Source organism: Amblyomma americanum, chromosome 1, assembly GCF_052857255.1.
Source record: "Amblyomma americanum isolate KBUSLIRL-KWMA chromosome 1, ASM5285725v1, whole genome shotgun sequence".
NCBI lineage: Eukaryota > Metazoa > Arthropoda > Arachnida > Ixodida > Ixodidae > Amblyomma > Amblyomma americanum.
Window position 1 is genome coordinate 312,467,686 of NC_135497.1, and position 72,089 is coordinate 312,539,774.

The 72,089-nt window shown below is 47.6% G+C and overlaps 1 protein-coding gene across 1 annotated transcript; it reads left to right on the top strand.

Annotated features, from left to right (window-relative positions):
- The first annotated feature begins 22,683 nt into the window (after positions 1-22,683).
- On the top strand, positions 22,684-51,960 carry LOC144120149 (high-affinity choline transporter 1-like). The gene is made up of 8 exons (XM_077652584.1): positions 22,684-22,909; positions 26,694-26,801; positions 31,898-32,053; positions 36,797-36,945; positions 39,267-39,416; positions 42,011-42,140; positions 48,469-48,686; positions 51,044-51,960. Exons 1-8 carry the CDS (start codon positions 22,684-22,686, stop codon positions 51,932-51,934), a joined length of 2,028 nt encoding a protein of 675 aa, XP_077508710.1. The 3' UTR covers positions 51,935-51,960.
- The last annotated feature ends 20,129 nt before the right edge of the window (positions 51,961-72,089 follow it).

A 72,089-nucleotide genomic window follows, 5' to 3' on the forward strand; every position in this document is an offset into this window, starting at 1 on the left:
GGACCTCGGGAAGCATTGAAATCGCCAATTATAGTACCCTAAAAAGATCAACGACGAGGACAAAGTGCCTCGTACTTTATTATACCTGTCAGTGGTTCAGGCGCAGTGATTACGCAAAAAGAAGTAAAGTTTCCGTTTTGTTTTTGTAATAAAATGCGTTTGTTGAGGCGTTTCTGGTCTTTTTATGCGTGCGAACAAGTCGACTATGCTCTCGTACGCCAGCAAACACTGCGGACACCAAATGTGCGACGCCCGTCGAATGAGTTTTCATCGCGTGCATCATAACGAGACGGCGGAACAGCGCAACATGATTCATTCTGCAGGCAACTGTGTGCTGTGTGTGGCCTTCCGGCGTGCTTACTGTCGTCAGCTTTATGAGGGAAACACGCGAGGGCGCGGCAGATAGCATGAAACCCTACTTGTGGCGATAACCGGTAGCCGCTTTCAGAAACTAAGAGGAAATGGAGGTGCGATCATTGCCAGAAGCAGGCAAGACAGCAGAACCCTTCCTTCCACGTTGTGAAATGGCCGGGGCCGCCGCGTGCCGCTTTAAGTAAGGTTCGAGACTATCGCCGCGCGCTCCCGCATTCCCTTTCATAAAGCTACCCACAGAACGTATGGCTGACTATAGGTATGTTCGTCTTATATCTCCAAAAATACCAAACTTAATCGGCTTTTCAAGGTAAGTGCGCACAAAGCTGCATTATTGTTTTGGTCACTTAAACCACTTGTCACGAAAATCGGTTCCATGAGCAGTGTGCTTTGGTGCGGGAAGTACATGCTGCACTGGAAGAGCCCACTGGAAGAGCCGCCTAGCCGGCTACCCTATATAGATGCATGTGTGTGCCCCCCAGATTTTTTACGTTTGGGAGGGTGGGGACGTGCAGGGCTGTGGTGGGCTTGTATGTGTTACACAGCCTGGTGTTTCGTGGCATGAGCACACTCCGATTTTTCTTTTCGGTGCCATTTCCATGCAATAACAAAAAAAGTAAAGAGCTGGTAGTGGCTTAGTAAGCGTGCTCAGCTGAGAATCTGAAGGCGCTGGGTTCGAAACGAGATTGTGCCACATATTTTTCTCGTTTTTTTTTGTTACGTTCTGCTTATTTTACACGTGTATTCACGTATTCCTCGTATTCCTAGTATGACCAATGTCGCCCATTTGACTGATATAGCCCATGTGGCCCATTTGACCTATATCGCACATATGGCCCATATACAATAACACGATATGCATATGGGTTTTTTTTTTCTCAATACAAGTGTTGCCCTTTAACCGAAGTAAATCTTAACGGGGAGATGACCCTTACGAGCTGTTCATTGGCTTCTTCCTCTTACAATGTGGAAGCCCGGCAAGAAAAATACTATCCCTAGGAATGTACCCTGACCTGGAACTGTGTACTACTTTGCTTCGCGCCTGCTTCATTTGCCTAGCGCCTCTGCAAATGCACACTCTTTTTGTGCGATGAATTCTGCTTGTTTTTTGTATATTACTAGCGTTAGCTCCTCTTCTAAGGATGGAGCACTGGAGCTGTTCTTATAAATATTGTGAGGTATGCGTAACTCGGTGTGTTGACGCTGGAACTGTGCGCGCGTCGTATACGCCGGGACATTTGACTTGTTTTGTGGCGATAGACGCCTGCTCGCATGGCGAGCGTGCTCATTTTAAGCACCGCGGAAAACATGCGGTCTTGAAACTGGCCTCCTATTTCCACCACACCTGTTACGACAGTAGCTCCGTCCATCCATGTCATCCGAACCGCGGCCCTTCAACGTCGGCCTGCACGCTTTTCGCTTTGAAGCTGGAGTTATCGGTTCCTCGACGAATAGTGGGTGTACCTTTGTTTTCGCGAAGCTCCTTTGCGGCAGAACCTCTGAATGAAGCTTGCTCACATGTACACAAACAACTTTCTCTCTGGGAGTTTTGCGGAAGTCCGATTTCTACGTCACTAAGGGTTGCCAGAACGTTCGACCCAGCGTTTTTTTTTTTCTTTTTATGGTGCAGACGAAAGCAATTCAACCTACTTCATGTTACTACGCTTGCACTGCATCTCAGACAATGCTTACTTAGCGACCACTAAATGAGCCTTAAAATCTTTACTAAGTTGTGCTCTCTTGATACATTAGTTTTAACCTCTTTAGCAGCCCAAGGTAATGTTCGCTGCATGCATGAAACCACCTAGCTTGCGAAGCTCGGGCTAATGTAGACGCAAAATTTACGTGTTCTGGAGATATCCAGCTGTGAAGGAATTGCGCGTATTGTCGTTAGCTCACAGTATCATGGTTTCAAATAGGGGCAGCTGCAGCATCAGCATTCATGCTTGCCTGTTTCGGGGCACCGCGCGGAACGTGCTTGCTGCCGCCATGCGTGTGTCTCTTTCGCTCTTAGATTGTGCAACAATGCGTATTTGTGCTACTATATGCTGAAAGGTTGTAATGGTTCACCGTCTGCGTGGAAGGTTTCACACTGTTTCTGCCCGTTCGAGAATTGGCGCACCCCGCTTGACGCTGCATAGCCTCGACGCTTCGTTTTTCGGGGCATAGAAATGATGGTTCACGGTTTATGATGGCTTAACGTCCCCATGAAACTCAGGCTATGAAGGACGCCGTAGTGAAGGGCTCCGGAAATTTTGACCATTTGGGGTTTTTTAACGTGCATTGACATCGCACACTACACTGGCCTCTAGAAATTCTCTCCAGAGAAATTCGACCGCCGCGACCGGGATCGCACCCGCGTCTTTCGGGTCAGCAGCAGAGCGCCATAGCCACTGAGCCACCGCGGCAGCCAGCATAAAAATGAATTTTACAGGGTTCCACATTTGACTTTTTTGTTTCGTAAAAATTGACTAGGTATTTTGTGAGTGCCGTTATCAACTACCTACAGGGTGAAGCAGCGGTGGCACGTGACACAGTTCTTCACAATATTTTCTATTAGCGAAGAACGCAAAGAACAATTTTCTTTTTTTTCGGTTTTCATTGTGCTATTTTTCTTTGCACGCGATGCATTTTACGTATCCCTGAAGATGATCTACAGCAAGGTAACAACTTTAGGTACAAGAATGCTTTTAAGGAAAGTAACTCAAATTACTGTCAATTTTTAATCGTAGAAAGTACGTGCATGAATGCAGAGAGAGTGCCTCTTGATTATATAGTATCTTATTATTATTACATTGTTATACCAATGTAAAAAGCTTTTCATAGACATAAATTCCAACTTAAGAAAATTGCCTTCCTAGAATCTTGTTTATGGCCAAGCAATGCTTTCAGTTTATAAAACAAAAGTGCACGCATCGGGGGCATGAGTAGATTGTTTTTTTCAATCCCTATAGTACCATTTTTCTTTGCGCATGATGCATTTTCGATATCCCTGAAAATGTTCAACAGGAGTGTAGCAGCTATTGGTGCAAGAACGCTTTCGAGGAAAGTAACGGAAACGTTATTTTGAATCTTTAATCTTATAAAGTACGTGCCTGTCAAACTTCCAGCGTTTGGCGCAGGGCACTGTAATATTCAGGAATTTTATTGGTTTGGAAAGGCAGCCCTCTGAAAATAGGATTATTCTGTGACAAAAGCATGGTTGCAAGCGAACAGGGTGAAGTAACGAAATGCCCAGGCGGTGGATAAGTTAACCCAAGCGTTTATTCAGCGAACTGCAAAGTGAAAGAAAACCAAGTGCGCAGATAAGGCACTCAAGTGTCAGCTGGCGTATGCGTCATCTTTTGCAGCCCTGTTTGGCTGCTATGAGAGGAGCACCGTGTAGTGTTTTGGGGGTGCTTTATTGAAGGTTTCGATGTATACAGGCTACACATGCAGCAAGTTCTAGGGCTCCAGTGTTGCTCATATGAAGAAGAGCCGGGCGACATTCCTTCCAAAGTCTCTAAAAAGCAGCTCAATATGAACATATTTCCTCTGTCGGGGGCAATGAATTCACGTACAGCGCTGGATCTGTAGGCACATTCATCTTGATTTGTGTTATTAAACTGCAGTGATATCCAGCGTATGAGTTTCATTTATAACAATCCAAGGACTTAAACGCCAAAACGCGAATGTAGCCGAATGTCCTCGTAAGAAATAACTTGATGCAAGCCACATTTACGCTCAAAAACATATTCATTGATTCTGCTTTCTAGGCACATTTAATTATTATTCTTCCTAATGCTGTTCTAGTGGAGGGATCTCCTTGCAGTGAAAACGTTAGCACTTCTCTTATGTTAAACTGGGAAAGACTAGGAAGAGATAAAGTGGCAGTCTTTTTTCTCTTCATAAAAATATATTTTAAGCGTAGATATGGTTTGCATCAAGCTATTTATTACAAGGTCATTAGGATGCGTTCGCGCTTTGGTGTTTAAGTCAGGAAATTATTAGAAACGAAACTCATACGCTGGATATCACTGCAGTTTAATAACACTGGACTGGGCACAATGGACATTTAACGATATTTCAATATTTCAGCACCACGAGTCTCTCATGCAGCATCTCTTCGATGCATCCTGGAGGCAATTTTTGCAAACCTTACAAGTCCTCAGAAAGAACCAAGGAAGTCATTATTGCATCCTTACAGCGTCTGAGGGCGTTTGCATTCTTGCCAGCGTTTCCAGCCGACCCAGAGTCCTCACCCACCCCACCACACTGCCTTGTCCGTCCCCTATTTCTCTTCTCCCTAGGCGATTTTTCCCAAATCCCGGCATGAAGATGTTCCGATGACTTCACAAGCGTGCGTTAGTCGCGCGCTTTGAAGCTAATCCGAACAATGATTAGCCCGACCGCCCCACCACTGCCGCGGAGTGCCCTCCCATCCGCCTGCATGTGACCAGAGTCTTTCAATGCATTGAAGGATACTAGTGTGACTACACGAGGCAGGAAGGGCAAACGAAGAGAGAAAGGAGGAGTTTACATCTATGCGGCCCGTGGTGGCAGTCTGCTGAACTAAAAGGTCATGTCCCGGAAAGCTGGGCGCTGGATTTTCTTCTGCGTGCGCCTTGCACCTCTTAAGTCGAGCAGCGAGTTTGTGCGCCTTTATCTTCTCTCTGCTCTTCGTCGAGGTGATCGGAGGTGCTGCAGCTCCACATCAAAGTCTGTGAACTTTGGCATTGGAGTGAAGAAGCATCTCCCATTTTCCATATACTCCTTGATGCGCTCTTCAATGCATGTTGTAATGTCGTCTGTGTGTGGATGATGCAAACGCTTCATAGCCAGAAATTCGGATGGGCGGTTGTAAATTCGGCTCACAAATCACAAGGATTAGAAATCTGTGTTTATAGACGTATTCGCGAATGTCCGAAACGGGGAAATTGAGTCAACGGGCATTCCACTGGAAAATGAATGCTTCTGTGACTTGGCTTTTCAAATTATAATGATAGGAGATCCATTGTGTCTGCTACTAGAAAGCTGTAAGAACTGTATTTAGCGCGTCCAGTACCTGCAATGCATTCCGTGCTGCTGGCGAGTGAAGGCTAGACAGCATCACACGCATGGCGTTCATAAGGGACCTCAAGATGGCGATCGCCTGCACTTCCTCACCTAGGGCTGGATCTCTGCCTTGGGCTCGCTCAGCTGTAGGTGCAGGACGCGGGGGGAGCGTGATGCCTGCTCACACACCGAGGTCGAGCGTGGCTGCGGCAGTGGTGGCCATGTAACCTCTGAAGCACTCGTTCCAGCTTCACCAGTCACCGGGATTACATTACTCGGTGGTGGGGGAGGACAAGTAGCAGGGGCGATGGGGGCTTCCCTGCCGCTGTCAGCCTTTTGTCTAGCAGATCGTCGGCGACGATAACGACGCCGACGCACCGTAGCTGCGGCCTCTCTGTGCGTTGAATAGTCCGGCACCATTTGCTTCAACACCGCCCGTTCTTTCTTCAGGCGGGTATAGACTTTCGAAGAAGCGTCATGAGTTACACGGCAGTTGGCGCACTTCAAAACAGTAGCGCAGCAACTGTCACCGCTATGTGGTTCAGAGCAGCGTGGGCACGCTACGGTGTTATTACAAACACCACTGGCATGCCAATTTACATACACTTCCGACACTGAAGCGGCCTTAACAGTGAGCTTGACGCACCTTGACTCGCCGAGGCGCTGAACCTTGGTTATTTTGATGCTGTTCGTCGCTGGTTTAATGAGTATCGGCAGGTTGGAGTCAGAGATGGTCGCGTTGATGTCGAAAATGACGCCAGCGGTTGTGCCATTGTTTTCAAGAACAAGAGAGCGGACGGAGATGTCTCAGATCTTCTTGATGGTGGCTAGACTTTCCAAGGCGCTCCGCTCCGTTACATCGCTGGCAAGGAGGTTCCTTCGGCTGTTGACCCTGACGTCCTTTATCACCCCCAGGACGCTAGCCTCGAGGAACACCGACGTAGCCTGTCGGTTCAGCAGGTTGAGGTTGTCGGTGGGCGATTCAGGCGTAAACAGGTCTGTATGCGCCGATGCACCACGCGTCGTGATGACGGTAGATGTGCCTGATGAGCACGAGTCCTCACTCTTACGAAGTCTTCTCTTGGCTTTCTTGCTCATCACTGGGACGAACCCTTCGTCCGCCGAGGAGTCCTCGCTTGTGGCTGAGTGCAGCACGTTGGCCTGGCTGCTTGCCTCAATCGATTGGTGGAAGCGCTTCCTCTGGGCGGCTGCCGCCGACCCACCGGGTTCCAGAGCAGGCCTGACGTCCTCCACTTCCATCGCCATCACAAAGAGAGAGCGGCGCCTCCCTGATTGTGAGAAAAAACGATAAAACTTCAGAGGCAAAGAGATAACGTTCTGGTCTAAAAGCGCCTAAGCTTCTCAACAAACAACCGACCTCTCAAGTTGCACTCTGGTATACAGTGCAAGCTTCTCACAACTCCAGGCGAGAACACCGAGAAAAAAAATTAGCTGCGGTTTAACTACTGCTGAACGTGGTTAGAGAGCGAAAGCTGCGATGTATCGGGTAAGTAGACGCGGCTTGGCGTCTGTCACGTTGAGTGCGTTCCGCACAGAGGAGAGGCAGCGCGCCCACCCTGGCAGGTGGCAGTAAATTAATGGCTCATCGCGAGACACTGCTTACTCAACGAACGCTGCGGCCTATTATACCGCCCTCTACTAGCGAATCGAGAGGTCAAAGTTCAAGGTCAAAGGTCAAGTTGTGCCACACCATGGTGGTCTACATATGGCAAGGCCTATAGCCACACTTGACCTCTGGCTCCCTTGAAGGACAACCGGCAACGAACGGCCAAATCGGCTTTATTTAGCGTAGTGAAGCTTTTGCTTCAAAAATTCAAGGGGCACTTTGTTGACATAAAGTGTGGTGAGGCGGAAGCTTTCAGCGCGGTGTTGCTGCTTGTGTTACTTATAAGTGGTTAAGATGTTGATTAATTGTGATTAACACAATTGTTTGTGAATCTTAAATGCTGGAAACACTGGAGAGCATTTGGAAGGCATCCGTCTGATTCGACGCCTTTCCGAAACACTCTCCAGCGTCCTAGACAAGGAGAGCTACATATGCGTTGGCAGGAAGTAGCGTAGTCAACACACTCGGCTGTGGAACGGAAGGGTGGTGGTTAGAATACCATCGTGCACAAGGATTTTTTTTCTTATCGAGTTGAAGAGTGTCACGGACGGACGGACACCGCGAGTATGAGCCATTAAAGGTTTGGTTTAGTTTATATGGGTTTAACGTCCCAAAGCGACTCAGGCTATGAGAGACGCCGTAGTGAAGGGCTCCGGGAATTTCGACCATCTGGGGTTCTTTAACGTGCACTGACATCGCACAGCACACGGGCCTCTAGAATTTTGCCCCCATTGAAATTCGACCGCCGCGGCCGGGATCAAACCCGCGTCTTTCGGGCCAGCAGCCGAGCGCCATAGCCACTCAGCCACCGCGGCAGCCTCCCTTTAAAGGCTATCGCCTTAAATGTCTCAGTAGACGCTGAGTTGGGAACCGTCCTTTCCCGCCAACGTCGCAAATGTCACAACTTAATGACAACTGACGACAGCATACGTATGATGCTCAACTGGGTCTCGCGAGTCTGCGTTCTTTGCGTTAATTTCATGCATTGAACTCGTTAAGATAGCAGTCTGAGCGCTGCGCGACGCATTAATGTGTGAGCAGCCTACGCAGGGCAGAATTTTTCCTCCCCCACTTGTCGTCGTCTCTGCGCCTTGAAGTTGGTTTGTATTTTTTCGGGTTTAACGTCCCAAAGCGACCCAGGCTATGAAGGGACGCCGTAGTGGAGAGCTCCGAAAATTTCGACCACCTGGGTTTCTTTAACGTGCACTGACATCGCATAGTACACGGACCTTTAGCATTTCGCTTTCACTAAAATGCTAACGCTGCAGCTGGGATCGAACCCGCGTCTTTCGGGTCAGCAGCCCAGCACCCTTAGCCACCGCGGCGGCAGCCTTGAGTTTGAATCCGCGCTAAATTCAACACGTGCGGAGGGCAAGTTGTGATAGGCGCAGTGCTTGAGAGCGCCCTCGACCCTCGACTGACCCTCGAGCGCCTGCATGGCTCTGGCAGAAAGCGCCTACTCTCCAACTCTTTCCCTGCGCCAACTTAATGCAAAAATTACGGAGTGCACTTAAGACGACTTACGCACTGTGAATGCGAAAGCATGCACGCGGGCTGTTCGGCTGCGGCGATGGCGTACTAGTCTAATGCAGTGGCCAGCGAAGCTGATCTGTTCGCGCCGCCCGAAAGGAAATTAATGAAGACGACGGCATCCGAAGCCAGCACGAGATACTGGCAGTTTAGCGCGTGTGGTGTTGTTCTGCGAGTGCCATTCTGCTAATATTTTCACGATTAGTCTCAATATCGGAGTTCCGCCGCAGACGCTTACATAAAGTCGCATTGTACTGACATCAAAGAGCACTGATAAAGAAAATTGCAGTGTGTAGAGGGCTATAGGCCCATTGCGCTATCTAATGTAGACTATAAGATTTTTGCAAATCTCTTGGTGAATCAGCTACAGCTTGCAAAGTCGACTGTCACTGGACCTGATCCGACATGTGGTTTGAGGGGCCGTTCCATTCAAACTAACCTGCATATTGCCCGAACAGTTCTGCATTTTTGAACCTTCTCTCAGGACTCGCAATGCTTCAAATTGACCTCACGAAGGTCTTTGATTGTGTCCGGCACAATTTTCTGTTATCGCTTTTACAACACGTTAATGTCGGTTCAATTGCCAATCAAAGATTACGTCTTTGCTACAATGCCCAGATGAACCGTTCCAAGAGTTGCCGCATGCGGTTTGGATTGTGGGGATCTACACCAGCTGAATATGCTGGCGTGGGATGGACGTGTGCAGCGCCCAATTACCTTGGCGTACCATTCAGTAAGTACAGGCACAGTGAAAACTATTGGAAAGGTCACGTATCGCCTGTACAGTGCTATGCTTTGACAATTGTCCTGCATGTTCTGTCAATATTGTCCCACATGTTCTGTCAATACCGCCTGTAACTTGTCTCAAGCAAAAAAAAAAGTATTACGTTTAACAGATTATTTACTGCGCCAGGATTTCTATTCATCGCTTCTTCAGAGTTTTCTTCAACTTTGTTTGGGGTTCTTCATTGGAACCCATGCTACGTGACCATCTTTTCCGACCTGTGAGAGCGGGCAGGCTAGGTTTAGTCCATCTTTATGTGGGGCAGATTGTTGCCCGCTTTGTTTTTCACGACACTTCTCACCCAGTACTTCGAACGCTTAAGCAGACAAATTTAGTTTTGCCAACCCTGACAGTGTCCTCAAACTTCTCTGACAGTTCTTATTTAGGGGGTTTATGCATGAGGTATATTTTGCTGTGAGTTTTCTGGAACTCCGTATTTCACCAGAGTTCTTATTTTCATTGTAGCGAAAACGTTAGCACAAACACTTCATTTTGATGTTTTTCCCTCCTCCTATTTATCGCTCCATGTATTTGCATTGCCAGGACATGATGTCCTTACGCGAGTGCGAAAAATGTTACTTTCACTGTGACTTTCTTCTACAATCTACATACGGAAACATTGTCCGTGAAGACTTTACTTCAGAAAAAGGGAATTTGGTTGTTATCTGTGAACTGTGATGTTCCCCAAAAAATCTAACATTGAGTCATCAATTGTAAGAACGCGATTATATTTTGGGATGTCTTGAAACAGACCTTGAAAAAGCGAATTTGTTTTACTTCTCATACTGTACGATACCTCGCCGGAGTGCAATACGTTGATGAACCTCTTGTTATGTTTTTTTTTATTGGACTACACAACTTATGGAAAAATAGATTGATGAACCGGCACTGTGAATCAGTTCCTTCGACGAAGTCTTATTTCTGCCAAAAGATTGTTCATCTGAGTGAAGTGCATGAATATACCGACTTTAAACTCGAGTAGCACTCCCTTTTGGTGATGTGCCCAGCCTTACCTTCCGTCTAGGGCTCTTTCGCTCTGTATTCTTGAGATGTCTTTCTTGGCATTTCCTAAAGGCTTTGTATAAAGTTCATGTAAATAGAACATAATTTCAGCGCAATAAATGCCATGTTATAAAAAATGCGGTAATGATGCTAAGTTCTAATGAAGTGACCAGCTAAGTTGATCGGTTCGTGCAGGCCTGGATTCGAAACTCTTTTTTGGAGAAATTTTATTTAAGAAATTTTCCTTCTTTCTTGATGATCTAGGCACTGTCGATGACGTCATGAGGTCACGTGGGTTTTAGGACTGTCTGGCGTGGACAACTATGACAACGCTGGATTATCCGTCCGCCTCATGCGCCATATAGTTGTATAATGCTTTCGCATTAATAACTTGGCGCCGTCCCTGCTTCGCAGCCGGCCACAACTCCCTTGTGGGTATAAAAACCGAGTCTTCCGTTTCCTTTTAAAGCGTAATGTGTTAGAATTAAAACCGCTATTTTGGGTAAAACTCTCCGTCGGTGTAGTTCTCTGAAACCTCCGGGAAAGCGTGAGCGGAAAAAAAATTGCCGGTGCTTTAGCTTTGTTTAAACGTGGAATGACGCGATAGCTACAGCTGGGCAAGTGTAACTTGGTCACGTGACCAACCACGTGACAGCGTGGCGGCGCCGCCACCGCCACGGCGCCGCCACGCTGAAGGCTCGAATTGCTACCGTAAGGTAGCTATCGCTACAAAACGAACATATAGCCTCGAGCGCAATTCAAAACCCACGGCGGCGCGAACAGATCACCTTCCCTTTCCGCTGCTTGAGACAACTCATCCAACGCCGCAGCCTTTCGACCAGCGGGCTGAACTTAGCAACCTCTCGCTCTGTGCTTTGGATATCGCCGCCTTCACCAACTTTCATCCGCAATTCCAAATTCCAGAGGCACTTCCAAGAAAAGAAAAACTCAAGGAAGCGCATCTGACGAGCATGAAGCAAGTCACACGGAACGGCGGGAGATTTAAACCACCGCAGCAGGGTAACAAATAACTCAAGATTGTCATTGGTGTGAATGAATTCAGTACGTCAACACAAAGCGCTCATGAAATCGAAGCCCACATGATAATATATACGCCTCCGGAACAATCACATTCACCTCCCACAATATTTTTCGCTCTGCCTATATTACCAATTTAGTGAAATTCGCTTGCAGCAGTTTGAGCAGGCACAAATAATTTCTAGCAGCCTAGTAAGTATAATTTATTTCCCGTTTCCTTTGTAGCCTGCCGGACGACCTATTAAAGTAGGGATGCCTACCTAGCTTAGGAATACACTTTTTTTACCATAAACACCCTTTTGGGAACCATCGCAAACATCCTCTTCTGCTCTTGTGGGCAAATCGAAGCAAGCCAGGTGTATTTAGGTTTTATTTTACGCTTCGTCGCCTGTGCCTAGCATCTGTCGGCAGAAAATTATTATACGCTGGAAATGTCCATCGGCCAAAAGAAGAAAAGTAATGCTACAATGCGAAATTCGTGCATCTGCACCAAATCCTGGCCAATCCCTCCCCCCTCCCCCCCCCCCCCCCCCCCGCCCAGCGGGTATGTGCAATCTCTTCTGAGGCAACAACAACAACAACCAGCCTCATTTTGGTGTGCTGGGGGGATAATCTGCGCCGTTGGCCAAGAGCACGATCGAAAGAGAAAGAAGGCAGAGGCGAGTGGTTCTGTGGTCCTTACAGGAAAGAAACAGTGAAATGGTGCTCCAAAACTGATCAATCTGCCAGGATAAGACCAACATTATTGTGGGACTATAAAAAGAACGAAAAATAAAGTTTCCCTGCCCGTGCCACTAAGTACAACGGGCTTTACCAGGATAAGACAGTGAATAATGCTCCAAAGCTGCGCATGCGCAGTCGTACACAGGGTGCCCGTGGAAAGGTGTTAAAATTTTTCAGTTTCAGCATAAGGCATGCAAATCACATCCGCTTTTTAGCTACACCAAGAGATGCTGTCGCACGTAGCGTTCCTGTAAAACTACACATTGCCGATGAACTCCTTCTGCGCTGCTTCTTGGGGATCTTGATGTCACCACCGTTTTGCATTGCAGATGCGAATGAATACGCACAAGTAGTCGAATAATCTGGGCCATGCATTTCCTTCCTAGTCCACCAAAAGGTGTATGTTTCTCAAAAAGCGGATGCACTAACGTCGCTGTGTGCGAATCGCGTTTCAAACCAACCCTTCCTTACGATGCCGTTTGCATGCAGCTATGCCCATCTGTTTTGAACGTCCATAGAACACTCTAAGAACTAAAACCAGAATCGCCCCTCTATTCTAGTTGTCATTAACTGGATGAACGGCGTATTTATGAAGTGCATGGTACTTTGTCTCTCTCTCTCTCTCTCTATTAAGGGTAATAAGTTACACAAGAATGGCACCAGCGATGTGCTGAAGAGAGAACTGAAACAATAAGTATAAGCGGGTGTTAGCAACTGTTTATACACATTCTTGCATTACACGGAGCTGAGATATTAAGTGAATGAACGCAGAAAAAACAGCCAAGTAAAAAAAGAAAACAAGTGAAGATTGGGAACACGTACGAGAAAAAAAATGAAGGCAAGCTCAGCATACTCGTAAGGCCACTCTCCCGATAATCCGCAGAACAGGCGGAAACGATTTCTTTTTGTTGTTGGTGGTGGTGATGTGGCTATAGACAATAAATAAGTCCCTGATAGAACTTCCAAGCAAAAAATGTGCAACTGAGCAAGACGGTAGTCGCACAAAGGCGCTGCAAGACACGTCAATTTACGGTTTTCTGCTGCGTCACAGGTTAAATTATGTATTTGCGAGCAATCCCTATTAAAAGGTACCGAAAGCAGCCAATGTAGTCCCGGTGTGCAAATCTGGAGATGACGATAATCCGAAAAGCTGCTGATCTCTATCTGTATTGTCAGTAATACCCTTTTAAAGCTTACTCTGTGTGCTTAAAGAAATATCTTAGTGGAATAAAAAATTTCCCCAATAAGATGGCTTCCTCAACAAAAGATCTATGTATACACCTGTTCTAACGAATTATCAGCTAGTTAACTCACCTCTGTGGGATCACAGAATAGTAATCGCTATATTAATTTATATCAATAAGGCATTCAACTCAGAGCCCATTCTGATTTCCTAGGAAATGTGTGCTCTTGCGGAATAACAAATCGGATTCTGCATTTATTAAAACTTTGTGATCACAAGAAAAGCGTCAAGTTGCGTAATTTAACTCGGCATAAAACTACCTAAGCGCGGACATACACAAGGGAATAGTAGTGCGTGCGGTCTGTTTTATTTTTTTCTTTAGAGAAATATCCCACACTTCCATTTCTAAACTGAGGGAGGCGTACACAGCATTAGTATTTTCCGGCAATCCTCCTCCTATCAGGCAAAACGAAATGTCTGATTTTGCAGCTTTTTCCACCTTGCCGTTACAAAACAGGCTAAGCATAAATAGATGATGACAAAACGAAGTATGTGGCTTTTCATGCTAGGAAAAACATCCCTCAGCTCACTTAACTGAACTTGCCGTTATGTGGCAGCACAATGGAGCGAGTCACTACATGTAAATCTTGAGAAGTGATTTCCGATTAACCGCTTTATTGGAAAGAACAAACCATCCAAGTATGAAAGAAGCTTTCGTTTAGCTCTTTCACAATGATTAAAGCCAAGATATAATCTCCTGGTACCAGAGGTACTACGAAGTTTAGTCTTCGTTCTTTTACTGCCACCTTAGATACCGATGGTACTTCTACGGTTTCACGTACATCAAGTGCTTGTCACCAGTCCTACACGTTTGGAAAAGAGAATATTGAAGGTGATGGTGTTGCCGTTTAGAACGTGAAAGTAATTACCTATTTGACAATCTGATAGTCTCGTCCTGGCAATGTAATTATAAGATGATCCTCTGAGTCAGTAGAATGACCAACATTAACTATCATTTGCAAATAGTGCGAACATGTTTGATGTTTCCATTTTTTCATTTGATTTCCAGGACCCAAACTAACAGATATATATACCCGACAAAAATAAAGTTAGCCAGATATTTTTTGGTACCACGTAAATTTTTTTTTACTTCTCAAATCAGATGCTGCCATAACTGCCACATTTCATAGGTCTTTTTGTTCGTAAACAGGGAGCAGACTGCATCCCTCGAAACTTAAACCTACCCCGCGTTTCAGCGTTTCACTTAGCGAATCAGCAGCGACAGAGGATGGCAGCGTTTCTGTCAGCTACATATGAAATAATTGCGAGCATTGTGCGTCATTCTAGCTTCCACGGTATACAGCGCATTTAGAACACCCTTTCAAAGTGAGGTTCACAATATAGATACGTACGGACACTTTTTTTTAATAGCGCTACCCGTGTTAGCATCTACGCCTCATCGGTAGAAAAAAAAACGGCATCACTCACGTTTCAGGGCTCACGGCTCGAGGTTCGATAAGGCTCGCGTCAACCCTAGCAGGCCGACGGTGCACTCGGGGCGGATTCCCGCCCCCAATAGTCTCCTCTGTATCGATGGCTGTATGATGGCGATGGCCTGTGAGACGACATCTCGCAGAACTTGGCCGTTGTCGATGCCCTCCATGCTGCTACGGTGAGGTCGTTGGACAAGTATAACAGGGGAAGGCGGGCTAGTTGGTGGTTCTTACTTTGAATGCATCTTGTAACCGCGTGAGCGACAAGGGACGAAGAAGGAAACAGACTTGGCCTGAGTTTTACTTGAGAGACGTGTCACATTTATATATTCGTCGTAATCACACCTGAAAACTGTTTCCTTCTTCGTAGAATGCCGCTTTCGCGGTTACAAGATGCATTCAAGTGCAAACACGCTGGACGTTGGCGAAAACTAAGGATGCCAAGAAAAGTACGCTGGCCGATCGGCTGGTTTTTCTATATCAACACAGAGCCCGAGGAAGGCGTCGTTACGAGACTGGCCATAGGCTTCTTTTTTTTTTCTGCACAACGCGTCGAAGAAAATATAAACCCCTCAATTAGAGGAAAACGAAAGAAAAACGAGGCGAAAGGAAAACATTCCTCGTCGGACAATACAAATGAAGCAGTGATAGACAGGATTACCGCTTGAGGCAGTGCCACATCCGCATATCGCTCTTCGTGAACAGCAATCTCCAAATGCGGAGCAAATGAGAATGCCAGACGGTGCTGTCTCCAACCCGCTCACACACTCCCGTTCCACACATAAGGCCGGCCAACGCGCAGCGAAGTGAAATACCCGCTTGTTGAATTACATATGCGTGAGATGCAGCCCACGCCGACAAATTACGGACTGCGGGCACTTATCCTTATTTCTTTCTCCTCCCGTTATCGATTTGAAGCATTACTCCTCCTCCTCCTCTTTAACTATCAACTTACCTTCTCTTTCCTCCACGTTTTGCCCACTCCCAGTAAGGGCTGAAAGAGCCCCACGTTTCTCTCGTCGTATCTTTCGACGTCTAGATTCACGGTTCTTATAGCCTTTATTTCCGCTTTAGAGACAGACAGCTCACGGAAAAGGGTAACTTAATTAGGCGATAAGAGAGAGGCTCAAAACTAGCGCCGCTCAGCTCTGCGGCCGATGGCGCTTCAGTAGAAGTCCCTTCATTTCGTTTAACTAATCGTGGTGATAACCGGGGCTGGGATTTTTCGTAGGATTTAACTTCTAGTTAATCTCCCGCACTTAACCTTTCGCACACGTCAAAGCAGCGGTGTCTCGATGCATCGCTCAACGTTTGTTCTCAAACCATTCAAAGTTTAAACAATTGAATACTATGCAAACGACAATTATTTGCAGCCCTTTTGAGTGATAAAAACAAGGTTTTCGAATAACCTACGGCTCCAGTCATTTCTTGAAGCGGTTTTGAATAGAACACGAACTCGGCCATAACACAGATTTATTCAAATTACAATGCACTACTGCGGCTTACTTGATATTTTCTTACGCGTTATTAATCTCTTTTTCCAAGTTGCCTTCGCTAATTTCCCCACTTAGCCTTGTGAAGAAATTAGCAGCTGCACTGACCACTTTCTCTATGTATGCGCTGGAGGGAAGGATGCCATTATAGAGAATGTACACCTTGAGAGCAAGCTCATAGTTGCGCAATGATTCGATGCTATAGTGTCCAAGTCTTTTATGAAGCGCTGCGCTTCGTTGTTGCTCCGTTCATTGTGTCTAAGCCTCCGAGTTGGGTGCAGTAAGAGGTAAGTTGTGGCGCCATTGAGAGGAAAAGAAGGGGGGGGGGGGGGGGGGGGTCCTTGCAGGGTGGTCACGTGATATTTCTCGGGACGGCAACTGCCGCTGAAGACCGTGGTGATCCGCTTGTGGTCCGGACATCATCGCGCGATGCTTCTCCGCAGCCAGTCCGTTGTCGCTCTGTCACGAATGAAATATCTCCGTGTTTGCCGGCAGGCTCCGGTTGGAAAAGTTTGTCGTTGATTAAACTTTGTTTTTTTAATTAACTGATTACCAGTAATCAATTGCATAAAAATTATTTTATATACTCGAAACGTTGCCGCTTGAAAAAGTAATCGATGAATTACAAAATTACAATAAAATAATTGTTTACAAGTCACCAATTACTTGTAACTCGTTACGTAAAAATCTGGTTACCATGGTGGTCAAGTGAGGCCACGTCTGGACCAGGGAAGAAAACGCTGCATTGAGGAAATTGTCAAGCATAGAGGGAATTTCAACAATGATATTTACGCACAAAACGAATAACAGAGGAGCAAGGATGCATTCCTGTGGTGTACACTAGCTGATCACTCCTACATCAGAATGGAACTGATTCAGTTTTGCCGTATTGTTTCCCTTCTATCAACAACTTTCAACAAGACGAAATGCCATTGATCTAATAGCAAACTCTCATCATTCTTCCGTAAGAACCTTCTGCTTGATAGAATCGAAGACTGCAAGAATCAAGAAATATTCCCAAAGTATAAAGCTCCTGTTCAAAGTTATCTATATTACGGACATTAATGCGTAGCAGCGCAGTCTCCGTGTATTTTAAAGCTTCGAACTCACTTTTTTGTTTACATATATCATTTTGAACATTCAAAAGTTGCTCAACCTTGTGTAAATTACGCGTTCCGGAGCTTTGGAAAGCAGTGGTAACGCAGAAATGGGCCTGTAATCCTGCTCTCCTCCTGCTGTTTTGATTATTGATGTTACTGTGCGGCTTTCACTTTATTTCATTTCATTTAATTTATTTGCCTTAAAGGCCCCTTTCGGGGTATTACATAAGGGGTGGGGTAATCAAAAATTGGTACATTTTTTCACGATGACTAATGAAGTTCAATATTGGCGTTGAAGAGTGACGGGCAGGTGATAGCAGCAGCGGAGTGGGAGATGCCGTTCCAGTCTGACGCGGCTCGTGGAAAGAAAGAGGTGGAGAAGGTTACAGTACGGGCACGTGGACGAGTAACTTGAAGGGGGTGACCAGTGCGATGTGATATGCGCGGCGGAGGTGCGCAGATGTATGGTTCATGGCCGAGTGAGCTGTAATAAAATTTATGAAAAAGAGATAGGGTTGCGACGCGACGACGGCAAGAAAGAGTTCGTAAGTTGGACAGTGATTTCAGGGATGTCACACTGACCTCGTATGAATATTGGGAGTGAATGAAACGGGCGGCGCGATTTTGCACGGCTTCAAGTGCATCGATTAGATATGCTTGATGGGGACACCAAATAGGGGATGCGTATTCTAGTTTTGGTCTTACCAATGATGTGTAAGCGAGTAATTTGACCTCTTTTGTTGCGTGACGTAAATGGCGCTTCAGATAGCCAAGGGTTCTGTTTGCAGATGAAATAACATTAGTAACATGTTCCCGCCAAGTTAGATCATGACACACAGTGATACCTAAGTATTTGTATGAATGAATGTGCTCTATTGGATTGTTAGAAATTCTATAGGAAAAGGACAACGGATTAAGTCTGCGGTGAAACGAAATAAGCTTGCATTTGTTAGGGTTAAGTGTCATTAGCCAATCATCGCACCATTTTTCAATGCGGTTAAGATCATCCTGAAGGGCTTTTTGGTCGGAAGTGTTAGTTATTGAGTGGTAGATAACGCAGTCGTCGGCGAATAAACGGATATTGCATGATAGGCGTTCTGGCAAGTCATTTATGTATATTAAGAAGAATAGAGGACCTAGGACCGAGCCCTGAGGTACGCCTGAGGTTACGTGGGCAGAAGGGGATGACTGGTTGTTAACAGCAACTGACTGAAAGCGACACGTTAGAAATGCTTCAATCCATTTTGAGATGTTAGGATGCAAGTTCAGCTGCGAAAGTTTTAGCATCAAACGTCGGTGGGAAACCTTGTCGAAGGCTTTAGCAAAGTCTAAAAAAATTGCGTCAGTCTGGATTTTTAAGTCGAGGTTCGCATGCAGATCGTGAAGAAAGAGTGCTAATTGTGTGTTACAGGAATAGTTTTTGCGAAATCCATGTTGTGCAGGATGAAAGAATTTGTTACCATCCAGGAACTGCATGATTCTGAGTAGATGATATGCTCCATGATTTTACACGGTACACTTGTGAGCGAGATAGGACGGTAATTTAATGGTGAATTTTTGTTACCGGATTTGTAGACTGGAACGACCTTTCCCTTCTTCCAATCATCAGGTATGGTGCCGGTGGAAAGTGACTGAGCAAACAGTAACAATAAACGTTCGGCAGAAATGCACTTTGTGTTTTTTAAAAGTTTAGAATTTATTTCGTCCATGCCTGCTGCAGATGAAAGTTTAATTTTATCTATTAAGGACATTATTCCATTAGCAGAAACATTGGTTACAGGCATGGTGTGCGGAATGGATGTAGGCAGAATAGGTAAGGGCGCATCGGGCTCGCTTGTGAAGACAGAGGAAAAAGCAACTGAAAAGATATTAGCACATTCAGTATCGCTAAATGGCTCTCCTGAATCTTTATTCAGGGTAACTGAATGCGTATTAGTAGGGTTTATAATTTGCCAGAACTTTTTTGTGTTACTTTTTAGGATTCTCGACAAGTCGTCGTGATAAAAGTGTTGCTTAGCGTTTTTGACAGCTGATAAATACGAGCTCTCGGCGGCATAATAGTTGTCCCATGAGCAGGTGCTGTGATTGGCTTTAGCTGCGCGGAATAGGCGTTTCTTTTTATTTTCGAGTTTTTTCAGTGACTTCGTGAACCACGGCTGGTTTCGAGTGTCATGAAAAGTAGTCTTCGGGATGTATTTATCTGCCAGAGAGTTAAGCTTATGTTTAAATATTGACCAGTTTTCCTGGATAGATCTGCTGTGAAAAGTTGCGTTGAAAGATGGAAAGAAGGCGTGCAGCTCGCTATTTATTGCTTCATAGTTGCCTTTATCGTACAGCCGGATTGTCTTTCCCGGACTGTGGCGAGGAATTGGTTTGAAATTAAAGACTGTGTGGATGACTTTATGGTCACTAATTTCCCGCAAGTAAGTCATGGAGGAGAAACTTTTAGGATGGCTTGTTAATACTAAATCTAAAATATTTGCAGTGTCGTTTACTACACGCGTAGGTTCTAGTACAAGTTGGGCAAGATTAAAATTCGAACAGATATCAAGAAATCAGGCAAAACACCGGTTTGCAGTATGAGGCGATAAACATACACAAGAGAGCCGGTAACAAAAGGAAGTGCAACCTTGATGGGCAAGCGCAATTTCGTTATTGTCTCGCAAGCGCGTATTCTTAATTGCTTTCGCAGCAGTTACAACTTCTTCCTGCGATGTAGCACTAAAACAATGAATTCCCACAAGTGGAAATAATGCATGAATCCGCCGACATTGACGATTGCTCGAATCGTGGACTAATAGGAGCGCCCGAGTTAAAAATATCTGCGTTAAACCTGCTTCAAATGGTGGACCTAAAAAAAAATTTCCATGAATGTGAAAATCCTATGGAATACGTATTTCGACGCCCTAAATTTATGACACTATTAGCTACTTCAAAAATTACTTGTTGTACTGTGTATAACTGATTAAGTTTTTTTCTATCTCAGTAGGTTGATTTTCTTTTTTTCAGATCGGTATTTGGCTTATTAGGGAGTTTCTTAAACTCCATGGAAAGAGCTGTGTCTTTTGTTTCTAAGCAAATGAGCAAGGAGCAAGGTTTTCCTGCTTATAAATCTCTATAAAACTGCAGTCCTCTACTGTATTCTTACCCACTGTATACACATTTTGAAATAACACTGGAAAAACACTGTTATAGTTGTGAAGTACATTCTCTAAGAAAATTACATACTCTTTAGGCGGGTTTGAGTCACTAAATAGATCATTCTGAACTGATTCAGACAATAATTATCAAAACTGTGCAATGTCATTTTTACTTATCACTCATCAGGTGCTTTGCTTTACTCCATTTTTTCAATCAGATGAAAAGAAGCCAAAACGGAGAGGTGGTCACTTAAACTTGTCAGAATTACTCTAGATGTTATCATATCTGAGGGTAATAAAGCCCAGATATATTCACTTTTCTTAATGTTGACTAACTGGTGTTGGCTTGTCTGCAAACATTTTCACAACTATAAGATAACATCAGCTCATTCAGTTCTATCTGACTAGCAGTATTTGTTCACAAATCAGTATTCAGGTCACCGATTATTATGACACGCCGTTTAGTCAAACTAGCCTATTGAAGGAAGGGCTCAACGTATGCAAGGTATGCATGAATTAATCCACGAGGAAGTCGGTACATGAGAATTATGATTAGATTATGAAGCATCGCACAAAGTTGTTTCAAAATATTCATAAACTATATGTTGCATTCCGAAGAACCTTTTATTCTATATATTTTCCCACGTTAAAAGACGCGCTGCCATACGAACCCTACTTCCCATCGAAGGAAGGGATATTCGCCATTGTGCTTGTGAGCTTTGTAATGAGTATTTTATCATCTGTGCCAGTAACAGCTGCGGGCCGTCACTGTTTCGTATTCACATGGTAAATGCGTGCCGCCAATCTTCGCTAGTTTATAATGGTCTCACACGATGTGAAGTAAAGGCCTATTGCATCTTAGATCGCAGGCCAAGCAGATTCATGTGTCGACAAAAATTTGAAGGCAGAATCTACCGAAGTCAGTGCCATCGTTGACAGACTCTTCGTGTGTTAGACCCAACTGCTTCAGGCGCGCACAAAACATGGTCGGTAGGCTCATAGAAAATATATATTAAAACTTGCGGCATAATTATTCACTAACCACGCTGGCGTTACCACTTCCCTCAGGACACGGAACTAGCCGATGCGTTCAGCTTTCTCGCTTTGAATGCACCCAGGTGAACTGATAATGCAGCGATAGGTTACCCGAAAAGGCTGCACTTAGAGACGGCGGGCGGTGACAATAAATGCCTCGCTCCAGGCTAAACGCGCAAGCCGTCTAGTGAAAGGGGAAAATCACATAAGACCGCACAAAACCACCGTGAACAAAGTTTCGAATGCTGCGTGACTCTTCCCCCGGCTATTGTCGTCTGCCAGCTGCCGGAACAAAGCCGTCCTGACAGCTTGGCGAGCCCGCAGGGGGTCCAAAGTCCGACGGAGCGAAAAACGAACGCGTCCCGAAGGCGCTGGAGCCGGTTGGCGCCAGTTCCCGGAGCTGCCGAAGAAAATTGAGCACCACGCTGATGATAGGCCTAGTTATAGTTCACACGAGTGCCTGGAGGTTGAAGGATGGAAAAAAGTGTTCGCTTCACGCTGCCGAATTCAGAAAAGGAAAAGAAGCATCCTTTTTTCCTATTTCTATAACCTCCTATTTAATTCCAGTTTAGTTTCTGTTTACTCCCGAACGTTGCTAAGCTTTCAGAAGTATGCCACTGCAAGCCAAAAAGGGTACGGCTACACGGATTAGTCCTTTAGAGACTAAGCGCTCTACCACAGTCATTAGTACCTCAATGGGCTGCCATTACTCCCTGGAAAGACTGACTGCTGATACACATCGAACACAATTCGCCTCCCCACAGACTAATGGTTAATTGCGGGGGCTGAGTAGTATAGGCATACTCGAGAACAATTTCCTGCATCCCTGGAGTGGAAGGAGCAAGAGTTGTCAACTACCAGATCTGTGTTCGTGACTCACAATCGTGCGAGAAGAGCACGCGTCTGGAAGTCATCGCCTCGCCCTCATCGCTTCTGCTGCAGCGCCACAGAAATTTGTCCGAGAGCAGATCCCTAAATTATCAATATCTGGGTAAGTATAGTGCGAACCGCACAGACACAAAGATGCTTGCTTAACGCTGAAGCCATTCGTTGAGATGCGCCGCGCGTGGCAACCATCACGAGCCAGCAACCAGGACGACAAGGAAGATGACGAAGGAGGAACGTGGCGATGGAGCTGCATGACGTCGGCCCCACAGCGACAGCCACAACGGAGGCGCCGCGAAACACGCCGGCGATCGCGGTACTCGTAGCCTTCTACGCGGCAACGCTGGCCGTGGCCATATGGGCCAAGAATCGTGTCCAGGATCCGGACGACGACGGTGCTTCCAACCTGTGTCAGTTCCTACTCGTGAAACGCGGCCTCGGGCCGCTACTCGGTACCGCCACCATGACCGGTAAGTGGAGACCCGCACCGCGCGCGTCAACCTGGCACAGTGCGACGCCGTAACTGCTTTGCTGTGCTCATCTACCGTGACAGATATTCAAGCTCAAGCGATCTGTACCATTTCGCAAGACTTGGGTGCGAAATGATATGCGCTGTATAGTTCACCGACTATACCTATATAGACTGCCCCTCTTTTGCTGTCTACGTACGCACTTTTGTCAAAAATGCACTGCCAAGCGGTTTGCTCCTATGCCGTATAGCAGGGCTCTCTAGCACCTCTAAAAGTCCGTAACTCCGGGCGGCTGAAGACGGCAGCTCTTCTCACCTTCAGGAGATTTGCAACGCTGACGCTGCGGAAGAAACCGTACTGCATGGCCCAGGAGCAAACCGGCGGGCTGTACATTTTTGACAGCGGCTGTAGTTACAAAGAGAAAGGCCACAAGGGTGGGGTATAAAAACATCTCCCGAGATTTTTCACACTTCTTTGAGGCCAGCGATAGCTGTAATGGTGACAGCAACAGGTGTAACGTCCCTCTTCCTCCCGAGGGCGGCCACTCGAAGGTCAACGTCGCATGACCTGTACCCTTGCGCCGCCGCACGTGACGGATGACTTCACATGACCACGCAACACTCAGTCTCAAGAACTCCCGATCCCCGGCGCACCTGGAACGCTGCTTGTTCCCGCAATTCCGCGTTGTGATGTACGACGACGCCGATGCCATTGTTCTAGGAAAAAGTTCTCTGCACTGCTAGTGAAGTAACAATGCGCGCCAGCGCTTAATCTGTCAGTGCACCCAAATGATAGCAGTGCAATGCACACTCGAGTCTCAAGGGCAGTGGTTCACTGCCCGTATGACCTGCCGCTGCCTACATGATTTCCTTGTATTTCCTCCCTATAATGTCCGGTAATAAGCCGTTTTTTTACGACTCTAACGGCGCATTCCAGTCGGCGATCCAGAGCAGCTCTCCGAATCTGCGAAGGAGCAAGATGTCTAAGAGTCTAATAAACATACAGTTTCATTGCAATCACAACTCAGGACTTGAATCTATATCGCTCATTTAAACATGCTCTTTTGTTTCGTGGAGCAAGGAAACTTGCCCCGGATCGCTGCTCGATTGCACTAAGCCGTAAGAAAGAACTTCAGTCCTTTGCAAGATTCCGGGCTCTGCTAACGCGAGGCATCATGGGAGTGTTTTTGTCGCGAATAGTGTAACGTCATCCCCCATGACCTATATCACCGGAAGGAGCCACCAAGACAGATGTCCAAATTAAACGAAATGAAACGCTACAAAATACGGCCCCGGGTCTCAGGAACAAGTTCATTTCAATTCTACGGAAGGTAGCGGAAATCGGCTCTTTACGCGGCCTGACATCAGCTGCAAACGTTCGAGGAGTAAACAGAATGTGCACCCGCCGTGCTTCGTTCCATCAGCGCGCATGTGTCTGGAGCTTAACATAGTAGCAATCTTTGGAGTATTTCTGCTGACCCCTTCCGCACCGTACTGTCAGGCTCTGAAACAGGTGTGGCGTACGCCTTTGCACAGGGACACCGGACCTCGAAAGAATAACACGAGATGTTACAAGTGTCTACCACCAAATCAGTTACGACACACGCTATTCCCAGCATCTTCTCTGTGGTTAAGAAACTGCAGCACCATATTTTGCTGGTATAACATTTTTTTGTAATACGACGGGGACAGAACCGCGTACCCCTGAGATGACAGAGAAGTCGTCTTTCTAGGCCAACGTGGTCAACCATGCGTCCCGCGAGGTTCGTACAATACGTACCAGCCGGTTAAAATCGCAGGATTCCGGTCACTGTGCCAAGCACCAAACTGAGGTTTTGTTGAAATATTTCAGGCGATAATATGTTCAACCTGCAGAGCCAAAGCGTGCACTCAACACTAAGTGTTTGCTGGCGGTATCAGCCATATTCTGTGCAAAATTATAACCGAATTCCGAGTCAATGTCTCGGTAAAATTGGCCGTTTTCTGAACGCAAAGAAGCGAGCAAAAGGCATGCACTCCGATGAGTCGTTAAGAGATACGTAGGCTTATCGAATGCCAAACTGGAGCTCATCAGTGGCACCCTCAAGTGCGCGGAGGAACTGGTGGCGCAGATGAAGCATGCCGCGCGATTGAACTGGAGTGAGACTAGTCACAGGCGCGTTGCAAGCGTATTACTAAAAGCCTGCGCATCAAAGCCAGTCGTTAGAGCTCCCGAGAGACAAAATGTAGAAAAGCGGACCCGCTAGGACTTCAAGGGTGCTGATAATCCCGGATGATGTCGGTAGGCCGTTACGCGCATCGCGGAGATTGTGGAAACTGCTGAAAAATGTCGTGAAGAAGTAAAACTGTTGCTTGGGCTAGTTGGTTCAAGCATGAAGATGTAATGAAAGCGACTAATTAAAAAGGCGCTGGTCCTGTCTTGTGTGTTCTACTTTTGTCCTCGTTCGTCACGCCGTTTTCATTACATCTTCAAGTCGTGAAGAAGTTTGTGTCCGTCACATACATATTTGTCCCCGGATTCTTCCTCTCATAACAGTGGCTTTGTACGAAGTAATGTAACCAAAGACGCTGGGTGAAGCGATTGCATAAAACCAGCTTCTCGTTAACTCGTATGCCTCGAAGTAGACGTGACCTTCTTTGAAGGCATGCGTAGCAGGGGGCGGCAGAAAGTGAGGTAGGCAGATGAGAATAAGTTTGCGGGGATACGGCGGCCGCAGCGGGCACAGGACAGGTTTAACTGAAGAGATATTGGAGAGGAATTTTCCTGTTCTGGGCGTATAGTCAGGATGGTGGTAGTGATGATGATGATTATGAATCAACAGACGTGCACTAAACAATGCTGCGCTGCATATCCGCAACTGTAACATGCCGTTTCAATCCATTGCACTGCGATTTGATTAACAAGTTCTAGTTCTTTAGAAGCAAATTTCTATATGGCACTTCTTGACCTTCATTATTGCTGGTTACATTTTTCCGAGAAAGGCAACTTATAATCTCGAATCAGCAATACAAAATATTTTGCACTCGTTTTTTGAAACACACGTAAGCAAAAGAGGCTAGAACAGTTGTTGTGAATACGTGGTCCTGTACATCTATTGCGTTGTAAGCCTCTTCCTTCAGAACGCAAAGGTCATACAGGATATTCGCACGCATTAATTATTAAAACACTTTCAAGGATAACATAACTAACATGCGTTCATGGGTTTATTTTCTTCTTTGTCGGTTTCTTTCTTTTCTTAGTTCCTTCTTTCTTCCTCCTTTTCTTTCTTTATTTTCTTCTTTTTTTTCGCTCTCTTCTTCATTTATTTCTTTACTTCATACTACAAGAGAAAACTCAACCTTCTTTTTTTTTCCCTGTTGAGCGCTCAAAGCGCCTTTCGGTGCCTATGGCGCGCCTCCTCCTCTGTTGTGTTGGAGGCTCGTGGAAGGAGCGAAGACCGTTGAAAACCATAGAGCTCACGTTGACCCTAATTCCCCAAGCTCCCATACTCCGGCATTATGGCTTCGCGATAGCCTTACCAGTTAGCAATCTGGCAGGAGTCGGGACGCACGATTCCACTGGTTAACAAAGTAAGCTAAACTCGCTCACTTTCATTGTCCTCTTCTTTCCTTTACTCTTTTGTCCGGTCTCGAGAAGAGTGTGCTCTTCGGCATACTCGGATACTAAAACAGTGAATGTGAAAGCAGCCGCTCTTTGGTCAAAAAAAAATATATAAAGGTGCCCGCAGAGTTCTTAAGCTCGCGTCTTCAACAATTTTAACTTTGATTTTTTTTCCCTCACGCAGCCACATGGATAGGGGGCGGTTACGTGCACAGCGCGGCCGAATCAATATACAGATACGGCCTCGTGTGGTGCCAAGCCCCTTTCGGATACGCCTGCAGCCTTTTTGTCGGTACGCAAACATTGTTTTCTTCCGTTGTTACCTTTAGCTTTCAGTCAATATTGCGCCAGCGAGCCAGCCGGGAAAAAAGGACAGGCTTGCTCCTTCTTTATCGGCGCATTGATTCGGGTCGGCGTGTGATCGATGGAAATTCCTAAAAAGAACGACGCGAAGAAACGGCCAGTGGCCGCAGGAGCTGACGCAGCCGTGAAACTTCTGGCTAACTTTAGCCTCCGAGTCCCTCGCTCGAGATTGCGTCTGTTGCTATCGTTCTCGTTGTGCACTTCGTGGGCGTATGCGTTCGCATATGCGGCTGAAGTGCCGTATTCACGAGGAAGGCGAACCTGCTCCCACTTTACATCATCTGCGAACTCTTTTCAAATTCATGACGCCCTTTCAAGTAGCTGTGTTTATCCGTGAATTTCCTCGCGCTTTTTAACGTGTATGCGTCATGCCTGGTGAGAATGCATGGTAGGCTGTGCTATCTATAGGCGCAGTTGGCTGTGCTATCTATAGGCGCAGTTATGGCAGCAGCGCAAAATGTGCAATGTCGAAAAGACGTTGATTAAACTTGGGTTCGGGCCAGTTGGTTAACAATCACAAGCATTTTTGACACTGCAAAGTTACTACAGGACGACGGTAAAAAAAAGGAACGAAAACACACGGACAACACGGTTAAGCGCACACTGCCAAAAGAAGTTCTATCGCGAGATAAAGGAAAAAAGAAAACGAAAACCCAACGTGGGTACCGATAGACGACTTAGAGAATGACATTTACATGTTGCCTCGTGACAATGCGATAACTTCAAACTGATAATTTTCGAAGCCGGGTTCTTGCTGGTGCTGTCCACAGGGTAGCGCGCGCAGCCCGTTCCTTTTCATGCGTCTTTGAGCGACTTCGACATCTATCTGCGCCATATCTGTCTTGGAATAGAAGCTCCATTTCTTCATTGGTCAGCGCTACCGATTGGACGCTTACACAGTCGCTTCCCAAACCAGTCTTCATTCTGAAGGCCTCAATTATCTCCCTTCTTAAAGTAATGCGGGATTTTGCCAAAATGGCCCTTTCTTGGAATTTCGCCTCGCAACATTGTGGGGGAGGATCCGTCTGGGGTTGCTCCTTGCCACACTGTGAGCAATGGGCTGCCAAGTTGCCACCCTCTCGCAGGGAGTCGCCGGCATTCCGGTGCCCCCTTAGCCGATCGTTGAGGCAGCGCCCGGTGTGTCCAACGTAACTCTTTCCGCATGAAAGGGGAATTTTGCAGACCACCCCCACTGAGCAGTCGACGAACTTTGTCTCGTGTAGTACTCCACACCCTTCGTTTGGCTTCGTTGTGTTGACCTTCGAGCACAGTCCATTGAGTTTGTTTGGGGCAGAGAGCACAACGTTCACGTCGAACCTGTTGCCAATTTTCTTTGACTGGTGCGTTATCCCATGAATGTGCGGTAGCACGACGAACGGTCTCTTGTTTTTTTCCTGGGTGGTTATCTGCCTTCGGGCCACACCTAGTTCAAGATAGTTTTAACCCACAGATAAAAAGGCTGTGCAGAAGTGAGTACCCAAGGGGCGTTCTAGTGTCTGCAGAAGAAAGATGCTTGTAGAGAATTTTGCCTCAATGAAGTCAGAGAATCGCCCAGGAAGAAAACAAGAGACCGTTCGTCATGCTACCGCACATTCATGGGATAACGCACCAGTTCAATAAAATTGGCAACAGGTTCGACCTGAACTTTGTGCTCTCTGCCCCAAACCAACTCAATGGACTCTGCCGGAGGGTCAACACAACGAGGCCAAACGAATGGTGTGGTGTACGAAACGAAGCAAAATTCGTTCACTGCTCTGTGAAGGTGGTCTACAAGATACCCTTTTCTTGCGGAAAGGCTTACGTTGGACACACCGGGCGCTGCCTCAACGATCGGCTAAGGGGGCTCCGGAACACGTGCGACCCCCTGCAAGGGTATGACAACTTGGCAGCCCATTGCTCTCGATGTGGCAAAAAGCAACCCCAGACGGATCTTCCCCCACAAAGTTGCGAGGCAAAATTTCAAGCAACGACCATTTTGGCAAAATCCCTCAATACTTTAAGAAGGGAGATAATCGAGGCCTTCAGAATGAAGTCTGGTTTGGAAAGCGACTGCGTAAGCGTTCCATCGGTAGTGCTGACCAAGAAGAAATGCAGCTTCTATTCCAAGACATAAATTGCTGTCGATAGATTTCGAAGCTGCTCAGAGACGCATGAAAAGAAACCGGTTGCGCGCTCTACCCCATGCTCAGCACCAACAGGAACCTGGCTTCGAAAATTATCAGAGTTTAAAGTTATCGCATTGCCACGAGGCAATATGTAAATTTCATTCTCTAGTAGTCTATCGGTACCCGCGTGTGGGTTTTTGTTTTCTTTTTTCCTTTCTCTCGCGATAAAGCTTCTTTTGCTAGTGTGCGCTTAGCCATGTTGTCCGTATGTTTTCGTTCCTTTTTTACCGTCGTTTTGTAGTAACTTTGCAGCGCCAAAAAATGCTTGTGTCGAACAGACTACGTAGATAACGTCATCTCTCATCAGAGTCGTTACCATAAGAATCATGGTACTCAATGAGGCCGACGCCGAAAAGCTTTTTTACGAGATAAAGTTCAGCCGGACTTCTTGGCTTCCTTAACTGCAGGACTCGATTTAATTTGCACGAGACGGCCGGTAAACTATTTCTCGTACCTCAGCAGAAAGTTTTATCTTGAGAAGTTCACAAACCGTTATGCTAATGGATTAACGCGACTTCTTCCAGCGAAAAGTTGCTTGCGTGTGGTGAAGACAAGCGTGCATCCGTGAGACTGAAGGCGTGAATGTCCTTAAATAGCAACAAAGAATTTACTGCCTCCCTTCCTTGTCTGAAAAGCTCTGCGTTGAAAACCCAGCGCCTGATTTTTGCATTTTCTTTCATATAGGGAAGCCCGCACGTAGGCCCTCACTCGCCCAGGCTCTTAAAAGCTCGCGTTGAATAGCAGCACACTTCGTCGACCCATTGCCTTCTATAAGACAGATCGGTTTTCTTCAGTTTCAGTTTAGTTTATTTGTACAAAAAGAAAGAAATCAGGGCCCTTGTCAACATGTTTCTACAGCTCGACAAGGGCCCTGCCACCTATTGAACGTGGCAATACAGCGGAATTTAAGGCAACAGCAGCGTCTCCGAATAGGTCAATGCATGGAAACGGACTGTACAAAGAAAGGAATACTACCATTTCTGCGCGCGAAAAAAAAAAGACATGTTTTGTATCACATGAGAATAAACAGCAATAAAAAACTACATTCGGGAGAGGGATAGATTTTCGCGACAGAAACGACTCACACTCTTGTTAGATGGGTGAAGTCACTCTGTAGTCAACCTATATAACAAAGTGGGAAAAGTATTACATAGAGGCTGTTTATTGTAGTGCGCTCGAGGTGTAGGGATGTACCATTTTTCTCTACGTCATGTCATTTGAACTGAAATATTAAACAATGGGAGGATACCATGTTTCAAAAACAGAGCAATATTTAAATGGACATAAGTTACATCAGGTCTGCAACAGAATGCCCTATTTTGTAGTAGACATCATTGGGCAAGTTTGTGACAACTGTGCTGCACCAGATCCCGCAACAATATAGGAGGAGCGAAAATACTAACGCATTAAGCGTGGGGTTCGATCGCTGTCGCTCACTAAAAAGCCACCCCTCCGTCCGCAAGACTCGAACGTCGTGTAAACGCGTCGTGTCTACAAGCGTGCGCACTCACTTAAGTCGATGTGAAGCTACAGAGCGTTGGCGCTGGAAACTTGATCTGCGCCGGTATTCGATTATCCACGAACGGTAGCCATGAACCGTGTCCCGGAAAGCGGCCCCGCAACAAAGCTCGTGCGTTTTCAACGGCAGAAGTTCGTTTCCGTCCGTACTGTGTGGTGTTTATGCGAGCATGGGCGTGGCTGTTCGTGTGTGCACGCGTGTTGAGGCGGAGGAGGGGTGTACTTGGATAGAAGCTTAGACGGCCCTGCAGGAGGAAGTTTCTAGGTGCCATTCGTTGTCTAAACTGAAGGACGGAACGGGGCTAAAGCAGATTATTCAAGCCATGTCGAACATGGCAGTTACAGCAGTCTTTCCCAGTGTTGCTGGAATCCCGTCTTTGCTGCAGCAAAAATTTAAGTAATGGAGGCTGATATACCCGGTAAACATTGTGCTCCGTTTTTAAGTACAAAAACGGGCCATGCGAAAGCGTCAGTCAACACATTTTCATTGCAAAGTAGAACGGACATTTCTTTCGATTTCAACTAACACAAACAGCGACCATCCCCGCTACAAAAGATCACGTCTTAAATTTTTAATCCAGTTAGCAATGAATCAAGTCACCGCGGTGGCGCAGTGGTTGTGGCGCTCGGCTGGTGTCCCGAAGGACGCGGGTTCGATCCCGGCCGCGGCGGTCGAATTTCAATGGAGGCGAAATGCGAGATGCCCGTATACTGCGCAATGGCGGAGCACGTTAAAGAACCCCAGGTGGTCGAAATCATTCCGGAGCCCTTCACTACGGCGTCCCTCATAGCCTGAGTCGCTTTGGGACGTCAAACTCCCATAAACCAAAGAATCGGTCTGATACCTGGCTCCCCGCGTGATCTCCGTTTTGGCGTCGCAGCCCACAGCAGGCTGTTGCCTCAGCTTGTTTAACTAAACCACGAGAGGAAGTCTACCCAGCACGCTTTTTTCTCTAACTTGTGCGTTGTGTTTCCACCGTGCTGATACCGCAAGGAAAGGCTCGAACATCGTGCCGGGGCCATTGGAACTCTGGGCCTGTTTAATATAACCATTTTGTTTTCTTTGCCTCTATTGTCTTCAGCCGCGCTGAATCCCAAGTCACCCGCATTAGTGGACACGCCACGTCGCTTCATGTGGGAAGAAAGAACGTGGAGTACAATAGGAACACAGTCGCTGTATTATATGCCGGTTCTGATTTACGTACGCTTCCCGAATAGCCGGAGACTACAGCCGGGAGGTGCTAACTCTGCGGAAGGGGCCTGCAGACTCCCGTCGGAACACGCGCGATCGCGCATCTCTGTACTCGCTCGTCAAACCCACCCGTTCGACGCTGCGTCGCAGGCGGCTCCTTCTTCGCCGTCAAGATGAGGGCCGCGGAGTACGAGACGATGCTGGACCCTTTCCAGGAGCACTTCGGGCCCGGCATGGGGGCCTTGCTTTTCATACCGGCTTTCATGGGGGAGCTCTTCTGGATGTCGGCCATTTTCTCGGCGCTCGGTGAGTGAGCGCGAATAGTGGCAGATGCTTCTCTTATTTTACATCTCTCTTTCATCGTTCGGCAATTCCAATCAAAAACGGATTGCTGATCTGGGCGTGAAAAGCTGGAAACGGAGCCCTGTTTGAGTACTGCGCGTGTTATTGTGCCACGTGTCATAAAGAGACCGCCCTAAAAGAAACTGAAACGAGTAATGTGCCTCAAAATATGGCCATTGTCCGTCTACCACCTGCCTAAGTCTTGTTCGTAACCTGGAAGTCAAAGGGTCATGCCCGCCAACCGTGAAGCCATGTCGCTCAATAGAAAATTTTTGTTCTCTGTTACCCATGGAGCCGCTGCCTACTTCGTTGACTGTAGTTCGTGAGACCCGGTCCTTGATTTTAGTAGACTGCTGAGCTTCTGAATTTGGTGACGTTTGTTCTACCTGACAGCTGATAACATCGAAGAAAAGTCAGCATGCGATGCACTTGCGCTTGTTATGAAATTGTTAAAGCCGCAGTTCTTCGCCGGGGCTTCCATCCCACAAAGACAACTTCCGACCAATATCCCCAATATGCGCAAAATGAATCCTGAGTGGGGAAAATATTTTAATACATAAAAAATGATCGCAAAACCTCTCGAAGGTGAATTGTAAAAAGAATATCACGCAATATTTTTCAAATTACAGCGCATTCGCTTCGCGTGCGCATATGAGCAGCACCTGACGCTGGTAGTATAATTTTCAAACCATTTTACCTCATAAATTTCGCGAATGTCACATTTCTGTCATTGCGGCCTTGTCACGACCCGACGAATATAAAGGGTAGAAGTACGAGCAAGTTGTGTGTTCAAGGTAGTGTGGTCATAGCGCGAAACATCACGAAAGAGAGAACAAAACACGCGTAGAATCTTCCCTTTTCAGTCTCATGGTCTCTTTTTTCCTGCGGTGTCATGCATTGTTCTCTGTATATATTATTTTTTATTTTGAATAAACTCATGAGTTGATAGCGCTGTGTGTCTCCTGTTCTCCTTTTCGTGATGTCGCTTTCGGGCTGTGATCACGTTACTTTGATTATAAAGGCACGTTCCGTCGCTACAACTTGTTCCCGAGTGAAGTTGCTTATCAGGGTAATCAGTTCCATAAGTAAAAAAAAACCTTTATGCTGGAGGTGTATACCCTTAAACAGAGTGGAGGGTTTATTCAAATAAGATATGTTTTTCTTCTGTATTCGCAAAAAGAGGCTCCAATAACCACGTGGAAACAAACATTGAGAAGTAGCGGCTGGCACGCACCACGTGCTTTTCTTTGGCGGCCCTTGTACTAGTTACTTTTGTCTCTCTTATTCATGTTTTATGCATTTTGCGTGAAAAATGCCTGATGTGTCGGAAAGTTTCAACGTAGAACTGACGAATTAAGTGGGTCAATTAGGCGAGAGTGTGGCATGCTTTTAGTGCGAAAGCACTATTTAAACGGTTACTATCAAAAATCTTGTGTGAAGCCTCGATGTAACTCGGGTTAGTCCGGAGGGGCATCGAGCAAGCTGCACCCAATGGAAGGAAGCTCTGGTAATCTCAGAGTAGCGTTGCGCCAGCTGTAGCCAATGGGAGGGATACCTTGGCACCCTCAAGGTCCCTTGCTTTCGCACCCGTCGCACAAGCTGTAGCCAATGGGAGGAAGCTCTGGCAATCTCGGAGTAGCGTTGCATCAGCTGTTGCCATTGGGAAAGAGACCTTGGCACCCTCAAGGTCCCTTGCTTTCGCATCCGTCGCGCAAGTTGCAGCCAATGGGAGGCAGCTCTGGTAATTTCGGAGTAGCGTTGCGCCAGCTGTAGCCAATGGGAGGGAGACCTTGGCACCCTCAAGCTCCCTTGCTTTCGCATCCATCGCGCAAGTTGCAGCCAATGGGAGGCAGCTCTGGTAATTTCGGAGTAGCGTTGCGCCAGCTGTAGCCAATTTGAGGGAGACCTTGGCACCCTCAAGGTCCCTTGCTTTCGCATCCGTCGCGCAAGTTGCAGCCAATGGGAGGAAGCTCTGGTAATCTCGGAGTAGCGTTGCGCCAGCTGTAGCCAATGGTAGGGATACCTTGACACCCTAAGGTCCCTTGCTTTCGCATCCGTGGCGCAAGCCGCACCCAATGGAAGGAAGCTCTGGTAATCTCGGAGTAGCGTTGCGCCAGCTGTAGCCAATGGGAGGGATACCTTGGCACCCTCAAGGTCCATTGCTTTCGCACCCGTCGCACAAGCTGTAGCCAATGGGAGGAAGCTCTGGCAATCTCGGAGTAGCGTTGCACCAGCTGTTGCCATTGGGAGGGAGACCTTGGCACCCTCAAGGTCCCTTGCTTTCGCATCCGTCGCGCAAGTTGCAGCCAATGGGAGGCAGCTCTGGTAATTTCGGAGTAGCGCTGCGCCAGCTGTAGCCAATTTGAGGGAGACCTTGGCACCCTCAAGGTCCCTTGCTTTCGCATCCGTCGCGCAAGTTGCACCCAATGGGAGGAAGCTCTGGTAATCTCGGAGTAGCGTTGCGCCAGCTGTAGCCAATTTGAGGGAGACCTTGGCACCCTCAAGGTCCCTTGCTTTCGCATCCGTCGCGCAAGTTGCACCCAATGGGAGGAAGCTCTGGTAATCTCGGAGTAGCGTTGCGCCAGCTGTAGCCAATGGGAGGGATACCATGACACCCTAAGATCCCTTGCTTTCGCATCCGTCGCGCAAGCTGCACCCAATGGAAGGAAGCTCTGGTAATCTCGGAGTAGCGTTGCGCCAGCTGTAGCCAATGGGAGGGATACCTTGGCACCCTCAAGGTCCCTTGCTTTCGCACCCGTCGCACAAGCTGTAGCCAATGGGAGGAAGCTCTGGCAATCTCGGAGTAGCGTTGCACCAGCTGTTGCCATTGGGAGGGAGACCTTGGCACCCTCAAGGTCCCTTGCTTTCGCATCCGTCGCGCAAGTTGCAGCCAATGGGAGGCAGCTCTGGTAATTTCGGAGTAGCGTTGCGCCAGCTGTAGCCAATGGGAGGGAGACCTTGGCACCCTCGAGGTCCCTTGCTTTCGCATCCGTCACGCAAGTTGCACCCAATGGGAGGAAGCTCTGGTAATCTCGGAGTAGCGTTGCACCAGCTGTTGCCATTGAGAGGGAGACCTCGGCACCCTCAAGGTCCCTTGCTTTCGCATCCGTCGCGCAAGTTGCAGCCAATGGGAGGCAGCTCTGGTAATTTCAGAGTAGCGTTGCGCCAGCTGTAGCCAATTTGAGGGAGACCTTGGCACCCTCAAGGTCCCTTGCTTTCGCATCCGTCGCGCAAGTTGCACCCAATGGGAGGAAGCTCTGGTAATCTCGGAGTAGCGTTGCGCCAGCTGTAGCCAATGGGAGGGATACCTTGGCACCCTCAAGGTCCCTTGCTTTCGCACCCGTCGCACAAGCTGTAGCCAATGGGAGGAAGCTCTGGCAATCTCGGAGTAGCGTTGCACCAGCTGTTGCCATTGGGAGGGAGACCTTGGCACCCTCAAGGTCCCTTGCTTTCGCATCCGTCGCGCAAGTTGCAGTCAATGGGAGGCAGCTCTGATAATTTCGGAGTAGCGTTGCGCCAGCTGTAGCCAATTTGAGGGATACCTTGGCACCCTCAAGGTCCCTTGCTTTCGCATCCGTCGCGCAAGTTGCACCCAATGGGAGGAAGCTCTGGTAATCTCGGAGTAGCGTTGCGCCAGCTGTAGCCAATGGGAGGGATACCTTGGCACCCTCAAGGTCCCTTGCTTTCGCATCCATCGCGCAAGTTGCAGCCAATGGGAAGCAGCTCTGGTAATCTTGCAGTAGCGTTGCGCCAGCCGTAGGCATTGGGAGGGAGACCTTGGCACCCTCAAGGTCCCTTGCTTTCGCATCCGTCGCGCAAGTTTCAGCCAATGGGAGGCAGCTCTGGTAATTTTGGAGTAGCGTTGCGCCAGCTGTAGCCACTGGGAGGGAGACCTTGGCACCTTCAAGGCCTCTTGCTTTCGCACCTTTCAATCAAGGGGCGCTTTCGCATGTCTACTCGGTTTAACTACGTCAAAACTATGCCACTTTATCAGTTCACTGCTTACATTGCCTGCACTGACCAGTAAATAAAGGTTGTCGAGGCCAGCTTGCAGCAACCCTATAACAGCAGAGGTACTCGCGTCTCCTAACTCGCACATTTATGCGCAGCTGCAGCTCATGCAAGGTGGCCTTGCACCCAAAGTCTTGTTCCTTGATTACGACTTCTGGCTTGCATGCGGGCAGCCACTGTGTCACCGACGACGAGCCAAAGGAAGCTAGAAGCCCTCTTCAAGGTTCTTTTTGACTGCAGTGAGGTGAAATGATGTTGCAGGACTCTCCGCGGCTAGCGAACTTCTGTGAAAGCGTGATGCGATAGCCATTACATGGATAACATACCGATTCTATTTCAATTCTGTTCTCCTTTCATTTTCTGCTCCCATCCCCACTGGCACAAGCGACGCCGCCCCGCCCCCATTCTCCCCCTTCATCGGGATCTGCCAGTCGACATGTCGCACGATAAGATTGATTGATTGATTTCTGGTCAGCTAATAATGGTGATGTGGCTTTTTTCAGTTTGTCTCGTTTTCATTTGTCATTGTCAGTTTCCGTCAGTCGCGCAGTTGCTGTGCTATTAGCTGCTTATAGAAATAATTGGAGACCTAGAAAGAATCCTAAACGATAGCTGACGCACTGCGTTCAAATTGTCATCGCTATAGTACAGACACGCAGGCAGAATGCTCCGACATGGCCCCATATTCGTGCGCAGGTGCAACGCTGCATGTCAGCCTGGGCATCTCGCACAATGAAGCGATCCTGGGTCCTGCATTCCTGTTAATGTTTTACACATTCACTGGTGGATTCTGCGCAGTGGCCTACACCGACGCTTTGCAACTGTCGGCGACGGTTATTGGCCTGGTAAGTTCTTCAGCCACACGAAACGTCCCACCCTTGCGGGTCTGATAAAGCGCGCTATAATCGCTAACACAGTCCGGATACTTTGGTGAAAATAAGGGGCAAACCATAAACGAACAACTTGCACATGAGTCCTGTTAGCCGGGCCTATCGAACTGAAGCATTTCTTAAGTCGCAGGGGTAAGAAGAACTAAGGTCTTACTCGATATGCAGAATAAAGTTTTTATTCTCGAAAACTTATGTCATGGTCATCAGCCACAGTAGGCCTCTCATTCGTGGCCGATTCCCCCCAGCGTGGGTACGTGTCACTGGGACGACTGGATAACAACAACAAAAAAGTTGGCGGTGGTTTAGCGATAGCTACAGCTGGCGGGGTGAAACTTGTTCAGTTGAATAGCAAAGTCAGTTTTTCGCCGCACAGTTTTGCTGGGCATTCCTTCTTCATCTTGTCCCAATCATAAAGTTTAATGGCGCAAGGGAACGAACACAGGAAGACACAGAGACAGAAAGAGCGCCTACTACAAACTGAGTTTATTTCGGAAAACACCACCTTAATGCGCCAGTACATTATCACCATCAGTGCGTTATCATAGTGAGGACAAGCTAACAAGAAAAATATATCTACAGAAAAAGATTACATTTAAGCATAAAAGCCAGAGTATTGCTACTCACAGAGCAAGGCATTAAAAGTTTACGAACATGATAAGATTGGATGACAAGATCTACACATGACCATCTAAAAAATCCACTTCCCGGCCGCTGAGCTTGACCGATGAAATGCTTATGCACGTGGGCCCACCTTTCATAAGCATAAGCACTTCGTCGGTCAAGCTCAGCTGCCGGGAACTGAATTTTTTAGACGGTCATGTGTAGATCTTGTCATCCAATCTTGTTATCATGTTCGTAAATTTTTCATGCCTTGCTCTGTGAGTAGCAATTCTCTGGCTTTTATGCTTAAATGTAAACTTTTTCTGTAGATATGTTTTTATTGTTAGCTTGTCCTCACTATGATAACGTACTGATGGTGATAATGTACTGGCGTATAAAGGTGGTGTTTTCCGCAATAAACTCAGTTGGTAGTAGGCGCTCTTTCGGTGTCTCTGTCTTCCCGTGTTCGTTCCCCTGCGCCATTCAACTTTGATGAACCAACTAGCCCAACAGCAAGTACATCGTCGTCCCACTTGACACAGCGCATGCGCACAGCTGTTGCAGCTTGGTTTCGCCGGCGCGCCGCACCGCTGCTCCGCACCACGTGGCTGGTCACGTGACCAACCACGTGATCAGCCACGGCGCCGCACCGCCGGCAGCTACTCCGCACCACGTGACAGCGTGGCGGCACAGCCACAGGATGGCGTCGCCCCTACTGAAAAATATATATAGGTTTGAACGGGTCAGCAAATGGGATTATGGCACATTTGGTTTGGCTTTATAGGATGGACGTCCCACAGCGGCTCAGTCTATGATTGACACCGTAGTGGAGGGCTCCGGATAATTTCGACCACCTGGGGTTCTTAACGGGCACTAACAATGCACAGTACACGGAATTTTCACATTTTTCCTCCATCGAAGTGCTACCGTAGTGGGCGGGTTCAAACCCACGACTTGAATGCACTGTGTGATGTAAGTGCACTGAAACTAACCACGGATAATGGTAGTTATACGGAACCCTCCACTAAGCAGTCACTCAAAGGCTGAATCGCTTTGGAAGCTTCATCCTATAATGTTAAACAAAATGTGCCATAATCCTATTTGTCTCCTATTCAAACCTGTACACATTTTTCAATAGGGCCGCCACGCTGAAGACTCGAAATGTTGCCGTAAGGTAGCTATCGCTACAGAATTACTCCCTCCGCGGGCGCAGCGGCACTCTACCGTGGAATTTTCCCGTCCTATGGCGAAGATTTATGGGCCTATACTTTAGTTTGGCGTTTTTTTTATTCTTTGAGTGAGGCATCGAGGGGCGCTGTACGGTTGTTTTATGTGATCTCTAGCATGAACATTAGTGCCGGAAGGAGAGGCATACATTGATTTGCTCCGAATAACACACTGTGGTCGCAGCATTAATTAGCGTCGTTTCGCATCGATGATTTCCACATCGAAGACGCCGTTCATGCAGCCAGGCTACTAATGGGAGTTTCAGAGCACCACAGCGTGCTTTGCCGATGTGCGGGCTTATAGAGCACAGAATTTTCTCGTCTTTAAGGCATGATAGTGTGAATTGAAGAGACGTTTAATAGCGCCGAAGCAATGCACTAGCAGCTGGCGGCGCGTCCTTCACGAGGGAAGCCTCCACACACGTCTTCCCAAATCGATCCCTGTTCCAGTGGGCCGCCGTGCCTTTCATCGTTCTTCACCCCAGCGTGGACAAGGTCTCGTATCCAGCCAACAACTGGCTGGGGGGCGTCGAAGCAGAGTACTACGCCTTTTACGTGGACAGGATGCTCATGATCACCCTTGGCGGCATCTGCTGGCAGGTGCGTGTCTGGTTTCCTGCGCGTCTTTTCGAAGGCTTTCATATTCGGTAGCAAGCTCATCGCACTCCGGACCGGCAGCGATGCAAGGACGCTCTCTTGCATGTCTGCGGTCTCCTAAAGTTAATTCCATCCGTTCTCCTATTTTCGGGGTACTTTTTTTTCGAATGTATATGATGCATGCAACAGAATTCCTAAAAGAGCATGCTGACCCTGACGATTTGCGCCTGCAGGAGCGTGTTGTCTCATGCTGTTGCGCAATCAGTGTCGGTGCTATAGTTGGCCAATCGCGTTGTTTGGATTAATGCCGCGCTCCCTAGTACGAGTGGCACTAGTACCCTGCCCTTATCTGGTCTTCCACCTTTGTCTTTTGCGCCACATATGTTCAGCTACCGTCCGCGCATGCAGCGCCTGCGGTAGAGCAGCCGGGATGACTGCCCCCTTTTTATTGCAGACCTCAACCTTTCCCGCTACTCTGCCTTCGCGGAAAACATAATTACGTCATGCGCTTGCATTGTCTGCACACAAGGCACCAACATATGAACATGAAAAAAATTACGGGACGTTACAAGTGTACATGGGGTGATAATCTGGTCGAGGGTACGAACTGTGTTGCAAGCATTTATCTTCACGATGTTTAGACTATTAAGAAGCTGGTGTGAACAAACCGCCATAGACACAACGTTCGTCCTTTCGTGTCTTCTGTCTATGTTTGTCATCATTGAAGGGCAAAAGTGAAGTGAATTTGTTGCGATTACGTGACTAAATAGGCGTTCGCAACTGGCCATTATACACAACGGTGTAACACCGACTTTTGGCGCTAACTCATGCTCAGGATTCTTGCCCAAAATTTTTGAATATAGGTATATTGTAAGGTACTGTTATGGAAATATTGAAGGTAATCGCCCATTCTTCTAATGCGTAGCAAGATGTTTCTTTTAAGGTTTGTCCATCTATCGCGTTCAGCAGTTAAGACTGCCATAGAAAACCAATGGGGAACGTTTTTGACCATAGCAAGAACGTTAATAGCAAAACAATGCAAGCCTGCCGACGAGATAGTTTGGCTATACTAATTATTACAGTGAAATCCTACAATACTTGAAAAAATTGCGCTCATAAGCACTTTACCGCTGAAAAATGTTTTTGTCCAGAATTACTGGGTATGAAAGAGTCAGGCCTAATACCAAAACATGTTTTCCATGACAACGCACAGTTTTGCAGAAAAAACAGTCATGTAGCCAAGTGTCTGGAGAAATAATCTTTCGTCCATGAAAGACCCCATTGTCTCAGTCCTGTGTGCTGCATTCCTTAGGTGAAACTTGAACATAACGCATGTTCCCGCGCAAGTGACATCGCGCGTAGCTAACTACCAGCAGCCTTCATTTATTTTTGTAGCTACTGAGTTTATGAGCGCTCAGTAGAAATAATCGATTTAGTCGTGAAACGCTGAACAAAATGAAACGCTTCGAAAACATCGGTGGTATTGGCGACAGCACTGGACTTAAAGCTCCGAAGTCGAAATGAACTGTCCCCATCCTGCTACGTCAGCGATGGCTATAGAAAACCATATTAGCAGAGTGTCAGGGACGAAATATCGCTGCCTAAGTTACCAGAGTTTCTATGACGCAGCGCGATATGCCGCACACTAAATGTGGCGGAGGCTTGCCAGCGCGAGAAGCTGTGAATGAGCGTCGAAAATAGCAAAAGCGGCAATCGGCTTCCTGGTCTGGTTGTTATCAAGTGATAGCGTATAAGTGATGCATACCCCACACCCACCGACGGTGTCACACCTTGGTTGGTGCACGGAAGAGCCAGCCGCGACCTGCTACCTGATACGGTTGTAAAGTGCAAAGTGGAGAGAGAAAAAATTCCCCTCTCCACTTGTAGGAGTAAGGAGAGTGAAGCTGGAAGGTGGCTGGCTACCTTGAAAGGAGGAGATACTGAAGCGGGCGGAGGAATTCGCTACCTGAGGGCGGTTGACACGCTGACGGCGAAGTTCTTATGCTACCGCATTGTCACAGCTAACGGTAATTTGGTGTCCTGCAAGTTTTTGTAGCGATTGCTACATTACGGTAGCATTTCGAGCCTTCAGCATGGCGGCGCCGCCACGCTGTCACGTGGTTGGTCCCGTGGTGCGGAGCAGCTGCCGGCGGCGCCGAAGCTGATCACGTGGTTCGTCCCATGGTTGGTCACGTGAACAAGTTCCACTCGGCCAGCTGTAGCTATCGCGTCACTCCAAGTTTAACCATAAATAAACCACCACCAATTTTTTTATCCAGCATCGTGGCGTTGTAGGTACATCGCTCTGGTATTTCAGTGTACATGTAACATTGAGGCCACATGTCGCTCTTAGGAAAGACGCTTGGAGATTTCCGGTCTCAGTTTTGACTAAAGAAACGAGTCGCGAACCGAGACTAGTTTTTATTGCAGCGCTTCTTCACGATGATTACTTTCTTCTTTTTTCGCTCTTTCAACAATGCCTCACAATAGCCACCGCCGTCTCAAAGTTGCAGCGTCGTATGTGAAAATGATGTTTCTCCGAAGAATTCAACTAATTTCCATTGATACTTTCTGGCACGGCCAAAAACCACTCGCAGGTCTACTTTCAGCGCATTTTGGCCTCCCGGACGCCAGAGGTGTCGCTGATCGTGTCACTGGCCAGCGCTTTTGGTTGTCTCTTCGTCGCCGCGCCGGCTGTCATTATTGGGGCCGCCGCAAGAGCTGCCAGTAGGTGTCACACGGTCCTCCGCCACACCCAATCTCAATTTTGTTTAGCGTTTGCAATATTGAGCATCTTTATTTTCTGTTGCTGCATTAATTTGACCTCCGCTGAGATTATTTCCCATGGCAGCAACTTGAAACGATGCATGTGCTCAGCAAACTACTGTTTCGGTCAATCTATTATAAGTTGCTCATGCATGCATGAACCATGCAAAAGCACATAATTAGTCCATGGCAGAAGGCGTTCGTAGCTTGCTTGCTTGCTTCCTTCCTTCCTTCCTTCCTTCCTTCCTTCCTTCCTTCCTTCCTTCCTTCCTTCCTTCCTTCCTTCCTTCCTGTCTGTCTGTCTGTCTGTCTGTCTGTCTGTCTGTCTGTCTGTCTGTCTGTCTGTCTGTCTGTCTGTCTGTCTGTCTGTCTGTCCGTCCGTCCATCCTTGCTGTCTTTCTTTCCTTCTTTCGCCCTCTCTTTCTTCCTTTGTTTTCTTTTCTGACGGGAATCATCAGAGCATTTCCTTCTTTTGCCTGTTCAGTTGCCTGGAGATGGAGTTTCTTGCAATTAAATAGAGGGCAAGTTCGCCGCACTGCACTTCGTCCACCAAGGACGCGTTAGGCATGCCGGGAAGACGTGGGTGGCTTCATATTGATACCTGGTGGCTTCTTCACTGTTCTAATAATAATTGGTTTTGGGGGAAAGGAAATGGCGCAGTATCTGTCTCATATATCGTTGCACACCTGAACCGCGCCGTAAGGGAAGGGATAAGAGAGGGAGTGAAAGAAGAAAGGAAGAAGGAGGTGCCGTAGTGGAGGGCTCCGGAATAATTTCGACCACCTGGGGATCTTTAACGTACACTGACATCGCACAGCACACGGGCGCCTTAGCGTTTTTCCTCCATAAAAACGCAGCCGCCGCGGTCGGGTTCGAACCCGGGAACTCCGGATCAGTAGTCGAGCGCCCTAACCACTGAGCCACCGCGGCGGGGACAACTTCTTCACTGTTCTACGAATTGGATTTTTGAGTTATTCAGCTTAGTTTTCACTGATGTTTTGTGCGCTTTGTGATTATGTAGTTATAGTGCTCTATAATTGCTTAGTTATGCAGCTACGCAGGCTGTTTATTTCAGATCCGAAGCGTCCGTAGGCGATTCATTCGAAGTGTCTAGTGCCTGCTGGGCCTCAAGTCACTCAGAAGGCTGGGTTTGCACAGCTGAAACCTATGCACTGAAAAATTGATGAAGGGAACAAGGTTTATTGTGAATTTAAAACTCAACAGCCTCCACTCTGCACATTTATCGTAGGAGTCTTGGAGACACTTTGCCACTTACGTTAACCGTACTAGTCGAGGATTGCATGTGCTTCATTTCGAAGTCTGGACGTGGCCGCGCATTGCATGCAGAAGCGACTTGGACTTCATAAAGTAATTCACAGAAATACCCGCATATTGCACCTGCTAGCGTGAACACGGCTATCACTTGTGGCAGAACATGTTTCTGCTGCCCAGTTGATGTTTTTCTTAGCAAAATCTGCAAGCGCAGCGCCAGGACATGGTGAGAGCTGGCCCTTTGCGCGCAAACAACTTTCTCATAGAAGTGTGAAGATTCGGGCAAGTTTCTAATGTCTCGAACATAGGGCGCAAACCCGTAATAACAGACAACACCAATGAAACGTTTCTGTTTCTCACAATGCCAAAACGGAATCTCCTATTGAGTGCTGTTTCAAGCTTTAACAATTTTTTGAAAGAATATTTGCTCTGAAAACTGTCTGTTAAACTGTTAAACGCAATATATATATATATATATATATATATATATATATATATATATATATATATATATATATATATATATATATATATATATATATATATATATATATATATATATATATATATATATATATCCGATGATTAGCTATATTTGCAGACACGAAGAGAAAACCCTCTGTCACTCTGGGAAAATTTCGTGCTTGTTTAAGGGTATCTGCTCTTCTGTTCATTTATTGGAACTCACAGTATGCAGCTTGTATTATAGGACATTCTGATTCTAAAACATTTCCTTGCAATGCTTTTTTTTGTAAAAGCTTATATCTATGCAGTCGTAGTTTGGTTTTAATTCTAACAATAGCCAAGCCAAGTAAGGAACATTGTCTTCCGGCATTGCCGCGGTGGATGAAGTGCTATTTAAGAAACTCGCATAGACGGTGACGCCATCGTTTTCCCGCTAGGTAAAATTTAGAAATTCCATGACGTAGAGACAACTGAACTAGTCAGTTTGCTCGGTGATGCATCAGTGGCATAACGTCGGTGGACCCTCGCGTCGCCACTGTACGCTCCGAAAAGCCCGTGTAAAGCGACAATAAACCTGCCACCAAACGTGAACTAAGTAGGCAATGGGTTACAATCGAACCATTGCTAAGTTAATCAGCACCAGTGAGGGTACTGTGCCAATTTGATGTTCATTAAGCCAGTTTTTGACTTCATACAGGACTGCAGCTGTGGACTCATGCCATACACCTTTGAATTTACAGTTCCGCGTAGCCTACCATGTTACGTAGCCACATCGAAGCCCACGTTTTGTGGCTGCCAAGATGGTGGTTCATTCCACGCTCTTCCCAGATTAAATCTGTTGCTTACGTTTCACCGCAGTGATCCAGTGCTAGGGAGTGTATCAGGAGGATCAAAGGCGCTGGCCTTCAGTGGCCACTGGAGTTCGCACGCATGACATGGTTAAAATGAGGAGCAACCTGTAGATGCGACCGCTTAGTGTGTTGCAAGCCGCTCACTTTTCTTTTGTTTTTCCGGCTCAAGTAGCACAAAGCCAAGCTGATGTTCAGCCATCATGTACGGCTGACAGAAGCTTGTACTTGCATCTATGAAGAAGCATCTAATGGCGTTGCTTAGTATGGCACATCTTTCGTGTTAAAAAATCAAATCCAGATAAATTGGTAAAGGGAATAATTAGCCACGCCGCTTTGCAATGCGAGTATATTTTCGCCAGTGGCATCTATGCTTTTCAAGACCTAATCTGCGTATCCTGGATGTCAAAGACCCTTATCATTTTCAGTCATCCTCAGAATACTTCACCCAGACGCGTTAAATTATTTTAGTATATAAAACCTGTCGTTCGGCCAAAATTATCTTAAAATGTAGTGTTAAAGCACAAAGGAAAGGCTTTTACAGCGTTGCGCGAAATTCGCTCTACTGAATTAAAATGTAGCCCTTGGCGGGTCAGCAGTGGCACCCTCAATGCCTCGCAGAGTGCACAATGCATTTAGTATTACATTCCGTCTCGATATTTCTTGCACGCTTCGCAAAACCAAGAATGTAATTTCCCGCTCATTCAGCCTCATTTCAAAAGCCAGCGTTCGGATACTTCGTTTCTGTCTTTGTACTTATGCAAACGGCAGGGAAATGGCGTACGTGCTTGATACCTAACTTGATTCCTTAAAAAGACATATGAGCCGTTGTTCCCCGAAAGGAAATTGCCTCTCCTGTGCCTTCCTGAGCACCGGCCCAGCCATTAGCTCGTTAAGTAAGCTGTCACTTTTTCGATTACAACTTTTTTTTCGAGTACCGACGGTTATAAATATTGGAAATGGCAAAGGCAAAACCGCATCCTTTGTGGACTCGTTCGTAGTCTGATCGATAGACGCCCGGCTGGAGCAAGATTTTTGCCTCTAATAAATTTATGCGAACAATTTCCATGCCTTCGTTATCTTCGACCGCACCCGGCAAAGTCGTGCTTGCTGCGTTTATTTGCTTGCTTCTAAATTTGAAAAGGCGCACGAAGCAATCAATATTTTGGGCACGACACTTAAAATTATCTCAGTTCGGATTCGTTGTAGTGGACAGAGAAGTTACTAAGCGCTCAGGTTTTGCGAGTACATCAGTGCCTGTTACCAGATAAGCCGGATCTCATTTGATTTCTTTAGCAGGAGAGTCACATGACCCTATGAACTTGACCTAGGTTACGCACCATACATAACGGTACTTGCACTTAGCTCGAAACTTATATGCATCGCGAATACAGACTAAATAAACAGCATATTTAAATTAGCAACGTCTCACGTTGCAGCGAGGAACGTGGGCTTTATCCTTAGTCCGTTCCGATAGATGGCAGCCATGAATACCCTCAGCGAGATGGACATGGGCTTCATTCACCGAAACAGCTGATGAGGGTGCCACATTTTAATGGTACACGATATTCTCCGCTCCATATCCTCCGCTTTGGACACCTGTGGCAGCTTTGAGCGCCAAGGGTTTTGTGGATTTTCCAAGAGCTGCTGTCGCGTATGAATCCGTTCCATTAGCGTAAAAGCGCGTGTGTGTGTGTGTGTGTGTGTGTGTGTGTGTGTGTGTGTTTGTGTGTGTGTTTGTGTGTGTGTGTGTGTGTGTGTGTGTGTGTGTGTGTGTGTGTGTGTGTGTGTGTGTGTGTGTGTGTGTGTGTGTGTGTGTGTGTGTGTGTGTGTGTGTGTGTGTGTGTGTGTGTGTGTGTGTGTGTGTGTGTGTGTGTGTGTGTGTGTGTGTGTGTGTGTGTGTGTGTGTGTGTGTGTGTGTGTGTGTGTGTGTGTGTGTGTGTGTGTGTGTGTGTGTGTGTGTGTGTGTGTGTGTGTGTGTGTGTGTGTGTGTGTGTGTGTGTGTGTGTGTGTGTGTGTGTGTGTGTGTGTGTGTGTGTGTGTGTGTGTGTGTGTGTGTGTGTGTGTGTGTGTGTGTGTGTGTGTGTGTGTGTGTGTGTGTGTGTGTGTGTGTGTGTGTGTGTGTGTGTGTGTGTGTGTGTGTGTGTGTGTGTGTGTGTGTGTGTGTGTGTGTGTGTGTGTGTGTGTGTGTGTGTGTGTGTGTGTGTGTGTGTGTGTGTGTGTGTGTGTGTGTGTGTGTGTGTGTGTGTGTGTGTGTGTGTGTGTGTGTGTGTGTGTGTGTGTGTGTGTGTGTGTGTGTGTGTGTGTGTGTGTGTGTGTGTGTGTGTGTGTGTGTGTGTGTGTGTGTGTGTGTGTGTGTGTGTGTGTGTGTGTGTGTGTGTGTGTGTGTGTGTGTGTGTGTGTGTGTGTGTGTGTGTGTGTGTGTGTGTGTGTGTGTGTGTGTGTGTGTGTGTGTGTGTGTGTGTGTGTGTGTGTGTGTGTGTGTGTGTGTGTGTGTGTGTGTGTGTGTGTGTGTGTGTGTGTGTGTGTGTGTGTGTGTGTGTGTGTGTGTGTGTGTGTGTGTGTGTGTGTGTGTGTGTGTGTGTGTGTGTGTGTGTGTGTGTGTGTGTGTGTGTGTGTGTGTGTGTGTGTGTGTGTGTGTGTGTGTGTGTGTGTGTGTGTGTGTGTGTGTGTGTGTGTGTGTGTGTGTGTGTGTGTGTGTGTGTGTGTGTGTGTGTTCGCATTAGCCTCGATGTTTTAGCGTCAGGAACAGCAATGAGCGGTCATTCGACTCTAATTCCACAAAAAAGTCACGACGATAGCTAGCGTTAGTTACACATCAACGAAAAGTGACGAAGCCCGAAAGAGAGCAGAGATTGACATTTTCTGTGCAATTTGACCCAAACACTATATCACGCTTTAAAATAGGAATCGCCGACATTCTACCGTTCTCTTTATGCGTGCGCTTTGGGCGGAGGGGTGGGAATAAGAAAAGATTCGTATGAATGCAGTTCTTGACAAGGATAAATATCCAGTCAAATACAATACAACGGAATGGAATGCCCAGAAATCTATATTCACCATCCAACAAGAAACACTACCGCTGGGGTCACTGGTCAACCGTTGGATCCTAGACCTGTTGAAGCTCGCAGATAAATTACTCTTCTTTTTGCAAGCAGAAGAAGTTGTGGATATATTCCAATAAAGGCGGATGTTTTTGAGGTAGGAGTGTAAAAGGCAAAGTCACAGTACGACAAAAGTAAAAACAGCGCTAATTTTTACACGAACCACACAGGAAGACCCGACAGGACGGGCGCTTTGTGTGTGGTGTAAAAATCAGCGCTGTTTTTACTTTTGTTACACAATGTTACACCATCTAGCCCAGCAAGAGGTACTGTTAAACGCGGTACGAGCGAATTCAAAAGTATGCAGAATTCCGTTCGAAGGCAAAGTTCCCCAGCTCCTGGACTGCGACCTTGTAGAACTGGCTCGGCATATTGTAACGTGTGATCGTTTGAGCATCGCACTTGTGTGCTACCTTACTGCCCGCCATGCATGCGCGGAAGTTACGCATATGGATCCTGTGGGACGACAAAAGTTCTCCACGGCATAACGCACGAAAAGCGAACTCGTTAGTGGGGCTAGTGGAAACCAATAGTGAACCCTGGATAGACCATTCGCTAATATGGCTGAATTCATATCGTCACTCTTTGCGTCCGGCGCAGACTTCACGCAGGCGGGCTTCGAGGGCCCCTCTCCGCTGCCAGCGGAGGACGTGCCGCGTGTGCTCCCGCTGTCGATGCTGCACCTGAGCCCAACGATCGTGTCGTCCGTGGGCCTGACGGGCGTGTCGGCCGCCGTCATGGCGTCCGCCGACTCGTCCATCCTCAGCGCGGCCTCCATGTTCTCGCAGAACGTCTACAAGGTGCTGCTTCGAGACCAGGTCAGAGCTGCCTCAAGGCGGTCCTCGTTCGACAGGCACTCTCCCGTCCCACTGTGTAATGGTATCGGCTTCTAGAAGCCAATGTCAAGGAAATGCCAGAAGGCTTTATACCATGTGGCGCTATAGGCGTCACCTGGGCGAACAAGGCAGTCAGTTTAAAGTACAGTCTAATCAGAATCATCTTTAACAGCGAGCAGTCTCGCCGTAAAGTTTTTACTCTTTCGGAACGTCGTGACGGCATCATTCACAATGCAGGCGTAGCTTCGCGCCACATAAACGGCACAGGAGTCCGGAGTCGGTCGGTACCTTATCAACAGCGGCAGCGTTTGGTCTAGTTGGTTAGCATGTTTAAATGGGAAAAGCGCTCAAGAAGACAGGGACCTAGAAAGAGGCGGACACACAGTGCGCTGTGTGTCCCTCTCTTTCTGTGTACCTGTCCTCATGAGCGCTTTCGCGATCTAAAGATGCAGTATCGGTGTTTCGAACTCTTCAAATCTACTGTACGGTCAAGTCGACTGCGCAAGCTTCAAGTAATGCGTTCACAGGTTTTCGATACAATGCTTATAGCAGCTGTTCTCGCAACGAAAGGAAATATTCAGCAACAAGTCAGAGCGTCGCCGATAAGCGCAAGCGAAGCGTAACGTCTTAAAAGCACGCAGACGACTTAGCGTGGACAAAGGTTTACTGTACGAGTGGCCGCAATTTCGCTCTCAGGATGAGATCTTGGCGGCCCCGGTAACGAATCGCAGTGAGATGATGATGATGAAAACGTTTATTCAAAGCCACAATCACATAGATTAATGGAAGGCTGATCGGTTCCCCAGTACGGGACACCGTTGGTAAAAGCCGCTGCCCGTGCTCTGGCGAAGAGGGCTCGTTGTTCCTCGAGGTCCGAGCTGGACATGGCTGCCTCCCAGCTCCCCTACGTTGGCTGATTTATTATGACAATACTGCTACTTTCCTGATCAAGCCCATACCATATGGCATAAGTTTGCCTCCTGACCACAAACTTTGCACTGTGCCGAAAAGGACTCGGGCTCAATGGCGTGAAGCGTAGCTGCATTATCAAAACGACATAGTTTGTAGCCTTCGAAGGTGACACTATTCTGATTTACTAAGACCCTTAGCAGGCCTCGGGAGTATCTGCCTTTCAAGGCGCAAATGCTGTAATATCTCTGAATATGTTGTTAAAGGAGAGGGGGAGCCTGAATCAGTAGGGAAGAAAACATTAAAGAAAGGCAATGATAGTGTTTTGTCGCGGTTCCTGTGTTTTGTGCAAAAGCGGTTAGCGTTTGTATCTGCCAGTTCTCGAGTGAACCTGACTAGGGTTTTTTTATTCTGAAATGATAACGGCCAGAAGACGCTGAAAGAAGTAGTCCGGCTGTGGCCACTATTGGCGTGGTAAGTGGTGTAAACTTTCTTTTTTCCTGCTCTAGAGAGGGGCATCAAACGACATTCTTGCAACGCAGGAGTGTAGTTTCTATGTACACCGCGTAAGGAAAGCGTAAACTCTTGCTTTTGCTTACTGTTCTGTTGTCCTCACGAATGCCGTCAGAGCTTCTTCACCTTGCTGTCGACCCTCGACGTGATTTTGTTTTGGTTATTATTGTTAACTCGCAGATTTCATATGTGTACTGAGCTGTGTGGAATCCCAAGCGCGCTGCATTCTTCGCAATCATCTCTTCTTACTCACACGGAAGAGCGCGACGCAGCGATATCGAAATTTATCCGTCTGGACAGATTACTGGCAGCACGAAGTTGCAGCCTGCTTCACGCTTCACCTGACCTGTACACTTGGTCGGCTTTGATTGTGAGGTCATTTCTGTTGAGGCAACAAGCTATGTTAAAGGCAGATTGCGATGCTTTCAACACAGGTTGAGCAACAGGGGCAGCTCTAAGATACATTCTGCGGAGACTTTCGGTGCGATTACGCTGATCGACAATATAATAAGGACCATTAAAGTTTCTTTTTAGGTCAGCATCGGCATTTCAAAATCTAGATTATCTCCAGCCATTACTCAATTTACTCCATCTGTGGTGTGCTAGGCTGCGAGCACATTTTAGCTCTTCCCACCTCTCACGCAGCGAGGTCGTAAGGCGCTTGTTTCTGCGACAGTAGTTTAAAAGAACCTCGAAAAGCTGATACATTTTCGTGTACATGATCACAAGCTGGGAATGGCGTATACGTCTGTCTTTATGTAACGGCAAACGGCTCAGTTTTCGGGAGTAAGCGAAGCAATGTTCGAGACACTGCATTGGCAGCCTTGTATTAGCGTAGCGCCGCAAGCAGTTTAATGTTTTGATAGCCGGAAAATCCGGACACCGTGCCCTGATCTGGCCTGTTGCGTCGTTCGCAGGCGTCCCTCGAGGAGATGAACCTCGTGATCCGGCTGGCCGTGGTGGTTGTGGGCATTATGGCCACCTACATCTCGCAGGCCGTCGGCGCTGTCCAGGGGCTCTGGTATCTTTCCTCCGACATGGTCTACGTGGTACTCTTCCCGCAGCTCGTGTGCGTGGCGTACTTCCGCGACCTCTCGAACACGTACGGTTCCGCGGCAGCCTACGTCTTGGCTGTCATGCTGCGCGTAGGCGCCGGCGAGAAAGCGCTCAGCTTGCCGCCGCTCATCCCCTACCCGTACTACGACGAGCAGACCGGCCGGCAGCTGTTTCCCGTACGGACGTTCACCATGCTCGCCAGCCTCATCATCCTGCTGGCCGTGTCGCACCTCTCCACGTGGCTCTTCACGGCCCGCCACCTGCCACTGCGCTACGATGTGTTCGGCTGCTTCCAGCTGGACAATGCACTGCTCAGTAAGCCCTGCGCCAAGAAAGCGCTGCTGTTCAAGCATCCGCCCTCCAGGCCGCAGGGCTTTGAAGCGTCTGTTGTCGGCACCACCGCAGTGTCCAGCTGTGAAGATCCCCTGAGCGCCGACTCGATCGCCGCCACCCCCCATCAGACTGGCGGCCGGGCGAAGTCCAAGGAGCCCCCTGCTGTGGTAGCGGCAGCCCCCGGTCATAGTGTGCCACGGCCCGTTGCGGATGCGCCGCAAGCGGACTTGAGTCCGCAATCCGCCTCTGTCGCCTCGGTCGGATCACTCGAGCCGGCTGGCGTACCTCCGGTCGCTGTTCAAGAGGCGAAAGAGGAGCCCAAGTCCGAAGGCAAGAAGAAAAAGCGCAGGAAGAAGGCCAAGCCCTCAGACGACAGCAAGGGCGCAGCTGCCGCCGCTGAATCTGGCAGTTTCCCTTAAGGGCCGGAGGGGCGCCTTTTTTTACTTATTAGGACCGTACAGCTTTCCATAATTATGACTCTTGATTTAGAAGCTTATATCGTCTTGTGAACTCACACATCGTCGGATTATTTTTTGACTATAAATACTAAGTTCATTTTTATTAACCCTATTGTGTATTTGTTCTTATGTCACTAGCGTCACAGAATAACTAATGTTTTAACACTGGAACAATTTGTAATGGTAGCATACATGGAGGCGTGATACTAGGAGGTTAGTGATCGACTTTTACTAGGAGATTTTGAGATTATTATTCCTTTGTCTTTTTGCGATGAAGGTTATTAACTACATATCTTGGAAACGGGCTAATATATATATTAACTCGAAATCTGCTGCCTCTAAAACGCAACATTAATTCAGGTCCAATGCAGGTCATTAGAGCGCACGCCGCTGTTGTATACCGCGAACAGCAGCCGCCAGTGAGCATGCGCAGGTGGCCCCGAGGCTCGCTCAAGCAGACTCAGGCCTGTCCGGTTTCTTGCATTGGTCCCTATACCCATGAACTCTCAGCCGACTGCGGCGTTTCCAAAAACCTTTGTTCCTGGATGCCTTTCTTCTTCTTCTTTTTTTTTTATTAGCGGCATTGTTAATGAGATTCCGGGTAAAAATTAACCCAGATGCAGAAGATTTAGGCAGGTGCCAGATAATTAAAAAAGGGCTCTCTGTGAGGACATATCTCACAAAAATAATTCTTTATTCCAGGTATTCACCGCGCATTGTCATTTCCACAGAGGTTGCATGCACTCTTCGGAAACTTTCATTTGTGGATTCTTAACGATCTTAGCTGAACTAACACATTCATTGCCTGACTAGCCGCCCTAACCAAAAGCTCTTCTTTCTTGAACCAGCGCTCACGCTTTCCCCGTGCTACGTTCGTCTTCTTGCTTATAGGGTTTTTGCACTACCAGCAAGAGAACAAAAATCTGGGCGAACAGGTGTTGATTCATCGCCCTACATGTGGCTCCACGGGATGCGGACAGAATGGGAATGACATTCAGTCCACGCTGTATGTCCCAGTCACATTGCAATGCACTTAAAGCGAGCCTACAGCCGAACTTAGGTTACATGACCACCATCTTGAACTCTCGTACCCAGAAACACATTTAAGAAAGGTAAAGCATGCAAAAATACTACGCCCTATACTTGGGGTTTTGACGGACTTCAATGACTGCCTTTTTATCAAAAGGTAGACTCCGTGCGCCCAGCCTGAGATAAAGTTTGGCGAGGGAAATTTTTTCTTCAGCTTTTCAAAGGCCACTACAAACTAGACTTCTAGTAAATAAATTCCTTTTGTACTGAGCCCGCACACACTCACTCTCTTCTTCGCTCGTAATAACTATTACTCTTTTTTCCCCGAGAGCAGCAAATTATTGAAACAAACTTGATAGTATTTTAGCGCCTTCCCTAAATCTTTTTTTCTCTCACCTCAATTCGTGATTGCTTCATGTGGTCTGCCCACTTTCTGCCCACTTAAATACATTCACAAGAGATATGCTTTTTCAGCGCGAAAGCACTGTTCCGATGTGTAAATTCCAAGCAGCATCTTTCGATGTTTCTGGGTTTGTGCCGAGTATCTTGCGACGTTTGCTGTTTCGTGCAAAGTGAAATAAAAATAAAAATATATTGCCGCGACGCGGATTGGAACCCGTGGCGGCGCGAACAGGATCAGCTTCACGAGAGTACACGAGAGCACTATAGGCTATCGCCGTAGGCGATCACGCTTCTTCAACACACTCAACTTCGACACACACTTGCACTATTCACTGCACATCGTCGTCTTCATCAACTTCCATCTGCGGCGCGAAACCTCAGGGAACTCTGTCTACATCGTCGTAGTTATCGTTCATGAAGTTCTGCTTTCGCACGTTCATGGAGTTTAGGCAAAAATTATCTGTAATTTTTTACCCGCCTTTACACAATTTTGTATTTTTCTGCTCATAACTAGCCAAGATAGATGCAGCAAGCTTGACTGCACCCTACTAGAAGCTGAATTCGAGTACTCTTAAACAAAGTGGTTATAAATTATGCCTCTCTTTATCGCATTTGCCACTAACAGTAATGCTACCAAGAATAGTCGTTCCGTTGAAAATTCTACATGATCGCGGTGAAAAAAAAGGGGGGGGGGGTCACCTAAAAGTTGCTTTTGGTCAAAGTAAGTGTGGGCCTGCCAGCAATATTTCAGGCATTTATTTCCTGAGGTGATAACACAGTCGCCACGATTTAGCACTCGGTCGTTGCGGACCTTCGTAGTGTTCTTCGTTTTTCTGAGGGCGGAAAGGTCAGCAAGCAATGCCTACTGGCAAAATTTCAGCATCTGTAATCGCACCACGCGGGACTGAAAGGCAGAGACTGCTGCCGGCAAGAGTTTCTTTACCGTGCCGGCTACAACAGCGCCCCCAGCGAAACGCTTTGCGAAAGAGTGCCGTACGTGACAAGAGGTAACTGTGTTGGGGGCCGCCGTTTCGGAGCACTAAATGCTGTTAACGTCTCGCTGTGCGGCCAAAGTGGCTCTGACAGTAGTTGTACTTTGAAAGCAAAGTGCAGTTGTCCCTAAACTCGGCCCTTCTGTATGCGTTGCTTTGTTTCTTTCTTTTTTACGTCGCTATCTTTAAAATTTTTAGAGTGCCAAATTGTCAAAAGGCTCCAGGATTGGGATGGCTGCGTTCAGAAAGTAAGCTTTCGATTCCTGCAGCCGCGTCCCTTAACGCTCGCTCTCTTGTTTACACTGAAGCAAGAGGTTCTTTTTTTTAGCTCTCAATTCAGGCCAGAGTGGTTGGCGGTGCCGAGTGGCGCCCTCCTGTTGCTCAGCATCTCGCCAGCGAACTTTCGGGTGGAAGCCCGCGCGGCAAGAAACTTCTAGCGTGAGGCGCGGAACTCGTTGCACCGCACTCCATGTAGCGATGAAGGAGTCAACGCCGACGCATGCCGCTGGCGAGTGTGCATACGCGCACCAGCAGCACTAGCAGCACTCGCTATGGCTGCACGGCATGAACGAATCGCCTATACTCGGGGACAGCTTTTTGTGGCTATGCTGCGGAAGCTACGGGCGCGCGCCGCCAGCTTAAACGCGTAGCTCTCTCCCTCGTGAGAGCGTGACAAGAGCGCGCTTGGGAAAGCCATTCGCCTCGCCCTCGTAGCTTCCACTGCATAGCCACAAAAAGCTGTCCGCGAGTATAGTCATTGTTTTTCTTGTAATTGTGAGTAACAGAATACAAGCACAAAAGCAGGGAGAAAGATGACAACACAAAATTCCGTTCGTTCGTTCGTTCGTATGTTCCTTCGGTCGGTCGGTCGGTCGGTCGGTCGGTCGGTCGGTCGGTCGTTCGTTCGTTCTTTCGTTCGTTCTTTCGTTCGTTCTTTCGTTCGTTCGTTCGTTCGTTCGTTCTTCCATGCATGCGTGCGTGCGTGTGTTGCGATATCCGACTTCCCGTCACACTAACTGAATTCTCTTTGCTTGTTGACCCCACATGTCCTCGTCTCTCAACCCCTGCTAGACCATTCATTCAGAGCGGCACGTTGTGTAACCGAAACAGTGGACAGCTGGAGAATCCGTACAATGGCATAGAGTCGTGCTAGGAAGCCGAGCTGGTTACGCTTGTGTACCGTATTTTTCGCATTCGAAGCACTGTTTACAGAAGTCTACTTCGGTTCAAGCTAGAAAAGATTTTTTTTTTAAATAGGTAGCAATTTTATTACTTCATTACCGCTCTTGTCACCTTACGTATGTACATATGTTCATCATACGCACGTACGATCTTGTGCCGTCGCCTAGCAACTTGAGTTACTACACGAGCTTACCTGAGTTGCTCGGGTAAGCACGGGTAAGTTCGGAGGAGCATCGCGCCAGTAGCGCGAGAGCTTGCTCGGGAACACCAACATGGGTCGGGAAATCCCTGCGCTGTGCCACTACGCTGGCAGTGGTGTGAGTACTGGCCGCTATCTATGAATGTTTAGTAGAGAATGACCAGTTTGGAATATATGGGCATTAACCAACAAAATATATCGCGTCATACTCTTAACGCGGAGCTTAAGTGCCCCCCCCCCCCCCCCCCCCAGTTGAAGAAGCAACACCTGCTGTCGCAAGTCTACTCGGTTTAACTACGTTAAGCCCCTGTAATTTTTTTACAGCCTTACGAGACCGCTTCCGATGCAAAAAGCGACCTTCGGATACAAATTACTGTGTAGTCTACATCCCTTAATTTCCCGCTTAAAGAAAAGTTTTCCATCATAAACAGCTATACTGTGGAGACTGTATACTGTAAAGTACAACCAAGTGTTGAAGAAGTTAAAGGACTTCTATGGTGATCTTTTTTATCCGCAGTAATTTGTTCTTTGGGAATTCTACGACTGCGACATGGAGGCGGATGCTGGGAGCGAAGACGTTTGGCAAGTTCGGTGAGGAAGAACTCGCATTTTGTATACTGCAGAGGGAACGCCTATTACTTCGTGAAGTAGGCCTACCATGCAGTGCTTCTGGCATCGCCACTTTGTTAGAAAATTTTCCTGGCACCACCTGTCGCAAAGGTTCCCAAAGTTCCCAAGGTTCTGCAGCTGCGCATCTGCACAGACAGCCAATCAACTTACCTTCGTCATGCAGGTCTTTGCTCAGGTCGTCACTTTCGCTCTCGACGGCAAGAACACGTACGGCATCGCAGCAGACATCTGGACGCCACACCAAGAAGGCGAACTGTGTGCTCGTCACCTGGTCCCCACCGACACTCGGGGACCCCTCACAGCGCCACCTCTCCAATACTGGACCAAAAAAGCTGCGTAGGCGGCTCCATCGTCACTGACAGCACCGTTTACGTCAGCTCTAAAAGAGGAACACCCACCTTCGGCACACTGTGGGCTCTGCGGCTGTGCCACTGCACGGACCGCTAATCCGCTTATCTTCGTCTTGCAGGTAGGCGGGCCATGTACCATTTTTTTCTAGGGAAACTAGTAACTATTGCCTGATGCAGCTGCCCAGCCCGCAGTGCTGCTTCCGTCTTGCTGTTGAATGTGTCAATGTCATTCGCGCTTTGCTGCCTACTGCCGGGCGACGTTGAAACTAATCCGGGACTACCTGATGCCCATGCTGCTTTGGCCAAACTGAAAAACGTGGCCGCTGGTCAATCAAAACTTATCTCCGAAGACCAAGACCTCACAAACCAACTAGTAGCAAGAGATGAAACGACATCTGCCTTAAGCGAACGAATTGCGGACCTTGGGACCCAATGTGAGTCTCTTGGCACCCTGCGAACAGAAATCATCGCTAACATCGCTAGAACGACTCACCAGTTTTCTGAGATAGACACACGTCTGGACGATATCGAGAACCGCTCGAGGAGAAACAGTTGTATGGACTTCCCGACCCAAATGAAAAATAATCTTGCGACCAATCAGCAAGCATCATAATCCAGCACTGCCTTGATAGCTTGAACGTGGCAATCGAACCTAATGACATGGAGCGCGCAGACCGTCTTGGCCGCCACAGCACAGACCGCCAAATAACAATAGGGAACATTTCTGCTTTCAAAACTAAATGGTTCATTCTTTCGAAAGGCCTTAAGCTTAAAGACACAGATTTCAGTATTGGCGAAGATATTTCTCGACCCGTCCGAAATGCCCGAAAACATAGAGTAGCTTTCGCCAGAATCGAGTCTGTATACTCTTATTCCTTCGATCCAAAACGCTGTAAATCGGACTCAAAAGTTGTAATATTTGATCAAGATGCACAGGCAGTTAAAAGAAATCAAATAGAAATCATATCGCCGTCGGAACGCTCGGAAACAACCACAGACTACCAGCTGAGTTAATCTTTCATTTTCTTAATCTGCATCAATATACTCGCAGTTTCCTTACAACGTGCGAAGCCCTGTCCAATCTCCTCTCATCTTTCGGCAACAACATATTAATGTTAACTGAAACGGGACTAGCAAGCGACGTCACAGATGATGAAACTTTAGATGACTTACCGAATTTTAACGTGTATCGTAATGACCGTCAAGGTGCACGCGGAAGAGGTGTTATTATTGCCATTAACAACCAAATGTCATGTTCCTTTGTTAATATTACTTCAGATCTAGAAATACTGAGGTTAAAATACCGCGCTCCACCGTAAACCGTTCTACTCAGCGTCTGCTACAGGGCCCCCAACTGTAACCCGGAATTCGCACAAAAACTGAACGATGCACTTGTCGAAATTACTATAGGAAACACCCTACTGCGCAAATTCTTCTCCTTGGCGATTAAAACTGCCTTAAAATCAACTGGCTAAACGTAAGCCTACTAACTCCTGGTAACCCTGAAGCAGGAATGTTTGTAGACGTGTGTAAATTTTAACCTGATGCAAATGCTGCTCGAACCGACTCGCGTTGGTCCCGAATCTTCAAACATTCTGAATTTAATACCGCCCAACAACCCTGAAAACTTGTCATTGATTGCTTACCTGCGTGAAATCAGTGAGCATAAGCTTATTCATGCCATGTTAAAGTTTTCTCCTACATCCCGCCAAAGGTTCAAGAAAACCATACGTATGTACCATAAAGGAAATTACAAAGGAATCGACAACGAGCTACAAGCTTTTCCGCCGTATTTTCAATTCGTTTTTCATCATCGGTCTGTCATTAAGAACTTGTCAGTTTTCAAAAACAAGATCAAAGAACTAACAAACAAATGTATTCCCTCTATCAGTTTTGTGATTGTGATTGTTTATTGATTACTTTCCAATACAAGGAAAAAGCGAAGGGAAAGCTAAAGGCTACTAGCCTGACGAGGCCCTCCCTCCGCATACAGTTTCAACAGCATTACAGAAAACACACACACATTTGTTGTTGCACTCTACACAATTCTCTGTCATACAGGATCCAGAAAATATCACTATACACAAATATATACAACACATTTTTTTGCCACTGATGGGACAAGAAGAAAAGAAGGGAAAAAATATGAGCACAGATGCAAAGCTCAGTCATCGTGGCGAACATGGGTGCACATAAAAAGAAGAAAAGAAGAGAGAAAAAAACGGCGAAATCCAAAACACACAGTAAAAAAGCACTGTTTTACAGACGCTACACACGACTTTAAGAGAGCAGTCACTGGTAGCGAATGCAACCTATCGAGGTGCCATCGAGGCGCTCACGAATCGGCTTTGCCATCTCCGCTGACAGTAAAAGGAATCTCAGTGGGGAAAGGTTGTCGGCGCCCTGCGACTCTGACAAGGTTGTCGTGGTCCCACTCCCCGTTTCCCACGGCCTTGGGCAGCGTCCGAAGCGCGCGATGCGCTCTCATTGTTCTAACCCTTCGTGCACGGCCGCTCAGCGGGGGACGAGTCGGCAAGACGCCAGCAGCGAGCGGGGGCAGTGGCGCCGGCGTCGAAAAGGATTAGCGCGGGTGTCGCGACGTTCAGTAACTCACTCCCCCCAGACTTGCCACGGAGGGGGAAACGAGCCACTGGCGCCCTGGGCTTCTAACTTAACAAACCGGCTCACACGGGTTTCGGGGGGGGGGGGGGGGGCTCTCCTGCGCAACCCAACTGGCAATCTTCACTTAGGACCTGCATGCTAACCTTGACCATATCCTGCAAAACGATACATTATTTTCAGATTTCGCGAAGGCATTTCACCTCATCGGCGCCTATTACTAGAACTCGTCTTTTTTTTTAATTTGCACGCTAATATTCTCTAATGAATTAAAGAATTCCTAGCTAACCGGCCTCAGTTCATTTCTTTTAACAACCACAGCTCAAGCGCTCTCCCAGTTAAATCAGGCGTCCCTCAGGGATCTGTGCTCGGCCCGCTCTTGCTCCTAATATATATTAATGACCTAGCATTACATGTATCATGTAAAATTCGTATCTTCGCCGATTACTGCGAAACTTATCGTGCTGTTACTACATTTCTGATCAAATGGCCGTTCACAGCGAGCTTTACTGCGTCCATAAATGTGTGACCTCTTGTTAACGATGCTAAACGCTAACAAATGCAAACTTAATGGTCTCGTTTGATCGTCAACACAGCCCCCCTTATTTTCTCCTATGCAGTTGCTAACTCAATTATAGAAAACGTCCAACCGTTTAGGTACCTTGGTATCACCCTCTGCAACGATCTTTCTTGGCGAGCACACACTATACCATAGTCATATCATCTGCTAACAGATCTCTAAGATTCATGAAACGTCGTCTTCATCATGCGCCCCAACACGTGAAGCTTCTGGCTTACAAAACCCTCATCAAATCGAAACTTGAGTACGCCAGACTCATCTGGAACCCACACCAGGGCTTTCCGTTTTCCATTGCCCATTTCGCGTCCATTCGGTCATCTGTCAGTAGTCACATAAGCATATATGAGCAGCTTTCAAGCGTCTGTGGCAATTAAGCGGTCCGGTCATCGGTTGTTTGGCGACCGGACCTCATTGGCTGCATATCGCAGCCAGTGGTGAGGTCCGGTCGCCTGCTGTTGACAGAGCGCTGCTATGCACCTCATTATTGGCTGCATCTTGCATCCAGTTCAGCCCAATAGTAAGGTCGAGTCGCCAACCGCCCAATGGCAGGGTCGTTTGCCACAGACGCTTGAAAGCCGCGGGTATATCTGACTGACCACTCACAAAGGAACGAATGGACGCGAAACGGGCAACGGAAAATGGACAGCTTATAGAATACGGCCCCAGATATACCTAACAAATGCACTCGAATAAGTTCAAAACCGTGTCATCCGCTTCGTTCATTCTACATATGCATATACAATCAGCGTTTCATGGCTGAAGGCAAAATTCCGGTTGTGAAAGCCTCGCAGCTCGCCGCCGCATCGCCAGCCTTTGTTTGCTCCACAAGTTTTTCCACTGCTCTCTAAACCAAGAACCTTACGTTGCTCATTTGACCCGCATATCTCACCGCACTATCCATCCGTTTCAGACGGTCCGACTTGTGTTTCGTACTGCAACGTCTTCTGATTCCTTTTTTTTTCTCCGAAATGTTGTGGACTGGCATGCCCTCTCCACCGATATCGCTCTCATCACGTGTCCATCTGCATTTTTAGATGCCGTGAGCACTTATATTTTAGGGCAATGACTTGTATTTGTTATTCATGAATGTATTTACCCACTGCTTATGTGATACCCCCTGAAGGTGGTCTTTAAGGTGGATAAAGTGAAGTGAAAAACGGAGTGGGATTCCACGCGTCTCGTGATGAAGCAACTGCGTTGAATCATTCGCGCGATCCGGTTCCTGTTCGACAACAGTCATCCAATGGTCAAAACAATCTATTTTGCCAATTGCAGCAATATTTCAGTTGCCATGCAGCCTTGTGGTCACATCGGTTATCGGTTCTTCAACAATTTTTGCCACTAATACCAGATTTACCCCTCTCCAGTAGCTTCACAAGCAACTAATTTGTGCAGTCACCATAGAAATCGCCCTGAAAGAACTGACAACTGACGCAAGCAAAATTCGAGATTATGGGATTATGGAAGATTATGGAAGATATTGCATAATACTAACATAACAGAGCCTTGCAATGCCGTTGAAAGCGAGTCTATCTTTTATTTTAAAATCGTATAAAACAAGCTGAAGTGACGTTCTTCGGCGATACCTTGGTTTTATGGGTGTTTCCCAGCATGGAACCATACCTCGGTGAAATATTACTGATATGTTGAAGTGCACAGTGTTTTCTTTTTTTTTTCAGAAATGCTCGCCCTACTTTAATATGGTTTACACTCTCTTAGATCAGTCTGTCAATGTGAAAGAAAAAGTACAGTTTGAAAAGCGGCGCTCTCCTTGCATCGCCAACCAAGCGCTTTAAGTGGTGCACAGAGTTCTCTATCTCTTCGCGAAAGCGGTAGCTGCAGTACAGTAAAACTGTCTTCGAAGAGACGCATAGAACCCGAGGGGTTTGCTTCTAAGCCGTGCAGTGGGGTTCTTGTTGCTTCCGTGGAAGTCCTAAGTTGTGGATGGGCGAGAACGGGAACCCCTCGAACGTTGGCGATATGAATAACGAGCCACACGCCACGGCCCAAAATAAAATCTATGGACTTTTCAGTTTTGACAAAGTGCCGTATCGGCTTTGCATGTCGGAAGGCAAAGAGGCACTGCGCTGCACCAAACTAGGTTTCAACATGACGTTGTGGGCGAATTGGTAATGCATACTGAAAGAAAGGAACAGGTCAAAAAAACAACAAATAACCAGGTAAATAAAGAGGCAGACAGGCGCTGAACTTGCAACTGGCTTTTTATTCAAACACGCACATTGTATACCGCCGCGCTGACACGCTCATGTCATTGTTTACAAGAAATAAATGACACATCTCAATTCGAGCACTGCGAAATTTCTACAGGCTCGTATCTTTGCCCAAAAGACCTATCTCACGTTTACTCAATGCCACGGATGCCTGGTTCATACACGTGTCGCTTCGTGGTAGATATGGAATGCCTGTATGATATCCGGCACAAGTAGGTCTTTGCGATTACTCTACGCAAACGTATTGTCCAAATATGGACGGCAATCGCAGGTTCTAAGCTGTGTCACCAAATACGACGAGTCTGAGCCATCCAACGACCTATCATCTTCCGACAAGCGTTCACTCAGGCACCTGCCTGTTTAGCCCACGTATACGTGGCCCCACGAGAGCGAAATTCGGTATACCACTTTAACATCGCAACTGGACGTTTTACGTGTTGTGACACACACCGCATCATAGCATGGCTGCGTCATCTTTCTTCCTTGTCAAGGAAGCGGGTATCTTGCTCAATTTTCTTGGAGCGGGAAATGCAACCTTGGCACCTAATTTATCTGCCACCTTCTCCCATCTGTGTGACAAGTTCAGAAATCAACGCATTGCTGTTTCTGTTTCTGTCTTGTACCAATTTTTGCGCTGCTTAGAAAGTCACATTCACAAGACGGCATAAAGGGTAGGACGACGGGCACACAGCGAAACGCAACCCACAAATTTCTGCTGCACTACGCCGCTAGTGACGACTGAAAGACAAAAGGTTTCAGCATGTTCCAAGACTCGCGCAGAGGACTACGGTGCACGTATGAACTGCCACAAGCAGGTGTACCTTCAGTACCTTGACTTGCGCGTAACCTTGAGCGAAAGCTACACCTGCGAGGCATACAAGAGCATGGAAGGGGGCGAAAGGAATGCTGCTGCATCACTCAAGACGTGCGAAACTTGTCAAAAGAAACATTGCCATGAACTTAATGGTGTACACTTTCAACTAGTCTTGAGAGCACTGCGTTGAAAGTAGCCTGCACCTCCAAATGGAACGCCTAAGAGCCTGTCTTGGTAAGAGTAGCCGAAAATTACCTACAAAAACCTAAAGGCAGGTGGAGGCTCGAGCACAAGATACGACTGAAAAGCGGAAAGCACGACTGAATATACGACCGATCGTAGCTGTAATGCCATGCATACAAAAGATATCGCCTGGGATCAAACACATTGAAGGAAGCCACAAACACAGGGTTGTGGCGTCAGCCCCAGTAAAGCTAAAAGGGTTATGCAAGAATGCATAATAGACAAGGCGCAGCGGTCGTGTAAAGGCGTAGAACGGGAAGCATTAGTGCCAATTTATCGCATGCACCAACGGGCTTGTTTATAAGGTCACACCACCGTGAGGAAAGAATCACATTGGCCAACGCGGAAGATGGATTAATGAAAGATTCGGAGAGCACAAAAACGCATGCAAGTTCCTAAGAGGCCCGGGAAATTTGGCTAAACGTTGTAAACGCCGCAAAAAGTGTGCAGAAAATTTTCAAGAAGCTGCCACTGTTCTCACGCTAAAGACAGGCTGACGCGCGAGATATTAGGAGCCTATACAGTGTACGAGACCCGGAGAAGCCCGGTGCACGCGTCAGTGTCCCGTCAGTTGCTATCACGGATACGTAGATGGAAATTCTAGGACCATGCGTCAATCGCCAAGCAAGAAACCAACCGAGGCACAGAAAAGGCAGAGCCCCAGACAGAAGCGCGTCAGCGCCAGATCGCAATTAACCGACACCATTTCAGCGGACGTTTATCTCAGGTTTTTGCGCGTTCTTTCCGTGTTTTTCAGGCATTCCACGGCACCGTCACCGCAGGCGTGGCGGAGCAGACAGTTGCTAGTTGCTCTGCCCTGCGTCTACGTTGTCCTATCCTTTATGCTGTCTTGTGAATGTATATTTATAAGCAACGCACAAATTTCTTGCCAAACAGAGTGTCCATCCAACCAGCCCCCTGCAACATTTGTTAGGCTGAACTAAAGCTCTTATAATTACTGTCTGGCGACTGGCGCCATACTAGCTATAGGTCATTCACTTTTGCCGACGTTATCGCGCTCACTTACCATCGTTTCCACCAATAGGGTACACATCCACTGATCAAAAAAATCTCGGTGAATTTCTTCTGCTGTGTTTTCTGACTGAAACGTTGCTAAATCGGGTGCCTAGGGTACTAAGCTTCCAGTTGTGCCAAAAAAAAATGTGAGTGCTTAAATTTCACTAGCATAGGCGAGGGCTATAAGTGTCCTAGGGCTCTTCAGAGAGCGTCAGTGGCGTTCGACGGCCCGTTCTTTGCACTCAGATGTAGCAAGGGAATGTGGAAGGGATGGGGGCATCTCCACTGGCGTTGCATACGAAACTGGCGTTCTTAGTTCATTTTGCGAGCTGTCTTCTTGCGTTTTGAGCCACACCTCTGAGAGCAGCAGCCTGCCATGTCTAGGATGTATCGATGCCAGCCGCTCCCGGTTTTCTGGCCTCTTATGGCATCGCTCTCACCTATGCTGTCGGTGTCCTCGGCCCAGCTCGTGCGGCCTCCCTCTATCACTTATTCTGAGAAAGAGGGAGTGGAGGGCAGTTTTTCGGAAACAAAATCACACCAAAATGCACAAAGTACTTCATTAAATGCTATTCCGTTTGAAAGACAAAAGCGAAAAACGACATTTTCTGCTGGTCTCTGTGAACACAAAAAACCTGAGCTGACAGTTCGTGCAGAGGATTGTGTGTTGCCCTTCGTGTGACGTTGCTGGTGAAAGCATGCCTTTGCCAGTTTTGGCCACAATTCAGGCGTCATTTTCAGCGGAAGCAGTGGGGGGGGGGGGGGGGGGGCACGGGAGGAGGGGCTGCTAATAAGGCTGTGATTTGCGCCCCACACCAACTGGAGCTGGCCTCTCCCGAATGACGCATATTGCATGTACTCTGCACGATTCGTGAAATCTCGCTGCCGTCTGCTTGCCGTGTACTCATGCTTTAATTCTATTTCGTCCCCTGTCGAAGGCAGAACTTTGACCAGCACCCTATATCTCCGTAGACCTGGATCCAACCACCAGCATCTCAACTCCCGCTTTTAATCCTCCACGTCCTTGACATTCTTCGAGTGGAGCGGTAGTAGCAATTCGGGAGCGCTCATCTGGGCGCTTTGAATAAATTCTTTCCGCCTACCTGAAAAAGAAAGTGCATCAGTGCCCCTTCTAGAACCACTCTTCTTTTTTCCGCCATCCTTCGCCACTTCTCATTTTTCTCTCCGCAAAAGCGCTCTCAGAAGCTAACTCGCGGACGTCTTCTCCGGCGCCACAGCCGGCGGCATACCCTTTTTCATTCTTTTAACTAACCTCTCTTTATCTCCCTCTTAAATCTCAATTTCAGCCTTCCACTAGATGCACAGCACTATCGTTATTGTAATCATTACCTCCGCTTATATTCATTATACTCCGCCTGTTGTTTTTCTGGTGCCAGCGGCTGTACAGCCTCTTCTGTTCGCTGGCACGAAACGGGCGCCTCACCTCACCCATCAGGTGCGCAGCCACTGGTCCATTACCGGCCTCTTTTACAGACGTGCCCACTACTTCGCACCGCAGAGGGCTCCTTTTCCACGTAGCTTTCCTTCCCCTCTTTGATTTAGCAATCCCCTCTATTATTCTGTTCGCCCTTTCATATACTTTCTCCTTTATGTCGCATCACCACATTTCTTTTCTTTTTTTTTCAAATTTATACCGCCCCTATGCCATTAAAGTTTAAAGCACAATTGGATTTTTTTCTTTTCCCGACGCAGTGCCGGTGCCTAAAGAGGCTGCCTTATCTCTCTAGCAGCCTTGTCATACATTCTGTCTGTCTGTGTACTGAAAAACGGTCACGTGACTAGCGCCACAGCGTAATTCTCGGCACCTGGACTGGGATACCGTATAGTCTCTATTCTGTTCCAATATCATTTTATTCTCATTGTAGCCCTTGGTCATTGGTTGAGGCGCTATCTCGAGTCCGTTAGCGCCGCGGAGTGAGCCAGTCGACGCGGCGGAAAAACAATCAAAACGAATCTAGCGAGACGTGTCGCTGTATTACACCGTCCAAAGTTTAAGCTTACGCAATGACGAGCTTGAACCCACAGGCCGTGGCGTCTGCGCACATGTCTCGCGGCACAGCCCCGCAACATTGCCGCGCCTTTTTTTGTTTAGCGTGCACCGGCCGCCATACGTGCCACATGTATCTTCATTCTGAGCCGAACTTGCGCAATTGCACACTCTCTCCCGAAGACCGCGCATCGTTCCGGAGGCCGCAGAGCTGGCGTCAGCCACTCGGGGCCACGTTCACAGTGAGATATGGCTAACAAAAGGGCTTCGTGATTGCACCGTGGCCAGAGCTGGCCACTCGCGAATGTTCCAACGTGCGTACAGCTTCGTGAAGGCTGCCCCTGACTGGCTGACGCCGGCTGTGTCTCCTTACAATGCTGCGTGCACGTTTCTCGGCACGTGGCAAGGTCGTAAAACATATAAAAATAATGTCCTATTGTTGTTGTTGTTGTTAGCCTATCAAAATATGGCACATACCCACACTGGGGGATCGGCCAAGAATCGTGTGGCTGTTCACGTGAACGCAGGTAATAAAAAGGAAAAGCACGTGGGAGCGCAACACCGGTGAATTCTTCCTCATGAACAGAAAAGGGATGAGAGTTTTGATTTCAAAATTATAAGAATAATATTAAAGAGAGGGATTAAATAATAATGATTAAGTCAAAATGTAATAATTGATAGGAATAAAAATTTTGGAACACTTAGCAAGGCAGTCGGTGAGATTCTATCAGGAAATTTAGAACAGCGGTACAAACAGATCTGTGGCTGAACCCAGATGTGGTGGCGCCAAATGATAGCAAGAGCGGGCTGCTCAAACTAAGGCCAAGATGCTGCAAGGGCTCCTCCAGCAACCTTTTTCTCAGAGATTTGAATCCGTCAACGTGGTAAGTGCGTCTCCGAATGTCGTGAACTCGCCGCTGCTGGAAGAAAAAGCCATTCCGTATACGGACATCTGTTCTCGTTCTCTCGAGGCTCCGAATGCCTGCGCGTGCCGCTGCAAGAAGACATGCAAAATAACGAGAAGCCAACACGGAGCGCACGGCCTGTCGGTAAGTAAAATAAAAAAAAGACCCCACCAGTATTTCATGCCCTGAAGGATGAAATCATCTATCAAGTTCACCCTTTCGAGGCAATAGTCTACAGCGAATAAAGCTGTTTCTTCTCCCCGTTCCATATTCCAAAAGAAAAGCCTGACGGTTACGACTAGTTAACCTGACTGCACCGCTCACATTGTTATAGGCGCTAGTCTTTCCAACTTCCGTTCACGGAACTCACCACGGTGCGCCTTCTGAGAGACGACGAAGCGAGAGGGGCGACACACCGGTATGTACCGTGACCCGACAACCGTGCGAGAGCCTCTTTTAGTCGGGCTTGCCGTGAAGAGGTTTAGGCCGTTCGTACGATCGACTTGGAAGTTTTTTCGTTCCTTTTCCAGCCGCGTCTTGAAAGCGCAATTTCCTCAGGATGCGGGCCGCGCTTTAAAAAGTTTCATTGGTTCCATCTCCGAGAGTAGTAGAATATATAGCTTCCGAGGGAAAATTTCTGGCGCCCTGCCTTCATTCGAACGCCGCTTCTTTGGTTCGTCTTTCCTCCGAGAGCAGACAAGAATGGGAAGCGAGCGTATAGGCTTTGAGGAAACCTAATTTGTGAGCTCCACTGTTCGGCACAGAGAGCGAGAAAAGAGGGGGGGGGGGGGGGGGGGACTGAACTGAACGAACGCGCACTGTGAGAGCCCCCGGCCGAGGGTTCCGGCGAAGCACTTCCTCTTCCGCGGGACGGAAACTGAGGAGCCGCGCTTGGCGAGCGCAGTCGGCGGCGCCGTGGCAAGGCTGCCACTGTGGCGGAACGGGCGGCTGGTGCAGTATACGTGGTGTATAAACTAACGCAGTACCGGCACTCGTCGCCGTTCGCGCGTCCCTGCTCCAAAGCGGCGATCGTAATTCCTCTCGCGATTTTGTTTTACGCGCTTTTGCTCGCGATAAATTTTAGCATACTTGGCCGAACACATTCCTCAGTACAGCGAGCGAACTGCGCAGCAGCGCGGTGAAATAGAACGCGGGGGGCTTGCGCAGGGTGCCGCGGAGAAGAAGGGGGACTCAATACTGGTATAGGTGCGAGAAGGATGGCTTTAAGGAGGGCGCCATGACAAAACAGTGAACGACGAAGCAGCACGCGTCAAAACAGCACACCGAGAACGGCGCAGCGAAGCGAAGAACAGCACGGCGGACTGCAGCACAGTGACAAAACAGCACTCACAAAACGCTGCACGGCGAAAAAAATAGCTGGCGGTTTAGCATTGCTGAGCACGAAATATTGTGCGAGAGCACAGCTTCGTGCACGGGCACACGTACCACCGCCACGCACCAGAAAGCGCGATTGAGGTGTCCACTGACTCGGGGAGCCAGTTGTCCGCGTCTTCAACTTTTCCATCGTCCATGCCAACTTAGCCAATGCACTTCGGCGGCCTATGATCCAGTGCCACGTTTCTGCAGCAGTGTTGTCGACTCCAAGACGTGGTGCTCTAGTGTCTTGTTTCCGCCGCGCAATTTTCCGCGCCAACGCATGCAGCGCATATCTCTCTGTCCCTACCGCCATATAGCTAAAATCGCGAATATCAGTTTGATAGTAGTATTAGTTGAAGACGATCAGCAATGCACAACTGCACCAAATCCTAGCCAATCCCCCCCCCCCCCCCCTCCCCGTGGGTATGTGCCATCGCTTTTGAGGCAACAACAACAGGAGGCGTGTTCGGCTCCGGCGATAGCGTAGTGCTCTCGCGTAGTGGCCAGAGAAGCTGATCTCCTCGCGGGTTCGAATCCCAGTCGCGGATATTTATTCGATTTATTTACTTATTTCACTCGGTGCAAACCCGCAAACAACGCAAGATCTTTCAGAAGTACTTGCTGTGGAGCTAGTTGGTTCATCATAAAGTTGAATGGCGCAAGGGAACGAACACAGGAAGACACAGAGAGGCGCTCTTTCTGTCTGTGTGTCTTCCTGTGTTCGTTCCCTTGCGCCATTCAACTTCAAGATCTTTCTCGTGGTTTACCCATCGGACTAGTGCTTCCGCACTAAATCTGCGCGGCTAAAGACGGCACAGCTACAAAACAGCCCCCGAGAAAGCAGCACGCATGAAAAGCTGCATGGTGAAAAATCAGCACACCAGCAAGCAAGCGCACCTGTAGGCCTCCATTGGAGTATTTGTATTTCTAATGAGCTCCCTCATAAGTGAAATCTACCCCACTGGGCATCATAAATGCCATCTCATAGTAAGACAAATTACTCCGAAAATTTCCTCTCAAAAACTGCTTAAAAGGAGCGGACACATAATCCTGAAATGCACTATAAAGTCAACTGCAAAGGCGTACATAATACTTCTATTAGTTCCCGCGCTAACTCCTTGGCGAGGGTGATATGCATGTACCGCCGCGTTGGCGAATTCGCTGACAACAAACGAGCTGGGGATTGCACTACAAACGTAGCAAGCGAATAAAAAAAACGACTCAGCAAAGCGCTCATACATATAAAACATCAGGGAATGATGCCTGCCTCACATGTTGTTGCCTGTGGAGTTGAAACAGAGAAATCATAGCTCCCGCAATTGTGCATTTCTCACGCACTTCCAAGCGCGGGAGAAAAAAAAATTGGCTAAACACATTTCGAGAGCTTCGCGATGTATCACGACTGCTTCCGATTGTCGCCGGCAGCCATACACAAAAGGACCATGCCCATGGTCGAAATGTTTGAAATATGCAAAAAAGATTCCGCCTGACCATGCCCACCGCAGCTGCTGCAGCTACACTGGCGGGACTGGGCGGCTGCATCGTGCCCAGCGTGCTCCAGAAGCAGCGTTTATTGATGAGCTGCGTCGCTGTGGGATGCGCGTAGCAGCAGAAAAGACGAAATCGCAGATGGGCCACGGTTGAAAAGCACAAAGTCTGGGTCTCGACAATGCCACTAGATATAAGCGGCAAAGATTTGATAGCAGGGAGGCTGTTACGCTCATTCGCTGATGCATTAGCATAGCGTACTTTTCGTTTCTTTGATTTTCTCAACTTTCTCAACTTTTGGGTCTACCTGCTGTTGGGATTCTGGTAGCGTGACTGGGCCGGAGAAGAGACGGGGACGATCGGAGGAGGAAAACTGGGAAAACTTTATACAAAGACTATTTACATAATGTACAAGTAAGGGCAACTGAGAGTGCCTCTCAGTAAAGGGAGTTTCTTAGCAGTCGGGAGTCTCTCCCAGCAAAGGGTATCTCTCAAGAAGGGGGCTCTCCTCTGGTACCAAACCAGCAGCTCGTTAAATACTCTTCGTATTCCCCAGATCCCCAGCTGGGGAATACAGTTCGAAGAATGATGTCCAATCACACGATGGCACTGATGGTACCACCCACGGCAGGGCGGTCCTGATGTTCTCTCGCAGCTCGGTCGATGGAAAGGAAGCAGGACCCGGTCACGTTGTCGTCCACGCGGCCTCCAGGTGGGCGCGCACGTGGGTCCGGACTGCACCCATGTGGAACAGGAAGGCGCCTGCGTGACACAGGAATGCGGGCTGTCTCCCAGCAGGGTTTGAAAGATCTTGTACTGATGACCGGAACGCGGAAGCTCTGTCGAAGGCGCAGCTCTCGGGCAATTGTTCAACCCCAGCGTGACTGAAGAGAACCACACTGATCTTGTACTTCGTCGTCTGATGACCGGTTCGAACACGTGGGGACGCTATTATAGTCGCTGCACCCGACGTTCCTGCAGCCACGTTTCTTCCAGAGGGCTCATTCACCTTCGCGGTGGTTTTGAGGGAACCCTCCCCATGTCCAAATTCGCCGAACTCAACAGCAGGAAGGAAGCGCGAGCACAACACTGTCCACATATTTATCTCCTGGAGCCGTTTTGGTGCGAACAGGGCGCCGGCAGCGGCTCACTCGCGACCAAGGAATTCTTTCTTTTGTTGACAGTTAAACATAATTTAACGTGTGTGGAAGTTTTACTAACGTACAATTAAGACCACCTTCATGGCACGTGATATTTACTTGGAAATATTTTTTATTATGGCATATATAATTGGCTCGTGTACAGAGAAGCCTGCTAAACTGTCTCAGTATGGTTTGAATAGCGTGTATAATTGTGTGCAAGAAGCAGTATCAACACGTTTACCTCTTTTTCTTGCATGATGTGTCTCATACGCGGTTTCATGAAGCGGTGCTAACCTAATTATTTGTAATAAAATATCCGTGGGCAGGCATTCTTCAAATTTAAGCGTGATTTTGTCTTTGTGCTTACATCGCATGACAGTGGCGGGTCAAGGATATCATAAACCACGAGGAAACAACTATGAGCCCCTCTCGCTGCGTCATACAGGCATTGCGGAATCAGGGTGTAGAAGGGCCTTATGTCAGAATACTGTAAGATATCTATAGCAACTACACAGCTACCATAGTCCTCCATAAAGTCACCAATACAATTCTAAAAAGGAAGGGCGTCAGACAATGAGATACGACGTCGCCAATGCTATTCACAGCCTGTTTACAGGAGGTATTCAGAGGCCTGAATTGGGAACAGTTGGGAATAAGAGTAAATGAATGATACCTAAGTGATCTACGATTCACTGATGACATTGTCTTGCTGAGTCACTCACGAGATGAAGTGCAAAGCATGATCAATGATTTAGACAGGCAGAGCAGAACGGTGGGTCTAAAATTTAACATGCAGAAAACAAAAGTAATGTTCAACAGTCTAGCAAGGGAACAGCATTCACAATTGGCAGCGAGGTGCTGGAAGAGGTAAAGAAATACACCTACTTAGGGCAGGTAGTAACAACTTA

Coding starts and splice junctions, on each gene's coding strand:
- LOC144120149 (XM_077652584.1), top strand. CDS start 22,684: ATGGAGCTGCATGACGTCGGCCCCACAGCGACAGCCACAACGGAGGCG. Junction 22,910..26,693: donor CGGTACCGCCACCATGACCG/GTAAGTGGAGAC, acceptor TCCCTCACGCAG/CCACATGGATAGGGGGCGGT. Junction 26,802..31,897: donor CGCCTGCAGCCTTTTTGTCG/GTACGCAAACAT, acceptor GCTGCGTCGCAG/GCGGCTCCTTCTTCGCCGTC.